This window comes from Cupressus sempervirens, chromosome 10 (assembly GCF_028749045.1).
Source record: "Cupressus sempervirens isolate cs-2001-9-10 chromosome 10, ASM2874904v1, whole genome shotgun sequence".
Taxonomy (NCBI): domain Eukaryota; kingdom Viridiplantae; phylum Streptophyta; class Pinopsida; order Cupressales; family Cupressaceae; genus Cupressus; species Cupressus sempervirens.
In genome coordinates this window covers 738,782,548-738,854,636 of record NC_143127.1, presented here as the reverse complement: position 1 = coordinate 738,854,636, position 72,089 = coordinate 738,782,548, and positions in this window count along the sequence as shown.

Below are 72,089 nucleotides of genomic sequence, written 5' to 3'. Positions count from 1 at the left end.
TGTCTAACAACATCTCACATCATGAATCATGAAAACTCGAGGTGGTATCATTGACAATGCACCAAATGGATCTTGCTTGTAAGCAATATTAGGAATGGGTCTAAAATTAGGTTGTTTGATCTCATTACACATTCAAAACATCTTTACCTTCTTTAACCTTAGAAGCTGAAGAACTAGATGCCATTTTGTAAACTAGGATTTGCAAAAATTCAAACTACGTAGCTTGGCACATGATAAATACCTTTGAAAATCTATTGTGATGGTGTCAAGTGATTTTTGAATCCTGCTTGCAATTACTACAAATGATTTCTTCAATTCACCTTTCTCTCTTCGTGCTTTCCTTTGAATTCAAATGATGTCAAATGAGTAGAAATAAATCATATAGACCTTAAAACCTCACATTTAATGCTATGTGCTTACACAACTGTAAGCTTAGCTTCAATAGAGATTTTGATTCACTTGGCTTCCATGAAGTTTCATTTACTACTTGGAAACCACTATGAGCTTGGTCAACAATATCACTTATGGTAGCTTGGCATCAACTAAAATTTCACTTGGAAACCATAGTGAAACTTTTCATGCTCAGAAGTAACATGAAAACTAACAAAACTTAAAGATTTTTTCTAGATTCTTAACAACACTTTGCATCTTTCTTCATGAAAATATAATCTTTTTAGAACTAATTCCTTGGAACTGATGTACTATATATCTTCTAAATATCAATCTCACACATACCTCTTGATTGCTTGATTGGAGGTTGTTTGATTACCTGACCCATTGGGTGAAGTGATCCCATCTAAACTTGATTTGTTGTAATCTTCCTTTCTCTTCCATGTCTTCTTCATCTCAACTTTTACATTCTCAACATTTTCCTTTCCTTTCCTTTTTTTGAACTCACTGCTTGGTGTCTTTGACCTTGTTGGACAATTCCTGCTTATTTGACTAGTCTTCAAATAGTTAAAACATGTAGCTTGACTCAACCATATTTTGTAGTCACTTCTGAAATGTGTTATTATGCAATTTTCAGCAACATGTCCATACTCTTTTCAATAGTAACAACTATACCTACTATTAAAATCTCAATTATAAGAGTTGTCATTATGCTTCACATTTGTCTACTTATTTGATGACCATTTAGGCTTAGATCTATACCCATATGCTCTATGTCTATACTTCTGACAATTATAGTAGTATCCTTCAAATCTTTGTGTTCTTATGGTCTTGGTTTTGCATTCATGTGCCTATTGACCTTGTTTGTTGCATTTGTGGTAATGACCCATGAACATCTTCTTAGGATTCTGATTTGTAGTCTTGCTCCTGCAAACATTAGTAGTATGACCTATCTTACCAAAATTATGACATGTAGGTTTGGAGTTATTACCTTTGTTACTTCTTTCATCACCACTTTTGGACGATTCTCCTTCTCCAATACTAGTGTAATCCAGTCTAGAAGTGTCACTATTGCATCTAGGGGATCTCATCAATTGCTCAAAGTACTTGTTGGCTTCACTAGGTTTATTGAAACTTTCAACAAACTCTTTTTCTCTTTTTAGATCATTTCTCAATTTTTCATTCTACAACTTTAGTGTGGTGATCTCAATATCCTTTTCATTCAATTCATGATTTGCAATCATCATTTGACTCAAAGTTTCCAATTGCATGTTAGCAATCCTACTTACCTCTGATTTTTTCTCTTCCAAACTATTGGTCAAAATCCTTTTGTCATCTTCAATCATGACTTTGTCTACTTTAGCTTTCTTTTTCTACCCGGTCACTTCATATAGCAATACCAATTGGACTTCTTGTTCTCTTTTGAGATTTCTGACCTCTTTAGTTACGGTTCCATTCTTTTCCATTAGATTGGGAATTGTTGCATCAAAGGCATTGGTGTTTCTATCTGCAAATAATTTAGTAGTGTCAATTTCTTAGTATTGTGTGTCATTCTCTTCAATAGTTATTTTCTTCCTTCTTTTCAATGATCACTTTAACTCATCTCTTTCTTCATTTAGCTAATGTAGGGAAAGTTGTATTTTGATCCTCTTGTTCTCAATAGTCTTTCCCAACTTGTAGAATTCCATCTTCAAGATCTTTCCTCAAAGCTACAAAGCTTTACTTTCTAGAGAACTTTTCTCTGATACCAATTTTTGTAAATACAATAGGGAAGTAAAATCTAAAGGGGGGGTGAATCAGCACTTAAAATTTTCAACCTTAAAAACATTCACCACACATCCATCTCATAATCTATGTATATAAATTGAAATGCCAAATTAAGCATACACATCCACAATATGAAAGTAAAATATTCAACACATGTATGACATAAGATATTTGGTTACTCAGAAACCCTCCAAGGAGAAGGTAAAACTGGGGTGGGGTTGACACCCACAAATCTTCACTACTACAATAATAAAGTGTATCCAATAAAGGTTACAATGTTTTGATCATGAAACATGATCTACCCTATGGAAGGTCTACCAGTTAAAGGATTACAAGATTGTTAGATCTAACCTTATTAAGGATTTCAACAACTTGTTAGAAGTGTGCCTGTTGAGAGGACTTAAACTTACAATGAAGTAAGCATCCTGTTAAAGGATTTACAACAATCTATTAAGACAACTTGGTTAAGAGATTTAATAGATTCACTGATTATAATGTCTCAGCAATGATCCTTTGGTTTTTTTGCTTTATATCAAGTCACCTCTATATTGATGTGTACTTGATCCTTTCTAATCAAATGTAACTCTATTGTCTTTTGATTCCTTTCCTCTATTCTCCTTTAATTGATTCTACAATGTAACTCAAATCATAACACCTTAATCACCATGAATTCTTTGTTTGCATTTGCAAACTCTCTTCAATTCACCTTCATCATTCTTAGAAATTTTAGGGTTCTTAAGAAGACCTAGCTGACTTACGGTTACGTATGAATCAACAATTGTGATTCACCCATCTAACCGTTTAATCCTTCCCTTTTTTTGATTGGATGCATGTAATGCATAGGGATTCATAATTAAGATTCATCCTTATCATCAAAATATCATAAAATAATCCTTAAATCAGCCCAAAAATGGTTTACATAGAAGTTTGTGCCATTACAAACAACTATGTCAAAACTATGTAACTCGACACTTGAAGTCCCTGATGCTCAACATCAACTGTAACTTCAATGTTGTAACTTGGCCTCTAAATGACTCAACATCCATCAATTACTTGGCATCTAAATAGTTTGGAACATACTATCTACTTGGTACTTGAGTGACTCAACACTTACTGGTTACTCAAATCATACTATATATATGTCACTCAACATATTTTATCTAACAACTTATGCTTGACATGTATTACTTGTTTGGCATGAACTAAGTAAATGACTTAAATATATTATCACTCATATGTCAAAACCAATCTAAGATTAACATGAATCTAGATAGATTACATAGAGATGAATGGAAAGTGATTAAAATGGTTTGAGAGGAGAATGGAGCATAAAGTATTACATAAATTTTCACAAGAACTTGTATAGAGACAATCCAAGCTTTCTACATCTATTACATAGCTAGAAACAATTTTGAAGACCATTAATTCTTTATATTTAAAATTGTGTGATATTGATTTCTTTATAGTAGATACTACATGCTCATTAGAGTTGTTACATGTAAATGTTAAAGAAAATGTGATTTTATTGGGAAAAAATGCAAGTTCAAGCTCATTCTCTTATAGTGCACTAGCATTCAATCAAAAGAGGCTAGCTAAGATCACAACTAAAGATGCATAGATTTTGGAAAACTTAACATTGATTCAACTTCAATTATTACCGCATATAGAGATAATTCAGAAGGTAATATCTATTGTCAGTGATATTTTGAAGAAAGAGACAAATTGTTCACACATGGTAGGATTTACTGACTTAGCTTCCAAGCTAGAGATTTAATTTCAAATTTTGAAATATATATAGGAAATATGGAATAAAGGCTATGCCAACATTGTGGCAAGTCATCAACAATTCTTTGATAAGTATAAATTATCCCCACAAGCCCCAAGTTCCATTAGTGACAAAAACAAGGGGGAATGATGAAAGAGATATAAAGTGGAATGAAATAATGAAAAAGGGGGAGTTATGACATATAGGAAGAGATATGGAGATATGCAATAAAGATCATGTTGAAAATAATTATTTAATTGTATTTTTGTATTTGATGTTACACAAAATGTCAGGCCTTTATTGAATAGTTAGTGTTAGTCAAGCTCCCTCAGGCATTGAAGATAGTTTCCTACATATATTTAGCATTCAAGTTATAACCAAGTACAAAACTAGTGTTAACCAAGTTTACTTAGTTACCAAAGGAAAGACAATACAGAACCAATGTCAACCAATTTCACTCAGTTACCAAAGGAAAGACATCACAGAACCAGTGTTAGTCAAGTTTACTCTATTAGAAAAGGATAGTTAGATCAAGGTAGTATTTATTGAGTTGGGTCAATTAATGAAGGATTTTCATGTGTTGATTGAGTACTCAATTTAGTATTAGCTAACTGATAGCATATTGAGTCGGTTAGATTTATTGGTTAATTCTAGCTGACTTAAGGGATGACAATTGTTTGTTTAAAAGTGTATTCAAGATGACTTGACAAGGTAGATCATATAAATATAAGTTCAAGTTGAGGATTGAATAAGTGAACATGTGGAAGAAAAGAAGATGAATAAAGGAAGAAAATTTGAAGTATAATAGAGTATCCAGAGTTGACCAAGCTACAAAGCTAAATATGATGAAGAAGGATCAAGTAATCAACCCAGAACTAAGATCTAAATCAGCAAAGCTAGTTGCATCAGCAATCAACTCAGGTCATTGTTACTCTCTAATAATTGTAGAAGTAAACCAAATCTCCTAACAGAGTTAACCTAACAACTATTTTGTAAATCCTATAAAAAGGCCACTCCTAATAGGGTGAATATAATTCTCTAACAAGGTCACACCTAATAGTCTACTATGTAACCTTTAACAAGGTTGGCTCCTAACAGGGCTCATTTCAGAAGAATGAAAAATAGTAACTAGTTGCAATTGGTGATTTTCCCAAATTGGGTTTTTGTATTAAATCTTGGTGTCTCTTGTGTTCATGTTATTTCCTTATGTTTCTACAACTAAGTTAATTAAGTTTAATCATATTAAATATCTCAAGATTTATATTCTAAGTGTTAACCAAGTGCCAATAAATATTCTATATTAACCGATTGATCTTGTGTTAACAAAGTTACAATAGATTATTTAGTTTCAACAAGGTTTTGGTTTTATATTGTAAACATATTAAGGGATCTTGGATTCATTTTAGTGGTAATTGGTTCACTCCTCCCCTCTTTGTTACTTCTCGTATATTTCCAACAATTGGTATCAAATATTTTGGTACATGAGCATATTGACAAGCTATCAAGGTCTAAGAAAATAGGTATATAGAAGCCAAGTAATAGTATGAAATTTTATATATGGTTCAGCATCAGAGTATTCAAGTGTCGAGTAATTTAGTTTTGACATATAATTTTATAATGACACAAACACATATGTAAACTATTTTTGGCTGACTTTTTTTTGATATTGTATATCTGTAGGGTTGGAAAGGATGTTGATTATGCATCATTATAGAAGGTAATGATCCTAAGGCATACAATTTAACCAATCAAAAAATGGGATATAAAATGGTAAAAGATAATGAAGTGTGACTCGTTGATCAAGATCTAGAACCTTCATAAAATATCTATTTAGGGTGGATTCTAACCCTAGAGAGTGTGTGAAATGAGTAAACAGTGTATGTGCATGTGAAGGAGAAGAATGAAGTTTCAAAGATAGAGCAAACAGAAAGAAATTAGAGCAATGAAGGACTAAAAAGAGTTATCAGATTAGGAGATCAAATTAGAGAATATAGCAAAGAGGAGATCCAAGATCATCTTGCAAAGAAAATCAAGGGTGAGGTACTAAATCAGTTATTATTAATTCAGACAGGGTAAATCTCTTAATAGATTGGTCCTAACAGGCCTATGTAAACCTCCTAATAGAGTCCTTACTTCATTATAAGTGCAAAATCCTTTAACAATGTGAGACCTAATGGTCTCTAATGATTTTAATAGGGCAAACCTTTCACAGAGTAGATCATATCTTACGATCAAACATTGTAACCTTAACAAGTTAACTTTATTGCTGAAATAGTGAAGATTTGTGGGTTTCATTGCCACCCCAATTTTACCATCATCTTGAAGTATTTCTAGGCTACCAAATCATTGTGTTATGTGTTGAGCTTTTACGGATGTGATGTATTTCATTTATGTTTCAACATTACAGTTTTATGGTAGATTTAATACATGAGATGAAATTGGTATGAGTTTATGAAATTGGTTTTGTAATCAAAATTATATATATATCTATATATATATATATATATATATATATATATATATATATATATATATATTCTATTTTATTTACTTCATTTGTTTGTTTTTTCAAAATAATAATTCTATCTATTTTTTCTGAAACATCTTCGAATCTTAAATGTAGAGCTTATGGAAATAGAATAAAGGGGAGGCAACCTTTTTTAACTCATTAATCCTCTTTATATATATCTTCTTATCTTGCATCTATTACTTTGGCATATAATTGATTGGTCACAAATGATGAGTCATCATTTATTTTGGTATCAAATATTTTGGTGCATGTAGAAAAGGTTTCAAGGACCTAAGCTAAAGATCAAGATGTATTATAGAAGGGAAATTCCTAAGTTGAACAAAGATAACTTTAAAGCATGGCAAGAACTCATGAAGCTACATTTGGAAACCACTGGAGACTCGGGCCTAAAGCATCTAGAGAACAAGAATGTATTTCCTTGAGAACCTTTAACTGTGGATCAAATTGTGGAAAAGAAGAACCATAACATAATGATGATTGTCATTGCCTCTACTCTCAATTATGTTGAATTTGATGAAGTCAAGGATTAGGGTATTGCTCATGAAATATGGATCAACCTAAAAGATATCTATGGAGGAGATGAAAATGTGAGGAGAGCTAAGGCAGAAAGTCTATGAGGTCAATTTTATTAGATGAAGATGAGAGAAGATGAGAACATTGCACAATATAGTAAAAGAATCAATGGAAGTGTGAGTGCAATCAGAGCCTTAGGAGGAATAATTGATGATGTGATAGTGATCAACAAGGTGCTCAGAACTCTTCTTCCTATCTATAAAATTAGATTTTTAGCTATTCAAGAATTGAGATGTAATCCAAAGAATGATATAACTTTTGATGCACTAGTGGGAAGGTTGACATCCTTTGAGTTAGATAACTTTGAACACTATGTTCCTGACTCTGGTAGCATTGAGTCTACATTTCAAGCTAAACTATCATTTAAAAAGAAAGATAGAAAGTCTAAAAGAAAAAGTTTTGATAGTGAAGATGAAGATGGTTCTAATGATTATCTTGAAGTCATTAAAGTCCTACTTACAAGAATATTCCCTAAAGGAAAAGGAAAGTACAAAGGTAAGATACCTCTAATCTATTTTTCTTGTAAAGAAGTTGGTCACATTATTGCAAGGTGTCCAAACAAACAAAGAAAAGAAGAAAAGAAGCTTGACAAGTACAAAGGAAAGAAAGATTTCAAAAGCTACAAACACTACAAGGATAAAGGTAAGAAATCTTCTTACATGGCTAAAGACTCTGACAGTGGTGATGAAGATGAAATGGTTTACATTACTATTAAAAATGAATTAGATTATTAAAATGATAAGGTGGCCCTCATTTATCATATTAGCAAGGATGAGACATGGACCATATATAGTGATTGTTCTCACCACATGACTGGTGATAAATCTAAATTTGACCACTTGGAACACTATGATCGTGGGAGTATCAGATTTGGAAATGATGAACCTTGATATGTGAAAGGAAAAGTTTGTATTGCATTAACCAATGAACTTATGTGTGACAATGCTTATTGGGTTAAAGGACTAAAACACAATCTACATAGTGTGGCATAGTTGAACAACATTGGATTTAAGGTAGAATTTGTGAATGGAAAGGACAAGCTATTGGATGGGAAATGTAATCTAGTTGGGACTCACAATCAAACAAAAGGTAATCTATTCTATCTAGATCTAACTAAAAGTTCATGTTTACTAGCTCAAGTAGAAGAATGTTGGTTATGGCATAAAAGGTTGCGTCATGTGAATTTTGATAACCTGGTCAACATAAGAAAGAATAAAAGGGTAAGAGGCATTCTAGGCCTAAAGAAACCTAATATGCATATGTGCAAAAATTGTCAAATTGGAAAGATGGGAAAGACAAGCTTCAAAAGAAAGAATTCTCATTCTAAAGAAGTTTTTAAGCTTGTTCATACAGACCTTTGTGGACCTATTGGCATAGAAAGATATTGTGGAGATAAGTATTTCATTTTATTTGTTGATGACTATTCTAGGATGATGACAATGATGTGCTTAAAGATAAATGAGAATCATTTCAAATATTCAAGTGGTATCTAGTTAGAGTTGAGAAAGAAACACGAAAAAAAACTCAAATGTCTAAGGTCAGATAAAGGAGGTGAATTCATCTCAAATGAATTCAATGAATTCTACAATGAAAGAGGAATCAAAAGATAGGTATCTACACCTAGTAGACCTTAGTAGAATGACATAGTAGAAAGAAGAAATAGATCCATCATGGATTGTGTAAGAACACTAATGATAGAGAAAAATATTACAACCAAATACTGGAAGGATGCAATCAGCACAATAGTTCATACCTTGAACTAAGTTCAAAGGATTCAAATAAAAATACTTATGAATTATGGTATGGCTATAAACCTAAAGTTTGTTACTTTGAAGTATTTGGAAGCAAATGTTATATCTTGAAAGAATCAAGGGAATGAAAATTTGATGTGCAGAGTGATAAAGGCATATTTCTAGGATACTCAAACAAGAGAAAAGCATACAAATCTTTGAATCTAACTAGTCATAAAGTCATAGAAAGTGCACATGTAAAGATTGGGGAGTTTGGAGAAAAGAGTGAAGAACAAAGTAGAAAAGAACCTAAAAATTATAGAAACTTTATCTACTATGAACTTGATACCTTATCTAAAGTTTAAGTAAATGCAATTGGAAATCACTAGTATTCACCATCCAAGTCACCTAAATCTCTAGTACAACTCGAGTCATAATCTAAACTCGAGTCATAATCTAAAAGACCTGAGTCACAATCATAAGGACCTGAGTTTTAGCTAGTGCAAACTGAGTTTGAAGAACCTGAGTTACAGATAGTGGAAACTAAGCATGACGATCATTTTGAGCATGGTGAACCAAGTGAAACAAGTCCTAAATCCAAAATAATGGTACCTATACTTGCCAGATATGTCAAAAGGCATTATGCACCCAAGAAAATCATTAGAGATTAGTCACAAGGTACAATGATAAGGAACAAACTAAAAGGTACATGTTTTCTTACTATGTTTGAACCTAGAACTATTAAAGATGCATTAGAAAATAAAAGTTGGGTTGATGCAATGAATGAAGAGATTGAGAAAATTAAAAGAAACAAAACCTAGACTCTTGTTCCTAGCACAAGGAAAAAAATGTAATTAGCACAAAATGAGTATTCGAAAATAAATTGAATGAAACTAAAGAAGTCTCAACGAACAAAGAAAGATTAGTATGCAAAGGTTATGCTCAAGAATAAGGTATTGATTATGGAGAGAATTTTTCTCCTATTAGAAGACTAGAAGGTGTTAGAACACTACTTGCATATGTTGTACACAAAGTATTCAAAGTATATTAGATGATTGTGATGTCAACATTCTTGAATGGAATCTTAAAGGAAGTCTACATTGAACAACTTGAAGGTTTCATAGATCCTATCAAAAGGATATAGTTTGAAAATTACACAAAGCTTTGTATGGTCTCAAACAAGCCCCTAGAGCCTGGTATGAAAGATTGCATAGTTATCTGATAAATATTGATTTTCAAAGCACAAATGAAAGCAACAACCTATACATCAATGAAGGACTAGAAAACAAGATATTATATGCAGAAATTTTTGTAGTTGATATATTATTCACTAGATATGATGATCTCTACAAATCTTTTTCTGAGGAAATAAGTAAGGAATTTGAAATGTCAATGTTTGGAGAGATTAAATTCTTTGTTGGCAAAAAAATAAGGATGGCATATACATTACTCAATCAAAGTACATCAAGGAGTTATTGAAGAAATTTTGAATGGGAGATTCTAGACTAGTTGGATCACCTATGTCTACTAGACATAAGCTTTCCAAAAATGTTGATTCCAAAGAGGCAGATCAGACTACATATAGATTAATGATTGGAAAACTTTAGTATGTGGTACACACAAGAGTTGATATTGCATTAGCAGATGGTATGGTGGCAAGATTCTCTACTAACCCAATAGAAAGTCATATGATGGCAATAAAAAGAATAATGGGGTATCTAAAATATACTAAAGATTATGGTTTGTGGTTTAAAAAAGGAGGCAACTTTGAATTGAAAGCCTTCACTGATGTTGACTAGGTAGGAAGTATTGATGACAAGAAGAGAACTAGTGGTGGAGCATTATTTCTTGGAAAGAGGCTAGTATCTTGGACAAGAAACAAGCAAAATTGCATCTCCCAGTCTACAGAAAAAGAAACATATGTTGCAATAGTAGTCAATTGTTCCAACATCATTTGGTTCAAACAATTGTTGTTAGGGATGAAGGAGATCAAGGATCTAGAAGATATCTTACGTGATAACATTAGTGAAATTAACATATCCAAAAATCTATTTATGCTTACCAAAACAAAGCACATTGCAATAAAATATCATTTTCTTAGAGAATTAGTGCAAGACAAGGAGGTGAGATTGGAATATGTGAATACTAAAGAACAAATTTTAGACAAATTCACCAAGTCATTACCTAAAGATGCATTTTTTTATGTAAGAGATAAGTTATGGGTCATTCCCCTATCTAAAGCTCACTAAATAAAGTTTAGTGATGCATCAACCTAGCAGTTTGAAGACTAGTCAAGTTGATGAATTGATAGATCATATTGCATATGAATCATTACATTGGGTCAATAGAAATCCATTATTTTCTATCTTTCGCATGAGATGTCAAATAGGGAGAGCCTATGTTGTCATATCAAAGAAATTTTGAGTGAGATGTCAAAGAAAGAGAGTTTATATTATCATATTAGAGAAACTTGGGAAAGTTTAATGTGGAAGAGTTTGTTGTCATATCAAAGAAAGTATAGAATCATTCTAGAGGGAGAGATTGATGTTAGAGGGAGTTCACACTGATAGAGGGAGTTCTCATGGATGAGAGATAGAATGAAACTAAGAATATTATCTTTACTTCTATTTTGCTCTAAAATTTCCTTGTATTATGACATGTTGTGTTGCCATCAATGCCAAAGAGGGAGATTGTTGAATACAATTATTTAATTGTATGTTGGCTTTGATATTACACAAAATGTCAAGCCATTACCAAGAAGTCAGTGTTAGCCAAGATCACTTGGGCACTGAAGACAGTTTCCTGTGTATGTCAAGCATTCCAGTTATAACCAAGCATAGAACCAATGGTAACCGAGTTCACTTAATTGCCAAAGGAAAGACAACATAGCACCAGTGTCAACCAAGTTCACTCAATTACCAAAGGAAACACAACATAGAACTAGTGTTAACTGAGTTCACTGATTTACCAAAGAATAGTTAGCTCAAGGTAGTATTGACTGAGATGGGTCAATTAACGAAAGATTTTGGTGTGTTGACCAAGTACACAATTTAGTATTATCTGACTAATAGCATATTGAGTCTGTTAGATTTATTGGTTAATTCTAGATGACTTAAGGGATGAAAATTATTTGTTTAAAAGTTTATTCAAGCTTACTTGACAAGGTAGATCATATAAATATAAGGCCAACTTGAGGATTGAATAAGTGAACATGTGGAAGAAAAGAAGATGAATAAGGAAGTGAATTTGAAGGATAATAGAGTATCCAAAGTTGACCAAGTTCTAAAGATTAATTTGATCAAGAAGGATCAAGTAATCAAGCTAGAACTAAGATTTGAATCAGTAAAATTAGTTGCATTAGAAATCAGGTCAAGTCATTGTTACTCTCTAATAATTGTAGTAGTGAATCAAATATCTTAATAGAGTTATCCTAACAACTATTTTGTAAATCCTCTAACAAGGTGGCATTTCTAGATTGAAGTTCCTAAAGACCTCTAACAAGGCCACTCCTAGTAGGGTGATTTAAATCCTCTAGCAAAGTCACACCTAATTGTGTGTTTTGTAATTTTTAACAGGGTTGGCTCCTAAAAGTGATCACTTTAGAAGAGTAAAAAACAATAACTAGTTGCAATTGGTGGTTTTCCCAAATTGGGTTACCAAGTTAAATCTTGGTGTCTCTTGTGTTCATATTATTTCCTTATATTTATGCAACTAATTTAATTAAGGTTAATCACATTGAATATCTTAAGATTTATATTCTAAGTGTTAACTGAGTGTTAGTAACTATTATTTGTTAACTGAGTGATCTCGTGTTAACAAAGTTACAATAGATTATTAAGTTTTAGAAAGGTTTTGGTTTTTTTGGAATAACTACCAATATTCCCCTTCAAGATTCATGACATGGCTTAACTACCTCCTATGTTCTATAAGTCTAGTGGTTGTATCAAGCATTGATAGGTTGACCTTTTGGTGCTACAGGAACTCTAGCTTGTAACAAGTGGTATCAGAGCTCGATCACAAGTTTGGATCTCCTTAGTTAACACTAAGGGAGGGATTGTTGGACTAACTGCCAATGTTCCCCTTCAAGATTTCTGACATGGCTTAACTGCCTCATGTGTTCTATAAGTCTAGTGGTTGTATCAGGCATTGACAGGTCACTCTTTTGGTGCAATGACAACTCTAGCTTGTTATAGGTTTTATACTGTAAACATCTTAAGGGATCTTGGATTTTTTTTAGTGCTAACTAATTCATCCCTCCCCTCTCAGTTACTCCTCTTATATTTCTAATAGATCAGATATTAGAATGTACAAAATCAAACTACGGTCTCAAGGGAAGTATTCATTTTGGAGTATTCATTTTTTTGAACAAAATTATTTCATGACAAAGTGTTTTTGCCACTAATGTCAAAGGGAGAGGTTGTTGATCTCTAATCCTATGTTGTCTATTAGTGGTCAAACACTTTGTCATTTGTAGTGCCTACCCCTAGTCTACATTTTCGAGTTACATTTTTGTTATCATTGCCAAACTCTTTTAGGCCAATTTATGTTTGATGATTAGTATTATTATTCTAGAGATTATCAGATGTTGTTTTACACTCAGTTTATTAAATGATGAGATTACTGGGTACTCTATATTTCATGCATGTATGATGATTACTCAAATGTTTTCAATTATCGATGATGGTTAGTTAGATGGTTTATTATTCCATGTGCTCCTTATGGATACTTACCCCATACTGCATGTGTATGGTGTGCGTGTTGTTTTATTTATGTATGGTGTTTCTGATATGGTTAAGGAAGGGAGTCGTAGTCACCTGCTAGTCGGGATCTACACGATGCACCACTTCCTGCCATTGTCTGTTTAGCTTAGAATATTGTGTTTGTACATGCGTGGATTTTATGCAGGTTGCAGGTACTAGGTATCGACTTCCCTGAATTGTTAGGATGAGCGTACCCTATCGCACTGTCTCAATGGTAAGAGAGGGGAGATAAACTCTTAAGTCCAAATCCTAAACCCTTTTAGCCAATTGTCCTAATTGATAATTAGGACAAGTATCTGAGTTAAGTACCCTTCGAATGCATCAAATGATGTAATTTCGTGATTATAACCCTTTTTTTTTAATTTGGTATGTATCTTTCTATGATGGGTTTTCGTATGTTGCTTTATGAGTCCTTGGTGTATTTTCTATCAATTAAGTCTAATTAAAAAGATTAATTAATGATTTAATTTAATAGAGAATTATTATGATATCTTTATATTTAATTAATTAATTAATTAAATAAAAGAATTAAATTTGGAGATTAAAGTTCAAAGATAAATTTAGAACAGGGTAATATTTATTTAATTTAATAATAATATATATATATATATATTTGGAGTTCATTTTTAAATAAATGCTAAATATTATTGTTATTTAAATTAATTAAATATATTATCAATTAAGTTCTAAAATAAATTAAAAGTTGAAAGATATTAAATTATTAAGAATTCTAGATCGCATGATCTAAGCATGAGTTTAAATATGAGAATTAAATTAAAAGATTAAATTATAGAAATTAATAATGTTATTTTAATTTCTTAAAAGTGCACATAAGATTAAAGTAATAAATTAATTTAAAATAGAAGTCAAGTGGAATATTAAATAAAGTTATTTAATAATTCAACTTAATGTGCATGAAAGTTGAATGCAAAAGAATAAGAAAAGATAATAAAGGTTAATTTGGAGTTAACTAATTTGTGCAAAGAGTCTTCTCGGGTAAACACGCAATTAGTGCCCCAAATTGAGGAGAAATTGCTTATCACAACTTTGGAGGTTCATTTTTGGAAGATACGAAGTTGGACGGGAATTTTTGGGGAGAGAACTTTTGGAAGCGAATTTCAGAAGGCTGATACCAAAGAAAGATTTTCGGAAGAAGGTTATTGAGAGGAGCAAATTCTCTTACAGTTCCTGGAGATTGCATAATAGCATCCGGATCAGGTAGGGTCTTGTGTTTTTTATTATCGATTAAATACGCAATCATCCTTTCCTATCTTCTTCGTGTTTGGGGTTTGTAAATCTGAAATTCTCTGTGAGGAATATTTAAACATTACGATATTAAATTTTATCAGATGCTTTTCTATAAACTTTTGTATACAAAATTTAAATGGGAAAGGTTGTATCTTAGATTGAAATTTTAAATTAAATGTTCGGATGATTGACTATATTTTCTATATCAATATAAAGAAAGAATCAATTTTTCAATACATATATTTATATATATATATATAATAAAGAAATTATTTTAATATCTTTATAAATATATATATATATATATATATATCTTTAATTAATTGGTTTATCAATAAATTTTTTTATAAACAAATTGTTTTAAAAATATATATATATTAAAAAAAAAAAAAAAATTTAATGGGAGGGGTCTTACCCTTTTTCCCCCCCAGCGGTTTGTATCGCCAACGGCGACCTACGTCAGCAGGGGACCGCACGGCTTTTTAAAAGCCTGCGGTACCCTGTGACAGGGCCGCACGGCTTTCAAAAGCCTGCGGTACCTTGTGATAGGGCCGCACGACTTTCAAAAGCCTGCGGTACCCTATGACAGGGCCGCACGACTTTCAATGGCCTGCGGTACCCTGTCATAGGGCCGCACGGCTCCTCATTGAGGGACTTTTTTTTTAATAAATGTTTATTTTTATTTTTTTTTAAACAATGTTTAATAATTTAAATTTTTTTTTAGATATTAATAATAAAAGTTGTTTTAATTATTTCTTTTTGTTAATAAATATATATATATATATATATTTTATTAATAATTTTATAATAATAAATGCTTTTATAGTTAAATAAAATATTAGTTTATTTAATTAACTATGGATAAAGTAATATCTGAAAATATTAATAGAGTCAATATTAAATGAAGATTAAATAATTGGGTCAAATTATAAGGGTAATAGTAAAAAAAAAAAAAAAAAACTTTTACATTAAAAAAACGTTCGTTGAAACTCAAACTGAGAATTTTCAAACTTAAAACCTTAGGGTGTATTATGGAAACAAACCCGAACTATGAACTGAATCATACTATATTGTTTTGTTATACTATCCGTGTTTGGGGTTGTTCTAGTATTAACCAGTTTAGGTTGTTACCAGAGGCCCGGGTTTGTGAATGTGATGTTATGATGATTTCTTCTTGATCTTTTCAAACCAACCAAGATAATGTGATTGTACGCTCTATGATGGATGTATTTACTGTTTGTTATTGCTTTCCGGTTTCCTTGTGTGAAGCTGAGGTATATTTATTTGAGATACCTGACTTAACCATTTTCGAGTCTTGATCAGTTATATTTGATAACCATTTTTGAGTCTCTATCAGTTATACTTAGATTGTTTTTTGGTCGCTTGAAAGGACTGAAGTATTTGTTATGTTCTTGATGATGTCATGTGTTGACTTGACCATTTTTGGAGTCTTCGATCAGTATTGTAATTTACTATTGGGATACTTTCTGGTTTCTCATTGGAGAACCATTAGATTTTGTGACTTATCATTGATGCCTTCAGTTGCTGATAGAGAACTGTCGTGATCATATGATTACTATTTGATATTATCTGTTGCTCATGAAGAACTGATGTAATTTTTGTGGATTATCTTTTATGATGTTTTTTAGTTGATTGTATAGGACTGAGGTGGTTTTATTATGATTCTTTGATGTATGATTTCATGAGCCTAGGGTAGGTTATCTATGTGTAGAGTCAGGAAGTGGCTTGCAATGGGGGTCGGAGCCCTAAGAGGCTGCCTTGAGAAACCCATTGTAAGTCATTTTTAATAAGTGAAAACATTTACACTAAATGAGAGAAAATGAACCTAACAAGATAATTGTATGTTCTCTCCCATGCCTTGAGTGCTAGTACAGACTAGGATGGGGTAGAGAGAATGCTTGGTTACGACCTTGCATTCCATAGTAGGCCTCGTCAGTATGAGAGGATACTAGTGGTCGTAGGATCAGTAGGGACCCAGGATTCCTAAGGGATTGCTCGGGTAACTTCTACATGACTTTTGCGATGACACTTTCCCGCTTGCATATTAAGTTTCCTACATGTCTTGTGGTACCTCTGGGATTTAGATGTCGATCTTTTTAAGAACCCTTGAGTTAGCATACTTATAGGATTTCCTGGACTTAGAGAGTATTTATGATTATAGGTTTCATTATCCTATTTGGGACTTGAGACTATCTCCTCAGCACGGTGGGAGTGGACCATTTAGGTTCCACACGGTCGGGTGGTAGTGCTTTTACTCTTACCATTGAGATCCGTTTCGTGGTCACCGTGGCTGGAGTTTTCGTAATTGGCATTTACCTTCACTATATTCTTGGATTATTATGATGGATGGTTAGATTTTATGATAGGTGTTATATCATTATGGATGTATGGATGTATCATGTATGGTGAATAGTTTTATATATTTTTACTGTACTTTGTATCATGGATTTGAGGATGTTGTATCTTGATCTTTACATATGTATATTCTTTTAAGCCTTTCATACCCTATGACTTGTACAGTGGATGATTGAGCATTCCGAATTAATTTGCCGAGAGGCATTCGAAACAAATGTATATTATGGACATGGGACTTTCTGATTATTCTTTCATATGTATGTGATAGTTGTTAGAATTAGATTTAATTAAATTTAGATGTGACTCAACGTCTTGGGATCTTTAAGAAATGTAACTTGCAATATATGTTTGTCGATGATTACATGTTATTGCTTCCGCTACTATGTGTTTGATGTGTATGTTATACTTTCTTACTTTAAAAAAAAAAAATTGTTTAGCAAACTTAGTGAAAGTTTAGGTTAATTCTTTTGGATCCCTTGGTGGGGCGTTACATTTGGTATCAGAGCCTTAGTTTCTACATTGGGAGCTCTGGGTATATTGAAACACCACTAGTGTTAACTAGTTGAATAAAAATGTAAACCTTAAACTGAAACTTGAAACTAGTTGAACTGAAACAATATGTAAACTATTAGTTACCTATTTTTTTTCATACTTCAACACTCAAAACTTCAATACTGAAATTATACTTAAACTGAAAATTATAGGTAAACTGAAAATTGAAAATATCTTATTTGTAAAACATGTGTCTTTTATCTATGTGTTTCAGTAGTATGTTTCATGGTTATTTTAGCATCTTGTGTCTTGGATATTATTGTAGGATGGTATCTGGGATAAGATCTTCCGTTAGAGATCGTAGCCTTGGTCGTGGAAGAGGCCGTGGACGAGGCAGAGATATTAGTGTTCATGAGTCTATCCACGAGAGCCCCATTCAAGAAGAGAATAGGGAAGAGCATGTCAGTGAACATCAGGAAGAGAACCACGGAGAGGGACATGTCGACTCTGAGGAGGTTGATCTGAGGCAAATGATGCGAACCCTTATTGATCGCTTGCCTCCTGTTCTTGAGCAGGATAGAGCACACCAGGCAGGACATGAGCATAAACACAGATCTAGGAGTCCTCAGAGGGATCGACATAGATCCATAGTATCTTCTCAAATGAAGGACCTTCAGAGGTCCAAGATCAAGCCCTTTAATGGGCAAGGTTCTGGGTATGTAGCTGAGCAGTGGCTTATTGCCCTTGACAGGATTTTTGCTATGCAGGACTTTGACAGTAATGTCAAAGCGAGGTTTGCCATTACCAACCTAGAGTTATTTGGGGCCACCTGGTGGACTATTGAGGAGAAGAAGTTGGGCATTAACATGGGTAGTGTCACTTGGGAGATTTTCTTGGAGAGTTTTCATGAGCGATTCCTACCAGAGGAATGGAAGCAGCATAGAGCAGATGAGTTCCATAACCTGAGACAGTTCACTATGACCGTTGTTGAGTATGAGCGCAAGTTCTATGAGCTCATGCCTTTTTTGAGATTCAGTGACAACCCAGCACAGTTGGCACAACATTTCATTCGAGGCTTGAACAATCGTTTTAGTGGGGGTGTTAAGGTATTTGAGCCTAAGACCCTCAAGGATGTGGTACATCGAGCTATCCTGGTAGACCAGAGTGTCAACTTTGGACAAGGGGGTTTTGTGGGAGCGCCTACTATACCAGGATCTAAGGGCAACCACAATTCCGGTGGAATCAGGAAGCCTCCCTTCCCTAGGAGGATTCAGTATTCTCAGCAGCATTCTCAACAGCAGCCTCAGCAGCATAAGGGATTTTACCCTCAGGCACAGAGTGGTGGTGGTGGATCCAACTCTAGGATCAATCGCAATGCTCAACGTAATAAACAGAATCAGCAATCTCGGCCTGTACAGAGAAGCCAGTCTTTTGCTAGCAGGGGTAGCCACCAGCGGTCAAATGCACCACCTATAGGGAGAGGATTTGGTAGAGGCACGAGATGTTATTCATGTGGACAGATTGGTCATATTGCAGCGTACTGCCCACAATCAGCATCTCAGTATTCAGGACCTAGGCCAACAGCATCTGAGCCCACAGTCGGAAATGCAGGTGGATCTCATAGAGTATTTGCAGCGGTGGATCACCGTCAGGCAGACCATCAGGGGACAGTAGTTGAGACTACAGGAACTATCCGAGGTACACCTCTCTCTGTATTATTTGATTCAGGTGCTACAGATTCTTTCATTTCTCCATCTCTAGTTGATAAGTGTAAGCTGGAGTCGGTTAAGCAAGATCATGGTTGGCAAGTGGAACTAGCCTCAGGCGCTAAAGTTTCCACAAATTCTGTAGTTCATAAGTGTGGACTTAGCATAGGAGGGTTTGAGACTTCAGTCAATTTTCGAGTTATTCCTCTTGGCTCCTACGATGTGGTCTTAGGTATGGATTGGCTTGGCTCTCATAGGGCTAGTATAGACTGCAGAAAGAAGACCATTATGTGTCAGGATGACCAAGGGAAGGATGTTGAGATTGTGGGGATACCGAGGCCTATATCCCTACGGATGATCTCTGCTATGCAATTAAAGCAAAGCTTTCATAAGCGATGTCAGGTATTTGTCATTACGGTAAATGAGCTAGATGAGGAAGACTCTACGAGGAAGACCCTAGATCACCCTATTTTACAAGAGTATGCTGATGTCTTTCCGAGTGAGATTCCAGGCATGCCTTCGAAGAGAGACATTGATTTTAGCATTGAGCTCACTCCAGGAGAAAAACCTATCTCTAGAGCTCCTTACCGTATGACCACTCAAGAGCTAAGTGATTTGTGTTTGCAGTTAGAGGAACTTTTGGCCAAGGGTAGTATTCGACCTAGTGTATCACCATGGGGAGCTCCAGTGCTCTTCGTGAAGAAGAAGGATGGTTCTTTGCGCCTTTGCATTGATTACAGACAGCTGAATAAGGTGACAATAAAGAACAGGTATCCTTTACCAAGGATTGATGATTTATTTGATCAGATCAAGGGGGCTATAGTGTTCTCTAAGATTGATCTTAAGTCAGGATACCATCAACTTCACATCAAGGAGGCTGATATTCATAAGACCACCTTCCAAACTCACTACGGGCATTATGAGTTCACAGTGGTACCCTTTGGATTGACGAACGCTCCATCAGTTTTCATGTGCTTAATGAATGGGGTGTTCCGTTCCTATCTTGATAGATTTTTTCTTGTGTTCCTTGATGATATTCTGATATATTCTAGGTCCCAAAAGGAACATGAGGAACATTTGAGTTTAGTTTTGCAGTGCTTGTGAGATAATCAACTTTATGCCAATGCGGCAAAGTGTGATTTCTTTCAATCAGAGATATAGTATTTGGGACACGTTATTTCAGGCGAAGGTATCTCTGTAGACCCTGCAAAGATCCAGGCAATAGTAGATTGGCCTGCACCCACTACTGTGTCAGAGATTCATAGTTTCATGGGTCTAGCTGGGTATTATCACAGATTTGTTCAAAACTTCTCCAGAATAGCACACCCTATTACCTCCCTTCAGAGGAAAGGAAAGAAGTTTCTTTGGACAGAAAAGTGTGTAGAAGCATTTCAGAAACTCAAAGAGCTCTTGACCAGTGCACCGATCTTAGCAGTACCTGATCCAGAAGGTGATTTCATGGTGTGTACAGATGCTTCCCTTGAGAGTATTGGAGCAGTTCTAATGCAGAATGGTCGAGTGATTGCTTATGAATCACGCAAACTCAAGGATCATGAGTTGAATTATCCTACAAATGACCTTGAGTTAGCCGCAGTAGTTCATGCCTTACTGAGATGGAGACATTTCTTGTTGGGACACAGATTTGAACTACATAGCGATCATCGTAGTCTTTAGTACATATTCACGCAGCCTAATCTGAATGCTAGGCAAAGGCGTTGGATGGAGTTTTTGTGCGAGTATGACTTTGAGGTAAAGTATATCCAGGGGAAGGAGAATGTTGTAGCTGATGCTTTGAGTCGCAGGAAACATGTGATATCATCTATGACTCTTAGTGTCGATTTGAGGTGTCAGATACTTCAGGCACTCCCCACTGATTCATGGTATCTGGAGGTGTGCAATGAGATCAATTCAGGGAGACCCTTGGAGGGTAAGTTTTCAGGCTATGTCCTAGAGTCAGATGGCCTTTTGAGACATTCAGGAAGGATCTATGTGTCGCTACTAGATGAGCTTCGCATATTGATCCTATCAGAGGCCCATCGTGCACCTTACTCGGCACATCCAAGTGTCAAGAAGATGCATGCAGATTTGCGACGTTTATTCTATTGGTCTAGGATGAAGCGCGACATTGCTGATTTTGTGGCTAGATGTCTTGAGTGTCAGAGAGTCAAGGCAGAACACCAGCATCCGACAGGACTTTTGCAACCGAATCTTGTTCCTTCATGGAAGTGGGACATCATCTCTATTGATTTCATAGTAGGATTACCTATGACTCCTCGTCATCATGATGCTATCATGGTCATCATTGATCGGTTGACTAAGGTGGCACATTTTGCACCAATCAGGTCTTCCTACATTGCAGCTTCAGTAGCTAATGTCTTTATGCGTGACATTGTGAGACTACATGGTATTCCCCAAAAGATCATTTCGGATAGGGATCATGTTTTCACTTCCGCATTTTGGACATCACTACAGCATGATCTTGGAGCACAGCTGAATTTCAGTTCCGCATATCACCTAGAGATAGATGGGCAGACAGAGAGAGTGAATCAGGTTCTCGAAGATATGTTGAGGATGTACGTAATGGATAGGCAGACCCATTGGGAGGACTATCTCTATCTAGTGGAGTTTGCTTACAACAACGGGTATCACAGTTCTATTGGCATGGCACCTTTCCAAGCCTTATATGGACGCCCTTGTCGTACACCTTTGAGTTGGGATAGTCTTGAGGATCGCATCCTGTTGGGTCCAGAGATGCTTTGTGACATGGAGCAATAGGTTGTGCGTATCCGAGAGCACTTGACAACGGCACAGGATAGGCAAAAGAAGTATGTTGATGCACATAAGTCAGATAAGCAGTTTTCTATGGGAGAGAAAGTTTTCTTGAGAGTGTGTCCGCGGAAGAGTCCGATCCGTTATGGAAAGGGCTCAAAGCTAGCACCTCGCTTTGTGGGACCATTCGATATTCTTGCGAGGATTAGTCCAGTTGCCTATCGTCTTGCTTTACCGCCCAGCCTTGCTCGCATTCACGATGTTTTCCATGTTTCAGTACTTAGACAGTATATCCCTGATGTTGTACATATTCTTGATTGGAATGCATTGCAGGTAGAGGACGGGCAGTTGGCTTTGGAGCCAATTCGTATTCTGGAGCAGCGGGAGTTGACCCTCAGGGGTCAAACCATAGAGCAGGTAAGGGTCCAATGGGACCCTACTGATGACTCTTCAGCTACATGGGAGGATGCATCTAGATTACGGGATTTATATCCCTATTTGTTTATAGGCTTCTAGGAGTAAGCCTAAGTCTACGGGGGGTGGATGTAGTGCCTGCCCCTAGTCTACATTTTCGAGTTACATTTCTGTTATCATTGCCAAACTCTTTTAGGCCAATTTATGTTTGATGATTAGTATTATTATTCTAGAGATTATCAGATGTTGTTTTACACTCAGTTTATTATATGATGAGATTACTGGGTACTCTATATTTCATGCATGTATGATGATTACTCAAATGTTTTCAATTATCGATGATGATTAGTTAGATGGTTTATTATTATTCCATGTGCTCCTTATGGATACTTACCCCATACTACATGTGTATGGTGTGCGTGTTGTTTTATTTATGTATGGTGTTTCTGATATGGTTAAGGAAGGGAGTCGTAGTCACCTGCTAGTCGGGATCTACACGATGCACCACTTCCTACCATTGTCTGTTTAGCTTAGAATATTGTTTTTGTACATGCGTGGATTTTATGCAGGTTGCAGGTACTAGGTATCGACTTCCCTGAATTGTTAGGATGAGCGTACCCTATCGCACTGTCTCAATGGTAAGAGAGGGGAGATAAACTCTTAAGTCCAAATCCTAAACCCTTTTAGCCAATTGTCCTAATTGATAATTAGGACAAGTATCTGAGTTAAGTACCCTCTGAATGCATCAAATGATGTAATTTCGTGATTATAACCCTTTTTGTTTGATTTGGTATGTATCTTTCTATGATGGGTTTTCGTATGTTGCTTTATGAGTCCTTGGTGTATTTTCTATTAATTAAGTCTAATTAAAAAGATTAATTAATGATTTAATTTAATAGAGAATTATTATGATATCTTTATATTTAATTAATTAATTAATTAATTAAAAGAATTAAATTTGGAGATTAAAGTTCAAAGATAAATTTAGAACAGGGTAATATTTATTTAATTTAATAATATATATATATTTGGAGTTCATTTTTAAATAAATGCTAAATATTATTGTTATTTAAATTAATTAAATATGTTATCAATTAAGTTCTAAAATAAATTAAAAGTTGAAAGATATTAAATTATTAAGAATTCTAGATCGCATGATCTAAGCATGAGTTTAAATATGAGAATTAAATTAAAAGATTAAATTATAGAAATTAATAATGTTATTTTAATTTCTTAAAAGTGCACATAAGATTAAAGTAATAAATTAATTTAAAATAGAAGTCAAGTGGAATATTAAATAAAGTTATTTAATAATTCAACTTAATGTGCATGAAAGTTGAATGCAAAAGAATAAGAAAAGATAATAAAGGTTAATTTGGAGTTAACTGAGTTGTGCAAAGAGTCTTCTCGGGTAAACGCACAATTAGTGCCCTGAATTGAGGAGAAATTGCTTATCACAACTTTGGGGGTTTATTTTTGGAAGATACGAAGTTGGATAGGAATTTTTGGGGAGAGAACTTTTGGAAGCGAATTTCAGAAGGCTGATACCAAAGAAAGATTTTTGGAAGAAGGTTATTGAGAGGAGTGAATTCTCTTACAGTTCCTGGAGATTGCATAATAGCATCCGGATCAGGTAGGGTCTTGTGTTTTTTATTATCGATTAAATACACAATCATCCTTTCCTGTCTTCTTCGTGTTTGGGGTTTGTAAATCTGAAATTCTCTGTGAGGAATATTTAAACATTACGATATTAAATTTTATCAGATGCTTGTCTATAAACTTCTGTATACAAAATTTAAATGGGAAAGGTTGTATCTTAGATTGAAATTTTAAATTAAATGTTCGGATGATTGACTATATTTTCTATATCAATATAAAGAAAGAATCAATTTTTCAATACATATATATATATATATAATAAAGAAATTATTTTAATATCTTTATAAATATATATATATATATATCTTTAATTAATTGGTTTATCAATAAATTTTTTTATAAAAAAATTGTTTAAAAAATATATATATATATTAAAAAAATAAAAATAAAAAATTTAATGGGAGGGGTCTTACCCTTTTTCCCCCCCCAGCGGTTTGTATCACCGGCGGCGACCTGCGTCAGCAGGGGACCACACAGCTTTTTAAAAGCCTGCGGTACCCTGTGACAGGGCCGCACGGCTTTCAAAAGCCTGCGGTACCCTGTGACAGGGCCGCACGGCTTTCAATGGCTTGCAGTACCTTGTGACAGGGCCGCACGGCTCCTCATTGAGGGACGTTTTTTTTTAATAAATGTTTTTTTTTTTTTTTTTTTAAACAATGTTTAATAATTTAAATTTTTTTATAGATATTAATAATAAAAGTTGTTTTAATTAATTCTTTTTGTTAATAAAATATATATATATATATATTATTAATAATTTTATAATAATAAATGCTTTTATAGTTAAATAAAATATTAGTTTATTTAATTAACTATGGATAAAGTAATATCTGAAAATATTAATAGAGTCAATATTAAATGAAGATTAAATAATTGGGTCAAATAATAAGGGTAATAGTAAAAAAAAAAAAAAAAAAACCTTTACATTAAAAAAACGTTCGTTGAAACTCAAACTGAGAATTTTCAAACTTAAAACCTTAGGGTGTATTATGGAAACAAAACCGAACTATGAACTGAATCATACTATATTGTTTTGTTATACTATCCATGTTTGGGGTTGTTCTAGTATTAACCAGTTTAGGTTGTTACCAGAGCCCCGGGTTTGTGAATGTGATGTTATGATGATTTCTTCTCGATCTTTTCAAACCAACCAAGATAATGTGATTGTATGCTCTATGATGGATGTATTTACTGTTTGTTATTGCTTTCCGGTTTCCTTGTGTGAAGCTGAGGTATATGTATTTGAGATACCTGACTTAACCATTTTCGAGTCTCGATCAATTATATTTGATAACCATTTTTGAGTCTCGATCAGTTATACTTAGATTGTTTTTCGGTCGCTTGAAAGGACTGAAGTGTTTGTTATGTTCTTGATGATGTCATGTGTTGACTTGACCATTTTTGGAGTCTTCGATCAGTATTGTAATTTACTATTGGGATACTTTCTGGTTGCTCATTGGAGAACCATTGGATTTTTTGACTTATCATTGATGCCTTCAGTTGCTGATAGAGAATTGTCGTGATCATATGATTACTATTTGATATTATCTATTGCTCATGAAGAACTGATGTAATTTTTGTGGATTATCTTTTATGATGTTTTTTAGTTGCTTGTATAGGACTGAGGTGGTTTTATTATGATTCTTTGATGTATGATTTCATGAGCGTAGGGTAGGTTATCTATGTGTAGAGTTGGGAAGTGGCTTGCAATGGGGGTCGGAGCCCTAAGAGGCTGCCTTGAGAAACCCATTGTAAGTCATTTTTAATAAGTGAAAACATTTACACTAAATGAGAGAAAATGAACCTAACAAGATAATTGTATGTTCTCTCCCATGCCTTGAGTGCTAGTATAGACTAGGATGGGGTAGAGAGAACGCTTGGTTACGACCTTGCATTCCATAGTAGGCCTCGTCAGTACGAGAGGATACTAGTGGCCGCAGGATCAGTAGGGACCCAGGATTCCTAAGGGATTTCTCGGGTAACTTCTACATGACTTTTGCGATGACACTTTCCCGCTTACATATTAGGTTTCCTACGTGTCTTGTGGTACCTCTAGGATTTAGATGTCGATCTTTTTAAGAACCCTTGAGTTAGCATACTTATAGGATTTCCTAGACTTAGAGAGTATTTATGATTATAGGTTTCATTATCCTATTTGGGACTTGAGACTATCTCCTCAGCGCGGTGGGAGTGGACCATTTAGGTTCCACGCGGTCGGGTGGTAGTGCTTTTACTCTTACCATTGAGATCCGTTCCGTGGTCACCGTGGCTGGAGTTTTCGTGATTGGCATTTACCTTCACTATATTCTTGGATTATTATGATGGATGGTTAGATTTTATGATAGGTGTTATATCATTATGGATGTATGGATGTATCATGTATGGTGAATAGTTTCATATATTTTTGTTGTACTTTGTATCATGGATTTGAGGATGTTGTATCTTGATCTTTACATATGTATATTCTTTTAAGCCTTTCATACCCTGTGACTTGTACAGTGGATGATTGAGCATTCCGAATTAATTTGCCGAGAGGCATTCGGAAAAAATGTATATTATGGACATGGGACTTTCTGATTATTCTTTCATATGTATGTGATAGTTGTTAGACTTAGATTTAATTAAATTTAGACGTGACTCAACGTCTTGGGATCTTTAAGAAATGTAACTTGCAATGTATGTTTGTCGATGATTACATGTTATTGCTTCCGCTACTATGTGTTTGATGTGTATGTTATACTTTCTTACTTTAAAAAAAAAAAACTGTTTAGCAAACTTAGTGAAACTTTAGGTTAATTCTTTTGGATCCCTTGGCAGGGCGTTACATCATTTACAAGGAAAGACTACAAGGTCATCACTGTGATCGAGTTATCTAGTAAAGGTCAAGCATACTAAGCTTATGCCAAGCAAGATAGTGATTTTTGAGTACTCAATAGCAACCAAGTAGATGTACATGTCGATTAATGTAGTTGGAGGCAATCAATATAGTAGAGATTGAGCATATTGACAAGCTATCAAGGTCTAAGCAAATAGGTATATAGAATCTAAGTAATAGTATGAAATTTTATACATCGTTGAGCATCAGAGTATTCAAGTGTCGAGTAATTCAATTTTGACATATAATTTTGTAATGACACAAACACGTATGTAAACTATTTTTGGCTGACTTTTTTTTTATATTGTATATTTGTAGGGTTGGAAAGGATGTTGATTATGCATCATTATAGAAGGTAATGATCCTAAGGCATACAATTTAACCAATCATAAAATGGGATATAAAATGGTAAAAGAAAGTAAAATGTGACTCGTTGATCAAGATCTAGAACCTTCATAAAATATCTATTTAGGGTGGATTCTAACCCTAGAGAGTGTGTGAAATGTGTAAACAGTGTATGTGCATGTGAAGGAGAAGAATGAAGTTTCAAAGATAGAGCAAATAGAAAGAAATCAAAGTAATGAAGGACTGAATAGAGTTATCAGATTAGGAGATCAAATTATAGAATATAGCAAAGAGGAGATCCAAGATCATCTTGCAAAGAAAATCAAGGGTGAGGTACTAAATTAGTTATTATTAATTGAGATAGGGTAAATCTCTTAACAGATTAGTCCTAACAGGCCTATGTAAACCTCCTAATAGAGTCCTTACTTCATTGTAAGTGCAAAATCCTTTAACAATGTGAGACGTAATGGTCTCTAAAGATTTTAATCGGGCAAACCTTTCATAGAGTAGATCATATCTTATGATCAAACATTGTAACCTTAACATGTTAACTTTATTGTTGAAATAGTGAAGACTTGTGGGTTTCATCGCCACCCCAATTTTGCCATCATATTGAAGTATTGCTAGGCTACCAAATCATTGTGTTATGTGTTGAGCTTTTACGGATGTGATGTATTTCATTTATGTTTCAACATTACAGTTTTATGGTAGATTTAATACATGAGATGAAATTGGTATGAGTTTATGAAATTGGTTTTGTAATCAAAAGTTTATATATATATTCATATTCTATTTTATTTACTTCATTTTTTTATTTTTTCAAAATAGTAATTCTATCTATTTTTTCTCAAACGTCTTCGAATCTTAAATGTAGAGCTTGTGGAAATAGAATAAAGGGGAGGCAACCTTTTTTAACTCATTAATCCTCTTTATATATATCTTCTTATCTTGCATCTCTTACTTTGGCATATAATTGATTATTCACAAATTATGAGTCATCATTTGTTTAATGCCTTGGTAATGACTATGTTTATAAATGAACCATTTTTCTATGTGCATTTTTTGATACCATCAATATGGTCCAAGACCATCTTTATATACACTTCATTTCACTTATTATGGTTTCTTTATATATGCATTTTATTTCAATTTTTTAGTGAGTGGTGTATCTAATTTTCAAGGTTAACTATTAAGGAACCCATTTCTATTTAAATCTTACTTACCTTATCCTACACAGAGACTCCTGGAGTTTCCCTCCATCACATCTATTTGGTTCCACTTTCTTCTTGAAGGTTTCTCTCCGAGTTTTATTTGCACTTTTCGTGTATTTGTTGGTAAGTTGTGTGGGGAGCCCTATTTCTAAGGTTCACTTTGGAGGGCCCATCTGTATTACTTGATTCATACTTAGCTTCTTTTGGGACCCATGGAAAATCCCTCCATCCAAGTTTTGGCATGCACTTATCTTAGTCAATGTTTATCAACTTTTTCTCTCAATGAGGATATTATTATTGAAGTTTTTTGTATCTCTCTTTATTTCAAGGCAATACTTATTTTTCATTCATAATTTGTTGAACACATTAATAGTAACCTTACGCCACTAAAATCTAATTTCCTTCTGAGGTCTCTTTATTTATGATTCCTTCATTATGTCACTTTTACTATTTCAATATCTATTTATTAGGTCACTCTTAGTGGAGTTTTTTTGACCTGGTATCTATTTCATTTTTTCTCATTGCTCTCTCAAATTATTTAGGATTATGATTTATAATACACAATTCTCTTAAAATTTATTATGTTCTATTGATTTGCACATAGTTGCAATTTTATGCTTTTACAACATCTTTTTTTGGCCCATGTTGACACTTTATGGTTTTCATACCATTGGTTTATATGAAGGTTATTGTATCTTTGTCTAAGTTGCACAGGGAGCCATATTTTTTAAAGGTTAACTATGAAGGTCCCTTCAGTTATACCTAACTCACATCATGAAGGTCCCCTCAATATAACTGACACATAGTTGTCTTATCCAGTGCATTGAGTTCCCCTCTATCCTATAATGGTGTGCACTTACTTTGTATGGAGTGTCCCTCGATTTTGATCTATTTGTTCCATTTCAAAAGGATGATATTTATATGGAGTTTCCCTCCATTTTTTCCTCATAAAGAGGAGGTTATCCATGGAGTTTCAATCCATTTTCAATTGATTTGACCCATCTTGAAGAACATTAATACTCAGTCATAGTGAACAATGGAGATCTTAAATATCTCACATGCTCCATGCTTCGAGTCTCATTAATATCCATGGTGTTAACCCGATGAGCTAACACAATATTATCCACAAGTATGGTTCATAAATAAATTCATAAAAATAATTAAACAAATATAATTCATAATCATACCTTTCTTACCTTCTTCTTTTTCAAGAGTATGCATCCTTTCAATATCATTGATACCTTTTCAGAAAGTCACTTCCTTATTTTCTTCATATTACTTTCCTCTTCCATTTTCCCTTTTTGAACTCCTATATTCTCTTCCTTTTTTTTCCTCCTCTCTAAAATAAACTCTCGTCTCTTTTATATCTTAATTTTAAGAAGTCATGTCTATTTGTTAAACATCTCTTAAATTTTTATTAGATTTAGTTAATTTATATTACTCTATGTTATATTATTTATTTACTTACTTATTTGTGTTTATTTTATTGATTATTAAATTGTATTTATAAAGTTAACATACTTTCTACAATATTTTCTCTTTATATTTAATTTTATTTATTTCTTTACTCATTGAAATTTTATTATTTTTTAATTATTTAAAATATTATACTAAATATTATTTTATTAATAATATAGATTAAATCAATATTATTTTCTTATTTTATATTTTAATATTAGTTTTAATATAATTTTATTATTTATTTAATAACATTATATTATCTAATAATTATTAAAATTCTATCTTAAAATGGGGATATGACAATCCACCCTTCCTCAAATTGTTTGTCCTCAAGCAATTAGATAATTTCTTCTATTGAGTTGAAATATATATATATATATATATATATATATATATATATATATATATATATATATATATATATATATATATATATATATATATATATATATATATATATATTTTTTTTTTTTTTTTTTTTATTTTTTATTTTTTTTTTTTTTTTTTTAAATTTTTTTTTCTTTTTTTTTTTCTTTTAGTCCAAATTCTTAGGTTGCTATCATGGATATGTTTGAATCATTTCTAATAGTCATTAAATTTCTACATTAGTCTTTCATATAAATTATTTTTCTAGATCCTCTTTAACCCTATAGGATGGCAAGATCATGCTCTGATACCATTGTAATATCCCCACTAATAGGGTTAGTTAGGGACAAGTAAAACTTTCAAAATAAATGTTAGAATCACAATAATAATAAAACTAACTATATTACTCTACCCTCTAATTTAACCCCAATCTTAAGGACATCTCCAATTCAGGCTTCCTAGCTCATAGCTACCTTGTCGTCTTCTCGAGAGCGCACCCCTTAAGATTCCTCTTGGATGAGCATCCTCTATCCAAGGCTACTCACATATACATATGTTGACAACTTCAAAATATTCTAGTAGGTCAATTATCGGCCATGGCAGACTATGGAGATCTTAACTATCTCACATGCTTCATTCTACGATATTGACACTCAGCCATAGTAGACAATGGAGATCTTAAATATCTTGCATGCTCCATGATACAAGTAACATTGATTCTTAGTCATGGCAGACAATGGAGATCTTAAATATCTCACATGCTCCATGCTACGAGTAATGTTAATTCTCGTCCATAGTAGACAATGGAGATCTTAAATATCTCACATGCTCCATGCTTCGAGTTTCATTAATATCCATGGTGTTAACCCCATGAGCTAACACAATATTTTCCACAAGTATGGTTCATAAATAAATTCATAAACATAATTAAAAAAATATAATTCATAAACATACCTTTCTTACCTTCTTCTTGTTCAAGACTCGCACCCTTTCATAATACAAATCCTTTGAAAAGTCACAACACTTCATAGTTGTAATCCTTCTAAAAAGTCGCAACCCTTCATAACTAAAATCCTTTAGAAAAATCTCAATACTTTATAATCAAAATATTTTTGAAGAGTTGCAACTATTCATAATTATGACCCGTTCAAAAGGTACACATTCTTTCAATATCATTGATACCTTTTTAGAAAGTCGCTTCCTTATTTTATTCATATTACTTTCCTCTTCCATTTTTTCTTTTTGAAATCCTCTCTTCTTCTCTTGCTTTTTTTCCTCCTCTCTAAAATAAACTCTCCTCTCTTTTATATCTTAATTTTAAGGAGTCATGTCTATTTGTTAAACATCTCTTGACTTTTAATTAGATTTAGTTAAATTATATTATTCTATGTTATATTATTTATTTACTTACTTATTTGTGTTTATTTTATTTATGATTAAATCATATTTAAAAAGTTAACATACTTTCTACAATATTGTCTCTTGTATTTAATTTTATTTATTTCTTTACTCATTGAAATTTTATTATTTTTTAATTATTTAAAATATCATACTAAATATTATGTTATTAATAATATAGATTAAATAAATATTATTTTCTTGTTTTATATTTTAATATTAGTTTTAATATAACTTTATTATTTATTTAATAACATTGTATTATCTAATAATTATTAAAATTTTATCTTAAAATGAGGATATGACATCTTATTGAAAAGGTCTTGGATACGAATCAACTTGCACTTAATAAATAATAATAATTAGTTACAACAAATAATAATTATTCTTGGCTTTGGTCTCTTACTAATAAAAAAAAAAAAAAATTCACCAATATTTATATCTTTTTTTGGAGGGAGGCTTCTTAAAGATTACCCTACTCCAAATGTTGTGATGTGGAGCCTACTCAGACTCAGAGGTTTATTTCAACATAATTTCCCTCCAGATTATTTCTACGGGGGTTTAGGGGCAGCACCCCAATGCGCTCCTTGTCACAGTACAAGGTGTGGTCGAGGGGCAATGCCCCTGAGGGAGTTTTTAGGGGCAATGCCCTCGAAGCAAAAAATGACCTTATATTGTAAAAGGTTTCAACTACTATTTTTCTATTATTCTAGCCCTAATTTTGTAAGCCGCAAAAATCTTGTATAAAAAGGCTTAGGTTAGGGATTTTCATAATGTGTGATACAAAAGTTGGTTCTTGCAGCAGTATTGAGTTGTAAGGGATTGTAGATTGTAATCAGGTTATAATCACTAGATCATAATAATATTGGACTTGATGTTGGTGGACATAGCCCAGAGATTGGGTGAACTATGCTAAATCTTGGTGTCTTCTGTTCTCTTATGTTTGATCTACTATTTCTTGATATTGGTTATACTTATATGTAATTATTATTTCTTTCTAAGGTTAATCCTAACAAGTGGTATCAGAGCCTAGTTGTTATTTTTTTTTTAGCGATCCTCTACAGGAAGGTCTCGTAGTTGAGTGGGAGCTATGGCAGACAAGGGTAAGCTAAAGGTTGAGAACTTTAATGGGTAGAACTTTCAGTTATGGAAGATGCAAATGGAAGACTATCTTTATCAGAATGATTTATGGAAGTTGTTAGAAGGAAAACCAAAGAAACAAGGAACTATGTTAGATTAGGACTAGGATATTTTAGATAGAAAGGCACTTGGAAGCATTTGATTATGATTGGCACCATTAGTGACATTTAACATTACAAAAGCAAAGATGACAAAAGAGTTGATGGAAACTCTACTGAAATTGTATGAAAGCCCTCCACCTCAAATAAGGTATTTCTCATAAAGCATTTATTTAATATGAAAATAGCAAAAGGTGGATCTGTTGTAGATCATTTAAATGAGTTTAATACTATTACTAGTCAATTATCTTCTGTGGGTATTAATCTTGATGAAGAAATTAAGGCTCCCTTGATTTTGTGTTCTTTGTCGAAAGCTGGAATAGTTTGGTAATGGCTATGAGTAATTCTAATTCTAGATCTAGTACCTTAAAATTTGATGATGTGATCGGTGTTATTTTGAGTGAGGAAACTCATAGGAAATCCTCAAGTGGATCTACATGAGGAAGTGCTTTGAATGCACAAAGCAGATGTAGAATGACTGAGAGAGGATATAATTCTAGAAAGCATGGGAAATCAAGAGGAAAGTCAAAGGGGAAGAGGTCTCAATCTAGAGGACCGAGAGATTGTTGGTACTATGGTAAAATAGGGCATAAGAAGAAAGATTGTTGGACTTGAAAGAACAATGAAGGAGATAAACCAGAAGGGAACAAGGAGGCAAATATGGTAAGTAATACATCTGAAGAGGATGACTTTTTTCTATCTTAGAAAGTGTTGATGATTCATGGGTTTTAGATTCTGGTGCTTTATTTCATGCTACACCTCATACAGGTTATTTTATTGATTATGTTCAAGGAGGTTTTGGGTTTGTTTATTTGGGGGATAATGAACCCTGTCATATTGTTGGAAAATGAAAAGTTAAGATTAAGTTATATAATGGAAATCATTGGCTACTATATGAGGTAAGACATGTTCCAAGGCTAAGTAAGAATTTAATTTCAGCAGGGAAACTCAATGATGAGGTTGTGTAGTTATTTTTAATGATAAAAATTGGAAGGTTTCAAAATGTTCCCTTGTAGTAGCAAAAGGTGTGAAAGTAGGCACCTTATATATTTCTATAGGTTATATATCTTTGTATAGGTTATAGTGTTCCTTCTACTTTGATTGTTTTAGAGAAAAATGAATGTTCAAGAACAGTTGTTGTAGTTGAGTAGGGAGAATGAATAGCTATTGTAGATTATGATACAACGCTATGGCACAATAGAATTGGGCACATGAGTGAGAAAGGTATGAAATTACTTCATTCAATGCAAGTTTTACCAGGTTTGATATGTGTTAATATGGATTTATGTGAAAGTTGTGTATGGAAAACAAAAGAGAGTGAGTTTTGTGAAGACTGGGAAGGAAAAGAGCAGTGAGAGATTAGAGCTTGTGCATATAGATGTATGGGGACTGGCTCAGGTATCTTCCCTTGGTGGCTCTCATCATTATGTTGCATTTATTAATGATGCAACTAGAAAAGTATGGATTTATTTCCTTAGATAGAAATTGGATGTATTTCAAACTTTTAAGAAATGGAAATTCTTGGTTCAAAATGAGACTGTAAATAAATTAAAATGTCTCAGATCTGATAATGGTGGTGAGTATTGTAGATATGAATTTGAAGATTATTGCTTCGCTAATGGTATTCATAGATAGAAATTGTTCCAAGGACTCCATAGGAAAATGGAGTGGCTAAATGCATGAACAGGACTATAATGGAGCATGTAAGAAGCATGAGGTTGCATGCAAGGTTCCCCTTAAACATGTGGGTGGAGGCTATCAATACTATTGTATATTTGATTAATAGAGGTCCCTATACTATTTTGGGTTGTGGTATTCTAGAGGAAGCATGGCTTGGTAAGAAGGTGAGTTATTCTTTTCTCAAAACCTTTGGTCGTGAAGCATTTGCGGGGATGTCATATTCAATGAGAAAGTGTTGTAGTACAAAGATCTATTATAAAAACATGATAAGGAAGAAAATGATTATGTAGTGCTGGATAATACTCCAAAAGCTGATGTTCTAGTAGTTCCTTGTGATCTGCAACAACTACAATAACAAATATCAAACACCCCAGTGAATGCTAGATGGTCAACAAGGATAAGTAGACAACCAGAAAGATATTCTCCTTCCTTGTATTCTATTTTACTTACTAATGTTGGTGAACTTGAATGTTATGATAAAGTTGCATAGGTGGATACTAAGATTCAGTGGGAGTCTACAATGAAAGATGAAATAGACTCTTTGCTGAAAAATAAGACATGGGATTTATGCAACTTGCCTATAGGTAAAAAGGCTTTACAGAATAAATGAGTTTATAGGTTAAAAGAAGAGGATGGAGATAAGAAAAGATTTAAAGTCAAGTTATTTATAAAAGGATTTACATAGAAAAAAGGAATTGATTTTGATGAGATATTCTCTCATGTTGTTAAAATGACTTCTATTCGCATTGTTTTAAGTATTGTGGCTATTGAAGATTTGCATTTAGAGTAGCTTGATGCTAAAACAACCTTCCTTCTTGGTGATTTGGATGAAGAGATATATATGGCATAGTGATTTGAGGTCAAAGGTAAGGAGAACTTAGTGTGCAAATTGAAGAAAATTTTATATGGCTTGAAGCAAGCACCTTAGCAATGGTATCTAAAGTTTGCCAAGTTTATACATGAGCATGGATATAGAAGATGTCATTCAAATCATTGTGTTTATTTTAAGAGGTTAGATGATGATAACTACATTGTTTAATGTTTATATGTTGATGATATGTATGTAGTTGGGTTTAACATGGATCACATTAAGGGGCTGAAATGCTAGTTAGAAAATGCATTTGCTATGAAGGATTAGTTGGCAAAAAAAAAAATCCTTGGTATGAAGATTTATAGAGATAGAAAAAATAGAAAATTAACATTATGTTAGGCTAATTATATTGAGAAGGTGTTGCAATGGTTCTCTATGAAGAATGCTCAAGTTGTCAGCACACCTTTATCTATAAGGAGATGTGTCCTATGACACGAGAAGAGGAGGATAAGATGTGTAAGGTACGTTATGCTTTAGTTGTGGGAAGCTTGATATATGCTATGGTATGTACAAGGCTAGATATTGCACATGCAATGGGAGTTGTTCACAGGTATATGAGTCATCCAGGAATTGAGCATTGGAATGCAATTAAATGGATTCTTAGATATTTGAGAGGAACAACCAGTAAGTGTTTACACTTTGGGGCTTTACTACTACTTTATAGGGATATGTTGACTCAGATTTGGCAAGAGATATTGATACTAGGTGGAGTATTACAGGTTATGGTTTTACTGTTGGTGGGGCAGCAATGAGTTGGGTTTCTTGATTACAACAAGTTAATGCTTTATCCAATATAGAGGCAGAGTATGTTTCTACTATAGAGGTAGCCAAAGAGATGATATGGATTCAGTTCTTCATGAAAGAATTGGGATTCCTACAAAGGGATAATTATTTGTTCATAGATAGCTAGAGTACCATTCAGCTTGTAAAGAATTCAACTCTACATTCAAAGACAAAACATGTATAGTTGTGGTACCGTTTCATTTGGTTAGTTTTGGATGATGGATAGTTAAAGTTGGAGAAGATACATACAAATGAAAATTTAGTAGATATGTTTACAAAGGTAGTGACAAGGGAGAAGCAAAACTCCTCTTTCGCTTTGGTTGGTCTTCTAGACTGAACATACTAAAAGAACAGTAGAGTCTAGGATTGTTTCATATTCTAGTGGGAGTTATAGGTTTAGTAGTGCTATGATCAATCTCCAAGTGAGAGCTTATTATTGTAGAGTCTAATCAGTCTCCAAGTGGGAGATTGTTGTGATATGGAGCCTACTTAGACTCAGAGGTTTATTCAGTGTGGTTTCCCTCCAAATTATTTTTATGAGGGTTTGGGGGTAGCACCCCAAGATGAGGTCAAGGGGAAGTGCCCTTGTAGAGTCCTGGGCACCCTAGGTACACTCCCTATTGTAGTATAAGGTGGGGTTGAGGCAATGCCCCTATGGCTTTTTTTAGGGTAGCACCCTTGAAGCCAAAAATGACCTTATATTGCAAAAGGCATTAGCTATTATTTTTCTATTATTCTAGCCCTAATTTTGTAAGTGGAAAAAAGATTGTATAAAAAGGCTTAGTGTTAGGGATTTTCATAATGTATGATGCAAAAATTGGTTCTTGCAACAGTATTGAGTTGTAAGGGATTACGGACTGTAATCAGGATGTAATCACTGGATCATAATAATATTGGACTTGTTGTTGGTGGATGTAGCCTAGGGATTGGGTGAACCACGTCAAATCTTGGTGTCTGGTATTTTCTTATGTGTAATCTACTATGTTATGATATTGGTTATATTTGCATGTAACTATTATTTTTGTTTGAGGTTAATCCTAACACCAAAGTATCACTACTTATGCTTTGAGTCTCTTCAAGATTCCAGCTAAATATGCTAATACTATTGACAAAATCCAAAGGAATTTCCTTTGGTCTGGATCTGAGGAGAAGAAGAAAATGGCTTTAATTGCTTGGGAGGAAATTTGTAAGCCTAAATTGGATGGTGGATTAGGCATCAACTCTGTCAGGAGTATGAATAAAGCTTTACTTGCTAAGCAAGGTTGGAGAGTTTATCATGACAATAAGGAGTGGAGTTCTATTTGGCAAAATAAATACCTCTTTGTTGCTCGTTCTTTGCCTGATTTTCTATCTTATCCAAATGTCTAGTCTTCCTCTACTATTTGAGGTGTTGTTTAGGTAGCCAAAAATATTTTAATCAAGGGATGCATTTGGAAAGTGGGCAATGGGCATAAGATTAGGTTTTGGGATGATGTGTAGCTTCTGGATCATCCTCTGATTGAGGATTTTGATGATAGAAAACTTGTTGATAGATGTAAATAGATTTTTGGTATTTTAGTAGAGAATTGTTAGATTAATAATGCATGGGTCAATCTTGCTAAAAGTAATATGGTTTTTACTAGTATCCAGTTAATTTTAAATCCTTTTAGCCTTTATCCTCATATTGAAGACAAAATGGTTTGGGGGATTGAACCAAGAGGTTTTTTTAAAGTCTCTTCTATTTTTAGAATTGAGGAAAATGGAATTAGACCTTTATGGGCTAAAGCTTCAATTAAAGATCTTACTCCTAAAATTAATTTTTTTTCTAGATCTTGCTTCAAAACAAAATCTTAACTTTGGACAATCTACAAAAAAGAGGGGTATGTGTGGTCAATAGATGTTTCCTATGCAAAAGGGAATCTAAAGATGAATCACCTTTTTTTAAATTGCAAGTTCAATCAGAAAGTTTGGAGTTATATCATTCTCAATTGGAACTTAGATTGGGTTCAACATAATATTATTGATCAATGCTTCCAGAGTTGGACTTGTCCTTCAAAGGATGCTAATATCGGTTTTCTATGGAAAATTTCTCTACCCCATCTCTGGTGAGGAATACAGAAAGAAAGAAATAATAGAATTTTTAAAGACAAATAAATTCCTGAGTGGGTTCTTGATCATAATATTATTAGAGCTATCAAGGAAAAATTCAAATCTCACAGAAAACTGAGTGATGAAATCCAAATCAATAATCCTATGAAGACTAAAGGATGTAAAACCAAAATTGATGATCAGAGACAAAATGTTAAATGGGATTCTCCACCTATAGGTTGTATTAAAGGTAATTTCAATGGTGTTGCTGAAGGTAATCCTAGTAAAGTTGGTTGTGGAGGGATTTTGAGGGACCATACTAGCAAAATTTTTGATATTATTTCCATTCCTATAGGGATATCTACTAGTCATAGAGGAGAGGCTATGGCTACTTTGTATACTATGAGGTTGGTAGTGGATTCTGGTTATTAGAATCTTTGGTTGGAAAGAGATTTTCTCAACATTATTAATATTCTTAATAAAAAGAGCCTAGTTACTTGGACTATTGAGGGAGGTAGAATGGAAATTTAAAACTTTATTAATAAATTTGATAATGTTTTATTTTCTCATATTTTTTGAGAGGGTAATTCAGTTGCTAATTGGATTGCCAACCAAGTTGTCTATAGAGAAAGTAAGTTGAGGTGGAAAGATAGCCTATGCAAGGAAGTGGAGCTAACAGTGATAGCTAATTATGAAAAGACACATGCTAGAGATGGAAATATTTGCTAAGATTGGAAAATTTATTAAGGGTAGTGATGGGTTTACGGAGGATAGTATGAGTTTCCCTAGGAAGTACTTTGGTGCCATTTCCACTTGAATTTAGCACGTATGCAAGGTTAATAGATCCTCAGCAATCATAAAAACTTTACTCTTTTTACTAGTTTCCATTTCTCAGTTGAGTTCTAGGGGGAAACAAGATTTCCAAATGGGAGGGGAACCTAGAAAGCAAGAATAGAGCAATTGTAGGGAATGGAAGGTAAATTCTTCTGTGTGAGAGATTCTACAGAAGTAGAAAGTAATGACTTATATTGAGAGACTCCATGGGTATAAACCTCACACTAAAGAGACCTTTTTCAAAAATTGGTTGAAGAAATGGTCACTTTGCATGGGGTCACGATGAACTTGACTAAAGAATTCATTTATGAGCTTATAAGGCTGTTGGAAATATTCAGGTCTAACAATGTTACTGAGAGGGGAGGGGTGAATCAGTAAGCTTTAAAATTTAAACCAATTCAGCATAATAAAAAATTCAACATTCATTCATCCAATTTACTGAACGCATGAAAAGATTAACACACTGATTTGGTGACCCAGAAACCTTTCAAATTGAAAGTAAAACTGGGGTGGGGATGATGCCCACGAAACTTCAATACTGCAGTATAAAGTTGGCCGGTTAAGGCTTACAGTGATCACTTCTGGTGATCTGCCCTGTTAGGAGCAAGTAGGACTGCTAGATCCACCTTGTTAGAGGATTTACAAACATACAATGAAGTATGCACTCTGTTAGGAGATTTACATAAGACTGTTAAGTCTACCCTGTTAAAGGATTTACAAAACTGATTCACCTGTTAGGATGAAGCAGTGGATCTGCTTGCAACTGATTTGTTGATTAGATCTTATGTACTGATCACTTGATGTGATGGATATATCTTTGCTGCTCCTTGATAACCTTGTTGAATACTTCGCTGCTGATTCTTTTTCAATTCGCTCAATTACATTCTTACTTCGCTCTTGCTTGATTATTACTCTTCTTCATTATTTCTTTTGTAAATGGTACAATACATTAGATATATACCATTCCAATATTTACAACAATAAGGTCGGCCAAACATAAGTGGACAAAATATTACTGAGTCGGCCAGATAGTAGAAAACTCAGGTTCCTCAAACTTACTCGGTGACCTTCTGACACTTGGTATCCACTACATTACACGGCATCGTCATGCACTCGGTAGAGGTAGGGGCTCGGTCCGTACTAATCACTCTGAGTAGCTTGGAACTTGGTAACCATTGGTGACTTGGTAAACATTGTGTCACTCGGTAGAAACTAACTCTTTCAATTCACTTGGTAAGCACTGAATACTTCTTTTTTCTTTCTATCTTGGTAATCACTGAAACCTTCATTTACCTTCCTGACTCGGTAAACACTAAATCCTTCATTTACCTTTTTGACTCGATAAATACTAAATCCTTCATTTACCTTCCTGACTCGATAAACACTAAATCCTTTGTTTACCTTCCTGACTCGATAAACACTAAAACTTTCATTTACCTTCCTGACTCGGTAAACACTGCTGAACATACTTGGTAACCAACGAATGCTCGATATGAACTATAAACTGAGTGATGAACTCGGTAAGCATTCAAAATTAAATAAGTGTTGTAACTAATGACAAATGTATCATTATTCCAACAAAGGCTTCCCATGAAAGGGATAAAATTTAGTAAGGAGACTAGTATCTCAAATGCAACTTTTAAGAAATTCTCGAAGATGGAAGTTGAAGAGAAAAATTTGGAGAAAAATGTGGACTCTAATGACCTAAAATAAATTAAGGTCATCTGGAGGGATATGTTGTCATGTATCTATGAGTATTTTATTCTTGATGGTAGGGAAAAGAGAGTTCATAAATTTCACTTTGTTGTCCTAGATCATTTTAGGCACAAAGATAGGATCTCCTTTCTATTTTATTTGAAGTATTCTCTATTTCAAAGCCTCTATGCTCATAGGAAGAAAGATTCTAATCATGTGCTTCATGAAGGTTTAATATTACTTACAAAAAGCTTCTGTAAAAGCAAGGCCATTAAGCCCTCTCCAGTTCTAGAGAAGAAGAAAGGGTCTTTTAAAGATCCTCATTCTAAGAGAATTAAGGTTAAAAGAAAGTAGGGTACTAGTGATAGCAAGAAGGTTGTCAAATGGGAGAGGAATAAGAAAAACATGGAGGAATCATAAAATCTAAGAATTGTGACAATGATGACAAAATAGAAATGGGAGAACTTAGTTCAAATCTGGATGGATATTTTGGGAGAAAATGGGTGTCAATTGGTAAAGATAAGGTGGAGGATAGCAAGGATAAAATTACTGACTCGAATGTTGGGTTGGAAGCCCTTGGTGAGGATGGAGAGAAACAAAGTGCTCACCCTTCCCACCCCAAGAGGAACATTAGCGAGGAGAAAATGGAGGAGGATACTAGTAAGGAAATTGAGGATAAAAACCTTGCTACTAAGGACAACAGCCTAAGTAAAGAGGAAAAAGAGGAGAGGACAGAGAAGTGGGATATCAATATTGATATCCAGATCAATACAGTTACTACTACTATTTATTTTGAGATTAGGTTTGTTGTAGATGGTAGGGAATATTCTCATGAAGTGAAATTATCCTTTCTTCACACTACTAACCATAAAGTGAAGGCTTCTCTTTAGGGCAATTCTTGTCTTTACAATGAAATTATGCTACTTAAGAAGAAAATGGGGGTTATACAAAAAGAGTTGGACTATGAATGCACCATGAGAGCTCAGATGGAAATACAAATTGGTAACATCCCTAAAAAGCTCAAGGAATATGAGCAAGAGCTCTATTACTTAATTAACGAAAGTGATCAAAGAATGGAACAAGTCACTTCTCATTTGTGTGCAGCGGTGGCCAGTCTATGTAAGAACAATAATGAGGAAATAGTGTCTAGGTAATGTTGGGATGGGGATTCCAGGAGGACCTAGCAAGAGAACTAGGTAGGCCATGAGGAAAAAGGTCACTAAGGCTCTTGAGGCTCTTGTTTTAGCTTTGGTTGACATTATCCAAAGTACTATAGAAGCGTGTAAAGAGGTGGTGAATATCATCAAGAGCTGTTATAGGTGCTAGTTGTGGGAGCTGGTGTGCTAGTTGATGGTCTAGGTGGTTTTACTGGTTTTTAATTTTGTTTTCTAGCTTGTTTAAAACTCTAGGTTCAACATCCTTGTAAAACCAAGCTACTTTTTTATGGTTTAGAATTTTGGTTTTAAGTCCCTATAAAACCTAGTTTCTTTGTTTAAAACTTTAGGTTTCAGGTCCTTGTAAAACCTGGTGGTGCTTAATGTTTATCTTTAGTTTTTTATAAATAGTTTCGGGTCCCTTCAAAACTTGTTTTTATGTTAATATACAATGTATGAAGACTTGATATTTTTTCTCTAGAAATGCCTTGTATTTATAGATTTTTCAAAGAGCTTGGGGTAAGGTTTGGTTTTTACCAAGGGTAAAGGTTAAATAAAATAATAATAATATCCATGAACCCATTTTGAATAAAATATTCATTATGGAGAACCCACTTCAAATATTAAATTATTTATTTTGGTCCATTTTGAATAAAATAATAATATCCATGAAATCCACTTTGAATAAAATATTCATAATGGAGAATCCCACTTCAAATATTAAATTATTATTTTTGGTCCATTTGGATTAAAATGTGATTTTTATGTCCCCATTTTGATTAAAATATGATTTTGGATATATTTGACTATAAAATTGATTTTCGAGGATAAATGCCCATTTTAATTTCTTTAAAAGTGAATTTCATGTGTAAATTTCAAATGGGTTCAAATAGTTCATTAATTTAAATTTTTGATTTAATTCAAATTTGATTGATTTATCCTCAATTCTCCAAAATACATATGATTTTAACCTTAAAACCTTGCTTATTTGGTGAAAGCCCTGATTAAAAGATGCACCCAATTTTAGGTGTCTAAAAATGCCCCTCTTTGAACTAATATGTGTAGCATATTGGTTCAAATAATGCTCTTAAATCATTTGGTTTTGATCCAAGTTGAAAAACTTGATGTTTGATGATCTGGAAAAAAAAGTTGGACACCTCGATTTGATTGGCTAGAGTAGAATGGATTGAATGGTTGAAGAAACTTGGATGAGAAACTTAGATAGATGATGATTTTTCTTGATATGTTTCCCCCTCAGAAATGAAATTGGATAAATCTAATTTTATTTCTAAAAAATGATGATGAAAAGATTGTAGAACATGATAAGAGTGGTTACATTGAATGACTGGATCACACAAAAACTTGAAATAACATAACAGTATAATCACCAAGTGATGTGGAAGATCAATGAAATAGGTCAAATAGATGAGACATTCTCATCTCAAGATTCAGAGTTGGGAAAACAAACATGTCTTGGCTCAAGATATAGAGTTGGATAAATAACTGGTTCATGATAGAACCATTAGTTGGATAGCTAGATGTGGTTAACTTAGATTGATGTAGGATAATCACTTGCAATGAAAAATTGATGCAATTTTTTTTGGAATTTTGTGTAAACAAGCCCATGGAAAACAACTTAGGTGCTCTAGTGCACATAATGCACATGGTAGAGATTAAATCTGGTGTGGCTCATTTAGATGAATTTGGTTCAGACAATGGTTTCATCAATGAAATGAGAGAGAAGGAAATTCTTGATCAAATACAAAGAGATGGGATCTATGAAATGGTTCAGAGATTGATGTGGTAGAAATAGGAGAGAATTCTAATGAATTAGGTGGCACTAATTGTATGAGGTGTATGAGCAAAAGATGAAGGCATGGGTACCTTTAATGAGCAATAATTGATAGATCAAACAAAGATTGTTTTGGTGCCCCTAGTGATAGGATGCAATAATGATAGTGGATAGATCATTTCGATTGAGCATGGATGCACCATGGAGTTTGGTGAGGAATCAGGGATATGAGATTGTAATTGGACATGATGATGGTACTATCAAGAAAGATAGTTTCTATGATATTAAGTGTCCTTGGGGTCATGAATAGAGGGTAAACCTCAAACTTTATACCAATCCTTTGAAAATAACTTTTGGATGAGGCAAAATGAAGGAATGAAATGCAAACCTAAGCAACATGAAATGTGGTGCAAACCTAAGTTATGAAATGCAACTAATTGTCACTTTTTAAAAAGATGTCTTTCAATTATCATTATTGAGCACTTTAAACATGATATAGTTTAATTACCACTGGTTCAACCATGGCAATATGAATACTTTATTATTTCGATCAAACAAAAAGAAAACTCTTTACATCAAATAAAAGATTTATAGGATAGAAAACTATGTAGAAAAAAAAAAAAAATTTATAGTATGTACAATATTTACAATAAATTACAAAATTGCCATAGTATTTAACAAACACCACAAATATAAAACAAAGAAAAGGCCCATGATTTCATCTTGGCATCTCTAGTATCAAAATTCATCGAGTCACTAGAAATTATGGCATAAGAGAAAATATTTGTATGCTCTTGAATGATATACCTATGCAAATCAAAGCTTAGACAATGGCACCCCATGGTGGGGACCATTTTGTATGCTCTTGAATGATGTTCCTATGCAAATCAAAGCTTAGACAATGCAAACCTTAGTGAATTAGCACATATATATTATTGTAAAGCATATTCATGAAATATTAGAATGAAAACTTGAAATGATAGCAAATCCAAAGATAATGAAACTAAAGAACAAACTATCAAATTAAGTCTTTCAAGAGTGTCTCATATCTCCCTAACTATGACGGCTAAATTGCTCTTAGATCAAGCATCTCAATGACATCCTAGAATGGGATATGGTAGTATTATGATGAAACTAATGCAAAAAATAGTTATGTCATGAATCAAAATAAAAATGATATGCAACTACTATGAGACAAATTAAACTTAATTATGAAAGCTAAGTATGAAAACTATGGAAAAAATAACATGAAACTATGCAATGAACTTAGAATGAAACTATAACAACAATGCATGAAATTTTCATTTTCTGAAAATGCTCTAGAATTGAGACTATAATAACAATGCATTAAGACTTGATAATTTTTTTCTAGAAATGCCTTGTATTTATAGATTTTTCAAAGAGCTTAGGGTGAGGTTTGGTTTTTACCAAGGGTAAAGGTTAAATAATAAAATAATAATATCCATGAACCCATTTTGAATAAAATATTCATTATCGAGAATCCACTTCAAATATTAAATTATTATTTTGGGTCCATTTTGAATAAAATAATAATATACATGAGATCCACTTTTAATAAAATATTCATAATGGAGAATCTGACTTCAAATATTAAATTATTATTTCAGGTGCATTTGGATTAAAATATGATTTTTATGTCCCCATTTTGATTAAAATGTGATTTTGGAGATATTTGAATATAAAATTAATTTTTGTGGATAAATGCCCATTTCAATTTCTTTAAAATTGAATTTCATGTGTAAATTTTAAATGGGTTCAAATAGTTGATTAATTTGAATTTTTTATTTAATTCAAATTTGATTGATTTATCCTAAATTCTCCAAAATACATATGATTTTAACCTTAAAACTTTGTTAATTTGGTGAAAGCCCTAATTAAAAGATGTGCCCAATTTAAGGTGTCTACATTTCCAATAGTTCCCAGATGTAGCTTCATCAATTCCTCCCATGCTGAAAAGTTCTCTCAATTAAGTTTAGGAATCTCTCTTCTATAAGACATCTTGATCTTGAGCTTAGTTCTTTGAAACCTTTCCTACAAACACCAACAACTCTGATACCAATTGTTTGAAATTCAAGGAGTAATTGAGAGGGGAGGGGTGAATTATTTACCATAATAACAATTCAAAGTCTCTTAGATATCAATACAAACTTCTCACTTAGTAAAACAAATCCTTGCTCTACTTAGTTGGAACTAGATATTTACTGTAACTCGGTTAACAAAGTAGTCTGAAGATATTAATGTGTATTAACCTTTAGTAACTTAGTTGCAAAAACATAAAGCATTAAGAAAATAACATGTATACATAAGACACCAATATTTAACATGGAAACCCAATTTAGTTAAACCACCAATACAACCAGTTACAACTTTTCACTCTTTTGAAGTGAGACCTATTAGGAGCCAACCTTGTTAAAGGCTACAAAACACATGGTTAAGTGTGACCATATTAGAGGATTTCAAACACCCTATTAGAAGTGGCCTTGTTAGAGGTCTTCAGACACTTCAATCTAGAAATGCCACCTTGATAGAGGATTTACAAAATTACTAATAAGCCAACTCTATTACGAGATTTCTTCACTATGAAAATTGCTAGAAAGTGTAAGAATTTGCCTAAGGGAAAAATTCATCCAAGAACTAAGAACTCAACTACAAGCACAACTGTAGACCAAAAATGGAGAGAGTATGATCAAAATAACAATGTATTCAATAATTGTCTCATAAGAGTACACTAGGAGTGCCTGAATATAAAGGCCTCAGGAGAGCTTCTAGAAAGCATAAAAGTTAGCATCATGAAGTGTCATACAACCAAGCACATGTCCACCAGATATGGATTATCCTCCATTAAGCACAGAAGTAAGTGCGGTGATGAGAGGATAAACCTACAAGGGTGGGACACGCAAAACAATGTTGTAGACACCATGTGCTCAAATAGAGTTGTGTACTCCTGTGTTGTCTACATGACAACTCAAAAGGTATGCAAACTCCTAAGTGTCTCATAAATGAAAATAATTAAATAATGCAAAATAATTAAATAATGCATTAACCTAAGTAAACTTAAGTAAGTGTAATAAGTGAATACTTATTTACACCAACACCCCCCCTTAAGTGCAACTCAAGGGAATGCCCTTAAGCTTACAAACTAGGATGAAGATACATAATGGGTCCCAGCTACTAGGCCATGTAAGGTACCCATGTACAAAATGAAGATGCAATCTCCCATAAAGCGGGGAAAGAGGGAAAACCTCATGGGAAAAACCCTCCCCCAAAAAGAGAGAAAAAAGAGGATGCATCGATGGATGGAGTAATCAAGACCCCCCCCATGATGACATACATTCAATTTATACATAAGAGAATAAGAGAAGGAAGAGAGACAGAATAGGCTCCCCCCCAAAAGAAGAATGCCAACAAGTGAAAGCTGCTCTGATGAAGAAGTTTGTGCATGAATGTAGAATGGTGTTCCTCCCCTTAGGAAGAAACAATGCCAAAGGTACACTCCTGAAGATGTATGGTGGCCCTAAAACCTGCTCATGTATCCCTATGTTGATGCTGAAGTTCACCCTGTCCAACTGTGCTAAAAAGAATGAATGTAGATCGGTCAAGGATGTCTGTTGAACCTGTTCCACTGAACCATCTGTCTCCTCAATTGACAAAGAGACCTCCACTAATTTTTGTTCATAAGGATCCATAATCATGCCAACTTGAGTAAATTGATCATGTAGAAAATGGACATGAGGGTCAGAGTGAGCCCTCACAACAACTGTAGAAGAATCATCATCAATGAGAAGATGTAAGTCCTCAAGTCTGTCTCCCAAGTCAAATGAAGTTGGAGCTGGAAGACAAGATGTACCATGCTAAGATGGACCTTTCACTATGGCAATATAAGCATGTGGACTGGACTGATGTGACCTCACACTGCAACTGTCGATAGAACCCCATGTGTCTGAAGCTGTTGAAGCACTATTGCTGGTGTCACTATCAGTTTCCACTGTGTATGATGTGTGGAGAGGAGTAGAGGACAAGCTCGGTGAACTTTCCTCAAAGTGAACATCCTTCTCCACAAAAATCTCATGAGTCTTAGGATCCATAAGTATGTAAGCCTTCATATTGTCTTCATAACCAATAAAGGTACAAGGCCTAGGTGACGGTGCCTTGCAACTCCTGGAAGATAAGTTTGCCCATGCAAGACAACCGAAGACTCTAAAGTGTGTCACAATAGGTTTTTTGTTGCACCATGCCTCAAAAGGAGTTTTTCCATCTAAGGCTAGATGAGGAGAACGATTAAGAATGTGAGTGGTACTGGAGATTGCTTCAACTTCTAATGATGGATCGAGAGACTTGGCATGAATCATGCAACTTGCCATAGACTTAAGAGTTTTGATCCTCAATGCTGCAACATCTGTCTTGTGTGGACTGAATGTTGAAGGAGTCTGAAGATCAATTCCCTCATGTCTGCAAAAGTCCTTAAGTCTTCTGTTCACATCCATGTTTCCATTGTCCATTCGGAGTACTTTGATAGCCTTTCTGGATTTTTGTGCTACATGAGCCTTGAAGTCTAGAAATGCATCCAACACTTCATTCTTACTATGTAGAAAGTAGACCCAAGTGAACCTTGAAAAGTCATCAACAAAAGTGAGTATGTAGCGACCCTAGCTGAATGCAAAAGGACCTGCTAATACCATGTGAACCATTTGAAGAACACTTGTTGCTCTAGAAGACTTCCCTCTTTGTAACTTCCCCTCTAGATGCATATCCACTAAATTTGATGAACATTTACCCTTAGAAAAGTTGATTTGAGGTAGACCTTTGACCATTTGGTATGTGCAAAGTTGCTGAAGATAGCGGTAGTCAAGGTGACGAAACTGCTCATGCCATAAGTTGATGTTTGAATTAGAGTGAGTTAACAAGGCTTGAGAAGAACTCTTAGGCACAAAATGGGAGAAGGAGTATAACCTCTTGTCATCATTGACTTTCCCCACTGCTACCAATGAATCATCTTTGAGACTTCGCACCATCACTGAATCTAGAAGTGATGGAGACACAACCCAAGCGCAAAATGGACACAACAAGAAAGGAAAATTTTATTAACTATGAGAAAATGCTAATACATTCAGTACAAAGAAAATACACTTCAAAACATGCCCTAAGGGCTTACAATAGTATAAATCTGGAGATAATTTCTCCTTTCAGTACCTCCTCTCAAACTCCACTTCGAACTGCCTTTTACAATGCCAGAAATGTTCTTAAATAGACCCCAGAGGATTAAGGATTAGGAATACATTCTAGAAAGTGCTAGTTGGCATCCACCGACCAAATAGAAGGCTCTAGAAGTTGCATTAGAAGTTGGCACAAAATTAGAAGAATCTAGAAATGGTAATCGAACTTTCAAGAGGCATAACTTTTGAACCGTAGCTCCGATTGACAAACTGTTTACATTTTCAAAAAGCTTTTGAAGCGCTCTATATCCCTATGGACCAACTTTTCTTGTCACCCATTTTTTGGCCCTATTTGAGGTCATTTAATGCCCCTAACCTGACTTTGAAGCATTCTTAGGAGGTCTCCAAAAATTGAAAAATTGCAATAACTTTCAAATCGTGGGGCCTTTCGACCTGATTCTTTTTCTGGAATGTTCTAAATTATAATTAAAATCTTTCGACCAATTTACACCTTCTAGTTCACCAAAATGATGGCTCAATTACATAATCCTATTTTTTTTATATTTACATGTATCCCAAAGTGTTCAAATACTCTATCCTAGAATACTAATAGTGGAACTGTGAGAGTTGGAACCTTTATTTGACCCAAATGGGTATCTAGAAATGAAAACACATGAAACAAAAACTAAGTCTGAGTACATTTTTTTTGGTTGACACAAGATTGCCCTTATACCTCTGGATGCTCCTGCATCAGACACCCAGGGTAGATTGAAAAGTGACCCTGTCACTTTATGAATGGTAGAGGAAATCCCAAATGGGAAACCTTAGCTGCTGAAATCCAAGTTGAGTCCTCTATCAACTGTCCTTTCCACTTGACCAAATACTCTTCATACTGCCTATTTCTAGTACTCCTACCCATACGACTATCCAGAATCTCCTCTATATCCTCCTTCTTAAAAGTAGGAATTAGACATGGCTCTAACATTAGCTCCTCATCTGCACCATCATCATGATACTCTGTTAAGTCTGTAATGTTGAAAATAGAAGAAATGTGAATTCTGTCTGGCAACTCCACCTCATATGCATTTCCTGAGTCATGTTTCTTTAGAATTTTGCAAGGACCAAATTTCTTCATTTTTAACTTATTGTAAGTACTGGATGGAAATCTTTCTTTCCGTAAGTGTACCATGACTAGATCCCCTACTTGGAATTCCTTATGTCTTCTCCTTTGATCATCCCTAGCTTTATACTCTTGATTCATCTTGATAATGTGTGCCTAAACCTCCTCATGTAGATGCTTGATATGTTCAACAAATTCTTCAGCTTCAGCACTTGTCCTCTCCCCTTGCTCTATCTTCCTCAACTTTGGTGCAGTCCTTGGGCTACTTCCATATACAATTTGGAATGGTGATCTACCAGTAATCCTATTTACAGAGTTATTGTAAGCAAACTCCGCTTGTGGTACAATCAAATCCCATCCCTTGGGCTTATCCCCAACTAAACATCTTAGCAAATTGCCCAGACTTTTGTTTGGTCGTTAGTCTACGGATGATGTGTGGAACTAAATTTCAAGTTTGTTCTCAACTTCTTCCACAATGTTCTCCAGAAATACCCCAAAAATTTAGTATCTCTGTCAGAAACTATACTCCTTGGGAGACCATGTAGTCTTACCACCTCTCTGAAAAACAAGTCTGCAATATGGACAACATCATGAGTTTCTTGGCATGGAATGAAATGTGCCATTTTGGAGAACTTATCAACCACCACAAATACTGAGTCATTACCCCTTTGTGTCCTCGGCAATCCAAGAACAAAATCCATACTTATGTCCTCCCATGGCTTTCATGGAACAGGCAATGGCTGACACAGTCTAGAATTGTGACTAAATCCCTTGGCAACTTGACAAATCTGACAACTCTGTACAAACTTCTTCACATCTTATGAAATCTGAGGCCAAAAATAATGTTCTCTAAGAATGGAAATGGTCTAATCTCGACCAAAATGTCCTACCATCCATCCACTGTGTTTCTCCTTAATCAAATTTTCCCTTATGGAACTCCTTGGAATGCATAATTGACTACCCTTGAATAACATACCATCCTAAATCAGATAGTCTAACCACTTAGTTCTGTCTACAGCAACAGGCTCCTTACAAGCTTTCCACGCTTCGGCAAAATCAATATCCTCAGGGTACAAATTTTTGAGTTCATCAAACCCAACTTCTTCAACCTGCATTATTGTAAGCAACAACTGTCTCCTACTTAGTGCATCTACAACCCTATTATTTTCCACTTCTATGCTTCAAGACAAATGTATAGCTCTGCAAGAACTCTACCCACTTCATATGCCTCTAATTCAATTTACCTTGGCTATTTAGGTACTGTAATGCCTAGTGATCAGTATATAAAACAAATTCCTTTGGCAATAAATAATGCCTCCATTTCTTTAAGGCCTGAACTATTGCATAGAACTCTTGATCATAAACATAATACTTTCTTTTCGCATCATTCAATTTTTCACTAAAATATGCAATAGGCTTACCTTCTTGGCTTAATACAGCCCCAATAGCACTACCACTAGCATCACAATCCACCTAGAACACCTTTCTAAAATTGTGAAGTGCCAACATAGGTTGTTTTGTCACCTTCTTCTTCAACAATTCAAAACTTCTCGCAACTGCCACTATCCATTTGAACTCTTTTCTATCCCCTCTTATTGTGTCAGTCAGGGGTGCACATATACCACTAAAATTCTTAATAAACTTCCTATAAAAACTAACCAGACCATGAAATGATCTTACCTCAGTAGAAGACCTTGGAGTAGGCAATTCCAAGATGGCTTTTACCTTCTCTGGATCCATTTTAAGACCTTCAGGTGATATAACAAACCCCAAGTATACTAACTCCCTTTTTTCAAAGATACACTTCTTCAAATTAATTAAAAGTTTTTCTTCCCTTAACCTTTCAAGGACACTATGAATATGCAATAAATGCTCTTCCAAAGTCTTGCTGAAAATTAAAATATCATCCAAATAGACAATAACAAATTTTCCCAAGAACTTCTTAAGTACCTCATTCATAAGCCGCATGAAGGTGCTCGAGGCGTTCGTCAATCCAAAGGGCATGACTAACCACTCATAAAGAACCTCCTTGGTCTTGAAGGCTATTTTCCACTCATCTCCTTCTCATATCCATATATGATGATAACCACTCTTGAGATCTATCTTTGTGAAGTACTAAGCTCCACTCAAGCAGTCCATAAGATCATCCATTCTTGGAAAAGGAAATTGATACTTGATGGTTATCCTATTTATAGCTTGAGAGTCTGTACACATCCTCCACTCTCCATCCTTCTTTGGTGCTAGTACTGTAGGTACCGCACATGGACTTAGGCTCTCCCGAATCAAGCGCTTCCTCAATAGCTCTTGAAACTGTCTATTTAGCTCCTCAGTTTCAGTAGGAGTCATCTTGTGAGCAACCTTGTTAGGAAAACTAGCTCCTGGGATTAAATTTATCTGATGACTGATTTGCCTTACTGGTGGCAATCCTTCTGGAACATTATCAGAGATGATATCTCCAAAATCACCTAGTAAATCTAAAACTTCAAGTGGTATTTCACTACTATCTTCTTTATCTTTTCTAGGAATCAAAGCATAGCACATACGCTAATGTTTCATGCCATCTAAAAACTTCCTTCCATCAACAAGACAAATCCTAGCACTGCTACATACCTTTCACTTTCCTTTTTCATGGGCTTCAATTTGTGGTGAACTCCATCCTTTGTTAGAGAGTATGTGTTTGCATGACTATCATGAACTGCATGCCTATCAAACTGCCATGGTCTACCCAACAATAGATGGCAAACATCCATTGGAATAACATCATAGAGAACTTCATCATGGTAACTCCCAATTTTGAATTTCACTAAACATTGTTCACTTACTAGGACCTTATGATCATCTTTCACCCAAGCAATTCGATAGTGCTGTGGATGTTTCTCCCTCTTGACCTTCAATTTAGAGACCATCTCCTCTGATACCAAGTTATCAGTACTACCACCATCAATGATCACATCACAACATTTATCCTCACACTTGCATCTGGTATGGAATAAACTCCTCCTTTTTCCTAGTTCAATATCACCACTTAGTAGGACCCTTTCATTTACTAAAGTCTCTCCTCTTTTTGCATTCTCTGAATGTGATGATTGTGCATCCTCATCCACATGAGCAACCCTATTTTGACCCTTAGCTCTCCTATGTATTCTTCCTTGTCATTGAGGGCATTCAAAGGCATGATGACCTTCTTCATTGCAATGGAAATAGGTACCATGAAAGCCTCCTCTTCCTTGTCCTTGTCCTCTACCTCTTCCTCTGTAATTTCCAAAGTCTTGATCATGAGAGCGGTTGAAACCCTCATTCCTCTAGTTCCTGCTAGTAACCACATCTTCATTTTTCTTTTGAGTTTCATTTCGGCCTCCAGATGACCTACCACTACCCCTTCCTCCTTCACCATGCCCTATTTGTCTCCCTTCAAACCTCTTATTTAGATTCTCTTTAACTCGTAGGGAAAATTGGTATGCCTCTTCAACGCTGGTCATTCTTACTAGACTTAATTCCTCCTGGATGCTAGGTCGCAACCCACTGATATAATGAGCAACCTTCTCCTTATTTTCTTCTGCATGCCCTACTCTAATCAGAAGTTGGTAAAACTCCTCTATATATTCTTGGACTAATTTTCTTGCTTGCTTTAACCCATGCATCTTCTTAAACAAATCAATCTCATAATCAACAAGAATGAACTGCTTCTTTAATTTGTCCACCATACGATCCCACTATGTGATCTTCTCCTTTCCTCTTCTATTTCTTTCCAGTTGAACCTCTTGCCACCAAATTTTGGCATGGCCTTTCAATTTGGCCTTTGCAAACTTAACCATATCTGGATCCTTGATATCCTCATACCCAAAGTACTCTTCCAGTTCATTAATCCAGTCGATCAACTCATCTGGTTTTAGATTTCTTAAAAATGCACCCACATCAATTGTAGGTCTTTTCCCAAACTTAGTAATGGCCCTAAAAAGCCTTTCCTCTACCTGATTTAGAACTTTCCCATCAAATTCCCCTTCTGGTCAAATTTCTTCTTCTTCATTGTCATCCTCACTTTCGTTGCCTGCAACAACATTTGTTCCTCTATGGATCTCCTCCTGCAACGCTTGTACCTATCTTTGGAGTGATCTAACCTCCTTAGGATTAATAGCTCCAGACCTTCCACCACACTCTCTTCATGGAGGCATCTTCTTAACTCAAACCCACAACCACACAGTCCTAGTGCAAACTGCCTCACAGTCGGCGCTCTGTCTACACACTCAGGAAAATCGGCTCTAATACCACTTGATGGAGACACAACCCAAGCATAGAATGGACACAATAGGAAAGGAAAAATTTTATTAACTGTGATAAAATGCTAATACATTCAGTACAGAGAAAATAGACTTCAAAACATGCCCTAAGGGCTTACAATAGTATAAATGTGGAGACCATTTCTCCTTTCAGTACCTCCTCTCAAACTCCACTTTGAACTGCCTTTTACAATGCCAAAAATGTTCTTAAATAGACCTTGAAGGGTTAAAGATTAGGAATACATTCTAGAAAGTGCTATTTGGCATCCACCGACCAAATAGAAGGCTCTAGAAGTTGCATTAGAAGTTGGCACAAAATTAGAAGAATCTAGAAACGGTAACTGAACTTCTCGGAGGCATAACTTTTGAATCCACCAAGTGAGATTGTTCAACAATCAACATGTCTGCAAATCCATCAAAGGAAGGCTTCTGGTAAGTAGATCCCATGGTTAACCTATGAGTATTAAAACTTGAAACAAAGTTACCATACTCAAAAGGTAGCCGCTTGAGGATGTGATGCATCAACCTATCATCCTTCATGGGATTTCCACAATCTTTAAGAAGTGCCCTATACTCATTGACTTTGAGGATATTATCCTGAATTGTGTCATAATTTTTAGGATCTAAGAGAAGTAGATCATCCTCAATCTAAAATCCATTTTCTTCATCCACTTTACCATACAATTGTTCAAGTTTATCCCAAGCTTCCTTAGAGTCTAAACAATTTTTAATGTGGAAGAGAAGATCGCTATGTACACAACTTCTAATTACACCTAAAGCTTGATGGTCTTGTTGTTTCCAATTAATGAGTTCTTTAGCATCAGTAGGTTGGGTAATTATACCATCAACATATAAACTATATCATTTTTCCATTAATCTACTCCATGCAATATCTTTCCATGTAGAATAGTTGCGTGAAGTTAGAGGAGGACATTTAAAACCCATGATGCAAAAATGAAAAGAGTACAAAATAGAGACACAAGAACACTGTACACACCCCCTTTTTTCACTCAATCAAAAGACCCCCCCAAAAAAAAGATGCTTTGGCACTTTATAAGTAGTGTGTTTACAATGGGCCACTTGTCAAAATGAACAAAGTGGACTTTCTGATTTGGCTTTTACAACTACCTTATGAGGCTGAAATCTATCACTTAAGCACTATAGCTTAGTTTTACAACAATTTTGAAAAGAATCAAAGCATTACAATGCCAAAGAAGGCTTAATTCTCAAAGTGAGAAATTGGTCGACACAACCCTAAAATGTGACTTTAGATCTGGAAAGTAGACAAAAAAAATGCACTTTCAAAAAAAAAAACCTGAAAAAGTGATCAGATGTGCCCGTATGGAGCTTCTGAGGTTGCAAAACATAGGATTATGCAAGTACAATCGCCAAAAAATGCAATTTCTACAAAATTTGTGCACCAAAACTAGAAAAAAACACCACCACTAGAAAATTCAAGAAATTCTACCTAATTTTTAAAAAAATTGCACCTAAATCGAAGTTCGGATGTCCAAGTTACGAGCTCGCAAAGTCAAGCGGCCAAACTGAAAAGCAATCTAGAGAGGGGTCTAGAAAAGAAATTGAGAGTCTAAATTTGATGATCAAATGGCTATCAACATAGTTATAAAATGCCTTGGAATGATGTCAAGATGGGTGTCAAATTTAACCTCAGGAATTGATGATGTCAGCAAAAAATAGCGCCCTTGTGCTGACGTGGTAGTCATGTTGGCCCTCCATACTATACTGACTGGCACATGTGATCTGTACACTAATGTGGCAAGGAGATGGCCAGCTGTCCACATGGTGAACGTGGCAATTTTGGTTGCTAACATGGCACAATCTAGCAATAATATGACGCCACATGTTGCAGATAAAACAGTCTGCATGGCAGAAGGTTTTGCTACAGACCTACAGCTTGGCGAGGTGATGTGGTGTCAGGTGGATCGCTGACTGTTCAGGATGAGTTAGCTGACTTTGCGATGTGTGGTGGGAGACTGCAGATCACTGAATTATCCTTAGATCTGAACATGACGCCGAAAAATATTAACAGTAGGTGCCAAAATTGTTCAGCGCGTGCCGCAAAAATCATGCATGATGCTGGAGTAAGGTCACTAGGATCTATAGTGGATGCCGACAGGATTCCTTATTTCCCCAGGAGATGGAGGGATTATCCCACATGTAAGGTGGGAGCGCACTCTGCACTATTTTTAAACATACACCCACAAATGCTTAAGCAAAGGCACGATCGGTGGTGAGGAAGCCGCTGGTTGTGGCCGGTCTGGTGGGAAATGTTGCCAAAAAATTTGCAGTCTTCCCTCTGTGATGTGAAATGCATAGTACAGCTGATTCAAGGGATTTGGCTCAGATTTAATAATGAAACCCTATGATAAAAATAAATAACATCCAAATTGCAGATTCGGGGTGTCACTACACGGGTCTATTTTTAAAAAAAATTCTAAATTTTCAGTAATGTCGTGATGGAAAATAAAATATTATTTGTGATGTGAAATGTGCAGTATGGCCGATTTGAGGGATTTGGCTCGAATTTAATAATGAAACCTTGCGATAAAAATAAATAACATCCAAATTGCAGATCTGAGGTGTCACTACCCGGGTCTATTTAAATTTTTTTTTGAATTTCTGCTAATGTCATGATGGAAAATAAAATATTCTCTAAATTTTTGCTAATTTTGTGATGGAAAATAAAATAGTATCTAGAAAAATAAAATGTGTAGATCTGAATTAAATCAAATGAATCTGCGAAAAATGATCATACCCATATCGCAAATCAGGCCTCCTTGTTTCGATTTCCAAAAAAATTTTGCCTCGTGGTTGACTTTGGGCCAAGGTAGGCATGCTTATAGTTGATTTTCACTAGTTCAATGTTTCAGACGCAATGGCGAGGTCAGATCTGATGCTAAACGCTCCCAATTTTTGCAGCACTCCAGATTTCGGCTGAGGTGATGAAGCAAGCAAGAGGTCTCGAACGGCTTGTGATGAGAAAGTCTCCAAGCTCTGATACTATGTAAGAATTTTCCTAAGGGAAAAATTCATCCAAGAACTAAGAACTCAAACACAAGCATAATTGTAGACCAAAAATGGAGAAAGTATGATCAGAATAACAATGTATTCAATAATTGTCTCATAAGAGTACACTAGGAGTGCCTAAATATAAAGGCCTCAAGAGAGCTTCTAGAATGCATAAAAGTTAGCATCATGAAGTGTCATACAACCAAGAACATGTCCACTAGATATGGATTATCCTCCATTAAGCATGGAAGTAAGTGTGGTGATGAGAGGATAAGCCTACAAGGGTGGGACACACAAAACAATGTTGTAGACACCATGTGCTCAAATAGAGTTGCATACTCTTGTGTTGTCTACATGACAACTCAAAAGGTGTGCAAACTCCTAAGTGTCTCACAAATGAAAATAATGCAAAATAATTAAATAATGCATTAACCTAAGTAAACTTAAGTAAGTGTAATAAGTGAATACTTATTTACACCAACAGAAAGTAACATTAAGGATTGACCTGATTGTTGAAGCAACTAAGTTTTCAAAGTCATATCACTATTATGATTTAATCTCTTGATCCTTTCTAATCAAATTATTCTTTGTAGCTTAGTCTTCTATCTTAGATGCTCTATCCTTAATTAGATGTCCTTCTTATCCTTCTCATTTCACTTTAGTCACATTGTTCCCAATTTCTTTTTTCAATCCACAACTTGACCTTGCATATCTATGATATTCAATGTCAAGTTGGTCTGAATACCCTTCCATACAAAGATTTAACATCCATTTGGTCAGCTTGCATTAACCAATTAATTGACAAAAGTATTATGTTAATAGTTAGCTAACACTAAACTAAACATTCAGTTATTATAGAACTTCCTTTGATGACCTAATTAACTCGGTTAACACTAAATCCTTTCATTGACCGACCAAGCTCGATTAACACTAACTCTCTTCATTGACTGACCAAGCTTGGTTAACATTGATTTCTACTTGGTTGATACTAGAATTTCCTTTCTTGCCCAACTAAGCTTGGCTAAAGCTAACTATGCTCGGTTAAAGCTTGACACTTGTGTAACATCAATGACAATATACAATTGAATAATTATTTTCAAAATCTGTATCCTTATCTCTTGTTTCTCCTTATCTATCATTCTCTCATTATCTCTTCATTCTCCTTGTCACTCCTTCTCCCCCTTATCTATCCCATTTCCTTATCTCTTTCTAATACTTAACACTCTATACTCCCCTTATTATCCAATCTCATGATCACTTTGTTCTCTTTATCTCTTTATTGTTCCCTCTATTATGCCTCTTGTTATCCCCCTTTTTATCCAATCTATTTCTCCTCCTTTATTTCTCTCATCTCCTTAACCACTTGTCCTCCTCACCCTTAGCTCCTATGCTCTATCTTCCTCACATTAAACTAGTGTATTCTCTTATCCTTTGGTAATAGAATCAATTCCATATATGCATTGAATCAACATAACTCCCTTCAAACAAGAGTAGGTCAAACCTCCTTTTTTGGTAGTGTAATCTTCATTAAAACTGGCATTTGAAAGATTTAATCTAAATATCACTATTAACATGGATTGCAACAATTCTCAGTGACAATCATTCATCAAACTATTCTCTAGCAAGGTACATTTTTTTTTAATATTTCCATTACATGTATGATTAAGTACACATTTCTAAACCAAGCTCTTATATTTAAGGTAATTTATTTAAATTTTATTATATTTACTCACCATAAATATATCATAATTGGCATTTATATTTCTTTGAAAAAGTTTACACAAAAGGGAAATATGTCCAAGAAGTGATAACTTCAATAGAGGGAATTACTATATTAAGCTTAAAAAGTAAAACTCCAAGAGTAATAATTGGTTCCAAGAAATTGATTAGTTATTTTTCTAATGCTCATTCCCTAGTACCCTATTATAAATCATAATAACATGAATATGGTTAGAGCTAAGAAGAGTAACAAGATGAGATGTCATATTTCTATCTATTGTGTATAGAATGTGAATTATATATTGTTACCATACACCTTAAGATAGAATGATGGCATGAAGGTTTTAGGATCTAAGTATGTCATGATTGGCATTTTCCTTATCAATAATAAACGTGATATCTTATTGAGATCGATATAGATTTTAGTTATCATTGTGCTAAGTATCCTATTCAAAATCACAATAGGTTGATAAGATAAGACCCTATGGAACAAAGGCTCGAGATGTCATAACTTAGAAACTATGTTGATGAGTTCATGGTATTTTATGATCTATTAAGATAATTGATTTAGGTGTCATTGTGGAAGGATGAATCAAGACACTCTTGTGAATACTAATAATAATTATAGATGGAAATTGTTATCAAATTGCATAAGGGAAACTTGGTAGAACTCAGTATGATGTAAATATAATAACCAATTTTTGTGCAAGTAGTATTAGGTGGACATGTTATAGTGGATGATAATTAAGATGAGGAGGATATAATATATTGACTAACAAGATGCAATAGATTTATCTAATGACTGAACCTATGTAGACATGATTATGCAAGTATCCTGATTACTTGACATAAGTGATTTTAAAGACATATGCATTATGATGGGTTATCTCATAATGATATCGGGATACTCTTAGAAATATTACCATGTTTAATTGAATAAAAGATACTAGTTAGGATTTTTACATTTTGGTGGATTTTACTTATGATATATACTACAACCTAATTCATATGCCTAATGATATAATAATTATGGATTCAATATTTCATCATCATGATAGAAAATGGAATATAATTTGATTTAGATTATTAATTTTATTGTACTAGGGAAAGATTAATGTTGATATGTAGACTTTGGTATCTTAATGTTTTGAATGTTGTTTTTACATATGAAAAAAGTGATTATGAAAATTTGAATACTAACTTATGTGAATCATGCAATATTGAAATTGTCATCTACCTATATACATGTGTTTTTACATGATTTTCATTAGAATATTGATTCACGAGTTTAGTGTGTAGGAAATTGAACTATTAAAATTAATAAGGGAAACAAGTTCCAAACTTGTGTGGACACGGTATAGCCAAGGAAAATCTTTGGATGATTCAAAGCTTCATCGTGATGTGATTATTTTGTAAATTTAAGTTGGAAGTGTGTGTAGTAAATTTAATTTCATAAATGCATTAGGGACATATCATAGTGAGGTGTAATATGTTGTCATGTGTCACTTGACACCTATAATTGTTTATGTGTTGATGACATGTCACCTAGGGTTTTGATCATTGTTGCACTTAAACTTAAACTAATTGTACTTCAAAATATTTAAGAAAATCCACTTGGAGAGAGCATATGATGGGTCACCATAAAGGGAAAATCGAATTCAAACTTGACAAGGATTTTTAAGGGCCAATAAGTGGTCCCAAAGTGTCATTTTTTGTGAAAATAAGCCACCCATATGTTATAATAACATGCTACGGGCCTAAATTTATCTATGTTAGTACTTAGCTAGCCTAGGGGACCCCTTGACCAATGCATTCTTCCACCAAATAAAAAATGGAGTTGTCCCATGATTTTATCCCCATCTTTCCACTTAGTGAAAGGTAGAAAAATTGGTAGGGACAAAGTTGTAAGAGATAGTGGCTTGATGTTTTTTCCAAAAATGAGTTAGTGGAAGAGTCTTTTTAATGAACTTGGACAAACTAGTGAGGTGTTCACCTACTCTCTAAGTTTAAAGACAATTAGGGTTTTGGAGGAGGATGGACTAAGGAGAAGGGAGATCTTCAATAATTTTCATTTTCCTTAGCTTCGATCAAGGTTAATGACCATGCCATGAATCTCTCATTGTACTTACTCCATGATTTTTTTTGTTCATTTTATGTTAAAATTCATATATTGTGTTGTGTTGAGATTGTTGCTATGTGTCAATATTGTGATGGATTTCTTTTGCAATTTTCCCCTTATTTTTTTGTGTATGAATGTGAATGGATGTGAAGGCTTCACTCAACATTGGGACAGAAGAGAAGCCTTGGGTGAAGGCGTTAGTTGGGCTTAATAATGAAGTTAAGAAATTCTCCTCTTGGAGAGGGTTTATTTGTTCATGGAGTATGGACTCCATTGAAGCCATATGCCTTGTTTAGTGAGAAATTGTCCTCTTTTGAGATCCCACCTTCACCCATGTCTCATGATTCTAATGGTGAATCAATTATGCTAAACCTTGGAGGGATTGTATATGTATTGTGAAGTTATGTTTGTAAGGATTATGCTTGAGTGTAACCCGTTTGAGTCTTGTTTCCCTTAGCTTAGTGGGTGGATTCTTAGAAAGCCTAGGATGGTAGGTGAGCCTCCATGGTTCTTGATTTTATTTTCTTATTGTAGGTTTGTGCTAATGGATCTATAAATAAGTTAGGGTTTCTCCTTGACAGTTTTGAATAATCAAGAGCTATATTATCATGCGGTGTGGTTGAAGAAATAAATCTTTCCCATGATATTTTGTAATGTATTGTGATGGAAAAATCTCTATTTTTTTTCAATGTAATGTGAGAAATATTTACATTCTATGGTGTATTATTTTTAATATGGAGATTGAGATTTGATGCTATTCATATAGTGGCTTTGTAAGAGAAAGATCATATCATCCTCATGGTTTTACAGAAAGGAAGGAAATAATTTTATGTAAGAAAATAGTCAAGTTCTTCTTGAATCATAGGTGTAAAATGCATTCAATTGTGCTTCATCATGTAAAGGAATTTCATTTTGTAATTAGTTTGATAATCAATGTCATTTAGAGTTTCATTAAAAGGATTGCACTAGTAGATGTTATAACGAATCTTGTCTATATTTAAGCTAGAAAATTTATGTATTGTATAAGGCAATTATTATGAAGTCCTTAGGTTTCAAGATTATTTACCTATTATTTTAAGTTGCTTCAATAGAGCTAATAATTAGATATATTCATTTGGAGGTGAAGATAATATTAAAAGTCTTACAATATCTTAGTTGGAACAAAGATTATGCAACCAAATAGAAACATAGAGTAAGGTCTCATAAGAAAACCTTGTTGTAGATGCACATTTTACCTCTCTATAATTTTTATGGGAGAGGAAAATATTTCCCCTCCCATCTATTATAGACCAATAAAATAATATTGGGGAATATTCCCTAGGATCCCTAATTTTCAATTAAAAATATATATAATATAGGTACTTAAGTCATACTTGTCAATATCTCACAAAATAATAATAACATGACCTAATATGTTAACATTAAACCACTCCCGAAGGGAAGTCACATGACCTATGAGTAGACATTGACTTGTCCCACCTTGAAAAAAAAAGAAAAAAGAAAGAAAGATATAAGGACAAAATATCTTATGAACCCAATCCCATTTTAAAGAAAGATGGATTTAAAAAGAAATCCTATTCATATAAAACATGAACCCCACCTTACCTTAGCCGATGGGTATTCAAATTCGCAGCAAGCACATACATAAAAAAAAATTTAAAAATAAAATCTAAACTTTTGCAACATGATCGACCAGCCTCCACATGATTCAGGAAAAGAACATGAGATAGTATCTTGGGAGGATAGTTATGCATGTGACTCCAATCTCCCCCACTTATCTCACTTTTTAGGGCCACCCAAATCAGCACTCACATACCCAAACACCCTCACTCACATCCCTAGAAGAAGGTTAGGATAAAACACATAGGATGGGAAAAGAGTGGTTAGGAGAGTCAAGAGGGTAGTTAGAAAAAAATAAAAATAAATAACATAGTTAGAAAGTTTATCAATGGTTGTTTTTAAAGCTTGTCAAATTGTTATGAAATGTCCTATAGAAAAGAATTTGATTTTCAATCTAGTAAAACTATGTTTGCACTACCCCCATAGAAACATATTGTAATGTTATCGAGTTCTTTGTGTGTCTAACCTAGAAGTAAGAATAAGACCTCAACCACACTTATAAGGACCAATTAAATTAAAGATTTGAGATTATGTTGCAACCTTGTAATCATAAATGATATGTATCTCGAACTCTTAGTCTTATGTAACCTAGTATAGAAACATCCAATTTCCTATGTTATGTCCTAAACAAAACCTTTCAAAAAAATTCTAGTTGTCTTTTGCCCTAGATTTTGGGCATGACATTCTAGTATTAGAGCCTAGTTTTGCAATGTTGGGCATTAATGGGTCAATGAATGAATGTACAATTTGAATGTTACCTTAAGAAAGCAAAATTTCAATGAGTCTATCTTTCAAGCTAGTGACCTATATGAATGATTCAAGTGAAAACCTAATGCCCTTGGGGAAACAACTCGGGGCTAAGTGATCCTAAATGATTAATAATATAAAATGGCCTTGTAATAATGACACAAAGATATAATAATATAGTAAAGAAAAATGATATCTTATTGCAAAGGAAAGTATGCTCTCCTAAGAGAATCGAGCCATAATAAGTATTTTCTTCTTGAAAGGAGAAGAAAGTTGTAGACCTTAAATGAGTAATATTACTTAGTAATAATACTAAACTTTGAAACTTCAGAGGGTTTAAGTATGGAGTGAGAGAACTATTAGCATAGAGTGTGTGGTACTACGATCCTTAAATAATATGAGAATAGGGAAATTTGAATAACAACCCCTGATGACTATAAGATCTAAGTGGACCATGATCATGTCACCCATAAAGGAAGTTTTAAGACATACCAAGATTTGAAAGGATTGGGTGAATTTGTGACTTATTTTAATGGTAGTATATCCTTAAGTAAAATTGAGGAATCTGTTAGAATTACAATAGGAAATGTAAACTTCTCGGGGGTGAATCATTAGTTTAAACTTGGACTCATAAAACTTTCACCACACATCCATTCCATGCATTCAATGAGTGAATTGAAATAACATGTAAAGAATGTAAACATATAAGCAATCACACACATATGACACCAGATTTGATTACCTAGAAGCCCTCTAATGAGAAGTTAAAACTAGGGTAGGGTTGACACCCACAAATCTTCACTACTGCAACAATAAAGTGTATCCAATGAAGGTTACAATGTTTTGATCATGAAGCATGATCTACCTTATTAGATCTCACCTTGTTAGAGGATTTCAACACCCTATTAGAAGTGTGTCTGGTTAAAGGACTTTAACTTACAATTAAGTAAGCACCCTATTAGAGGATTTCATATAGCCTGTTAGGACTACTTTGTTAAGAGATTTTAACTGAAATCACTTGCTAAAATGTCTCAGCATTGATCTTGTGGTTAGCACTTGATTGCCTGATAATAGATCACCTCTAAACTGATGTATCTTCAATCCTTCTTGATCAAATGTCTCTTTTTTGTATCCTTTTCTTTCCTTTGTTCTGCTCTAACTAATTGTGCAATGCAATCTCACTTCATAACTTCTAAGCCACCATGAATTCTTTGTTTGTTCATGTAAACTATTCTCTTCACTCCTTCAACATTCATAGAAAGTTTAGAGTTTGTTCTCCTTAAGAAGACTTTAGTGACTTAGGGTTAGGTATGAATCTATGACTGAAGTTCATCCATTTTGTCACTTAATCCTTCCCATTTTTTGATTGGCTGCATGTAATTGCATAGGGAATTCACTTAGAGATTCATCCTTATCTTCAAAATATCAAAATTCATTCTTAAGTCAGCTCAAAAATGGTTTAGATAGTTGTTTGTGCCTTTAAAAAAAAAATGTCAAAATTGTTTCACTCGGCATCTGAAGTCTCTGATGCTCAACATGAACTAATCTTTATACTGTGACTCAACATTTGTAATGCTCAACATCCACTATTTACTCACCTTCTGAATCACTCAACATATATTATCTGCTTGGCACTTGAGTGACTCAGCACATGAGTGGCTTAGCACTCACTATGACTCAGCATGCTCTATAATATTCATGTTTTTCTCAGAATGTACTAGTTGTTTGGAATGAACTAAGTAAGTAACTTAAGTGTGTTGACACTCATTTGTCAAAACTAATCCAAGATCAATAGAATCTTCATGAACTTAGTTTTGTTCCTTTGGATTAACACAATACTCTTAATTAAAATCGATAACAATAACAAGTAGAAGAGAATCATAAGGTTGTGAATAGCTACCCTACTATGAAGTTTCTAGTGGAGAAATGATCGAATATTATACATTAATGTTAATATTTTATGATTTGACTATCATGAAAGTGATGCTATATTTTTTTATGATGGAAGCCACATGAAAAGATAGGGAGTAGTGGGTTCCCCTTAGAATATGATATTTTGAAGGATTCCAACCCTATAAGTACCCCCTTATGTAATACCTGTTATGAAACTCTTAGTACAAACTTATTCCATAGAGAATTCATCAATACACCTCGAATGGTGCTTGTTAGGAAAGTGTGCTAGATTAATACAAAAGTATCTCATGGGTCCTTCTAGTCATGATGCTTTAGTATCATAGTCCAAGGTGTGTGAAAAAAACTCAATACCTTTTATATAGCCAAATGGTTGTAAGTATAACTGGGGTAGAAGCTTTGCCTCTAGATAACTTTTGATAGTTCTTGATATTAATAGGTAGAAAGGTAAGCAACCATACTCAATTGAAGAATGAGCTCCTAGACTCAAGAACCCCGTCAACAATAAGAGTTTGGATCACACTCTTGCCTAATGCCAAGAAATAATGAAGGTATAGGGAGTTTCTATTGTGACTATAATACAAACTTTCATGTTCTTTCTATGAGGAAATCCTTGGTACAACAACAACATCCTTGAAATTTCAATTTGATGTGAATCATTCTTGTTCTTGGATTTTGTATGTTTTTCCAACTATGTAGAGGATTTATTTCATTGATTTATTATTATGGTCCCATTACCTAGGGGACATGCCTTGTTTTAATTCAATATTTACCATTGTGGCCACACTTATTCTTGTCTTCCTTTAGTTGGCTATTTTTATCTTGGATTTAAGTTATTTATGAGGCATTTTCTTGTGAATGGTGTTGATAAGTGTGTTGTAATATGATTTATGAAGTGGTTATGCCAAGACATATTCATAATAATCTTTGTAGGAAATTGGGATACCATAAGATCATCTTGATATGAGATATGGAGCTTTTAGATAGGGCCCCTAGAACACCACCCCTTCTTATATCATAAATATGAGCTCATTAAAATTGCAAAGAACATAGAAATAGATTTCCCTTTGACTTGTTGTGGTGTGAATAGAAACCACATTAAGGACCTTAAGCAAGGGTGCTAAAATTCATAAAATCATTTAATGGGCACTTGAACAGTTAGACCTAGGCAAGGTTGTACAATCACTGCAATAATGGAGGAGATGGTTGTAATGGAAAACAAAAGAAATTATCAAAATAAGAATAAGAAACTTGGAGTAGAAGCTATGTGATGCCAATACTAGCCAAATAAATAATAAGTATTCCAAATAAACTAGTACACAATGATCAAGTTGTCAAACTATGACTCAACCAAAAAAAACACCAACAAAAAAAAATAGAGTGACAACCAAGTGTCTGCATTTGACAACCTTTAATTAAATCATGATATTAAGTTGAAACAATTGAATTCTTGGAATTTTGATAGAAGATAAACAAACCCATCAAGGAAATACATCCTTAATTGATAAGTAAATTTTTGGACTACATTCCTAAATTTTAGTTAGTGCCAAGTAGAGTGAATAACTCAGGCTAAGCATAAAGTTAGTCTGTGAGAACTAATAAAGAATATGATAACATTGAAACTGAATAATTACTAAGCACAGGGTAATGTACATATAGAAATAAGAGTTACCAAGAAAACAAACTTTGAACATAAGTATAATCGAGAAAGAGGAATAATTTTGAGTCAATGGTACCATATGCAAAATAAGTAGGTTCACAATATTGCTGATTGGTAAATGGAAATGACATCAATTAAACAAGAATGGGGAAGGCAATAAGAATTCACAAACATGAAGGACTTGACCTGACAATATGGGAGTACATTATGTTAGATTGATATTCAAATACATTGTTAACATTGTTGTATTCTTGAACCCTAAGATATTGGGTAGACAAAAATAACCCTTAAAAATTTTAAGAAATTATTGTCCCAAGTAAGGAATTATGTGAGGGATACTTATGTCAGATACTTGAGGATTATGGTAGATACACCAATTGTTGGATGATAGTTAATCAATGGAATTGTGAAGTAATCAATCTTAAGAAAATGTATCCATGCCATGAGTTGTAGCCCCAACTTTATAGTCCCTTAAATTAAATCATGTATACTTGTCAAGTTGTTATGAATGTTATGAAAAAACCTCTAAAATTGGACCATCTATGGTATGACTAGGTAAGTCCTATAGATGAAGGCTATGTCCCTAATTTTGGATGACTTCCAGGAGAATGTCAAAAGATAGGGGCTAAGATGTAATTCCCCTTCCCTTATACCCTATTATAAATCTAAATAACATGAATATGATTAGAGCTAGGAAGAGTAAGGAGATGAGACATCATATTTCTATCTCTTTTGTATAGAATGTGAATTATATACTATTACCATACACCTTATGATAGAATGATGGTATGAAGGTTTAGGATCTATGTATGTCATGATTGGCATTTTTCTTAAATGAACATGATATCTTATTGAGATTGAGATAGATTTCAGTTATTATGGTGCTAAGTATCCTATTTGGAATTACATTAGGTTGATAGGATAAGATCCTTTGGAACAAATGCTCGAGATGTCATAACTTAGAAACTATGTTGATGGTTTCATTGTATTTTATGATTATTATGATAATTTATTTAGGTGGTCATTGTGGAAGGATGAATCAAAACCCACTCTTGTGAGTACTACTAATAATTATAGATGGAAATTTTTATTAAATTGGATAAGAACCTATTTGGTAGAGCTCAGAATGATGTAAATATAACAAGCCAATTGTTATGCAAGTAGTATTAGGTGGACATGTTATGGTGAATGATAATTACAATAAGGATTTAATTAATTGACTAACAAGATGCAATAGATTTATCTAATGACTGAACCTATGTAGACATGATTGTGCAAGCATCCTGACTACCTAACATAAGTGATTTTAAAGACATATGCATTGTGATGGGTTATCTCATAATAATATTAGGATACTCTTAGAAATATCATCATGTTTAATTGATTCAAAGATACTTGTTGGGATTTTTACATTTTGGTGGATTTTGCTTATGATATGTACTACGATCTAATTCATATTCCTAATGATCTAATAGTTAGGGATTTAATATTTCATCACCATGATAGAAAATGGAATATAATGTGATTTAGCATATTAATTTGATCATGTTAGGGAAAGATTAATATTGATATGTAGACTTTGGTATCTTAATGTTTTGAATGGTTTTTTTATATATGAAAATGAAAATGATTTTGGTATCTTAATGTACAATATTTAGTTAAGTGTGGATAAGTTGGTATATATAGTGAACCAAGATTTTGGGTTAATGGATGAGGTACATAGCTAGGAAAAAGGCCTGTAAAAGACCTACAGACCTTGACATCAATAAAAGGTCAAAGGTATCATACACTAATGGAAGTATATATAGAAGAGGAGTTGTATAAACTTGATGCTTGGATTGAAAAGATATCAGCTAGAAGTAAATTCATGGAAGGACTACATGTTGATATATAGAAGATAAAGGATCAAACTCAAGAGTAAATCTTGGAAGTAGAAAGGTGGTACAACATCGCTTTCCTTGAGATTTTTGAAGATAAGTCCAAATCCAAGCTCACTGCAATACAATCAATGGTCCAAAAATTCCAAGGAACTTTCAAAGATTCTTTGTTAGATAAAGACATAGGCAAACAATCAAGACTGAGGAGGTGTTGTTGGAGCTAGACACTAAGCTTAAAGATTTTGCAAAAACAAGGATTGAAGTGAGAAATTATCAACAAATAGTTAAGAATAAGTATGAGAGTCTTGATTTACCAAAAGAAACCTAAGTAATGGAGATAATAGATAAATTTAAGAGTAAACATCCAGACATCATTTTGGTATAAAGGGGAATAAAATCCATATGCTAGAAATTTAGTTTTGACACTTAGGAAAATTATGCATTTTTGGAACCTGTTGCCAAGGTGTGCACGTGCACTTTTCATAGAGGTGTGCTAACAGTTTTGAAGAAGAAGCAATGCATTGATAGTTAACTACTAGTTCTTAATTTAGAGCTTTCCATGAACCAGAAATGCATTTTGATAATAGTTCAACTCCCAGAAACATGTAGAGAAGGTTGAGCTTCCAGAGACTCCTAGATCATCTTGTAGCTACATTCTTCTAATATTCTCATTCTTTTATTATTTTATGTAATGTAAAGGCTCATGTAATGAATATATATAGGGGTGGCGACCTACTTAGCACCATTTAAAGAGTCATTATGTATATAATTAGATTTTTTTTATTAGTTTTTAGCATGAGTTTACATTTTAAAAGCTCTCACTCTCAACACAAAAAGAGAGATGATTTCTTATAATTATATGGATGTAATATGTACTATGGGCCATTATTTTGATGCAATATTATATGTTATTGGTGCTCTCATTCTGAGAGTAGTTATTCTTACTAGAGTGTGCTATTTTTTTGAATGCATGTTCATGAATAATAATGGAGCCAATAGTTAGATTGTGTTGTTATGATTGTGCAACCTTTTAGTTATAGTGTTTGTCATGTGTTAGTGAATTCTACTAGTGTAAAAAATTAGAGAAAGGATCGCTTATTGTTCTTGCATGACATCTTCTCTTATTTGAGTGCACTTTCCATGGCCTTGCAATTTTATGAAATGTGAAACATCTTTCACTTTATATTGAGTTCCCATCGACAATTGTATCGATGGAATTGAGGAAGCACTAGTCCTATTTCCATTGCTTTCCTACCCAATTCCTTTTGATGATTTAATTCATAGACATGTTGTTATCATGGTTTATGTCCATTAGTAATTTCCCTTTGATGCAAGAGCATCCTGGGTTGCCTTTTAATCCTGCTCATTTTATGTTCAATCTACCGAGTTCTAGTTGCTACCAAGCTCTAGTTGTTGTTGAGATCCATTTATTGCAAAGTTCCAATTTCTACCGAGTTCTAGTTACTATCGAGTTCCAATTATTATTGAGTTCCAGTTCTTGTCAAGTTCTAGTTGCTACCAAGTTCCATTTACTATTGATTTCCAGTAGATGTTGAGTTGTCTAGTATTGGTCAAGTGTTTCTTCACATGTCAAGTGAACAGTATATTTGTTGATGCTCAAGTCCTTCATTGACCGAGTTGTCTGTGTTTTGGGTTCTCAGTTGGAGCTAACTTTGTTTCTAATTTGGATCTTGAATTTAATGATAGGATCTTGTCTATGGATGAGTGTTGACCATTTTGAGGTTGGCCTTTCTATTATGTAATGATCTAGAATCCTATGTAAGCCATTTTGGCAAGTATAAATAGGGTTCTTAGGCTTCGGTTATAGAGGGAGAACTTAGAGGGCTTAGCAAGTTTAGAGAATATGTGTCTAGAAGTGCAAATTTGAAGTTGGATTGTGGATCTTGAACTAACCTAGAAGGCCTTATAGTTGGGCATGTATGTTGATAACTTGATGAATTAATAAAAGTGTTTCATTCTCTCTCTCCTTAGTGTTGTTCACTTCAATTGTGTTAACTCAGCAAGGTGGTTCAATAGTTGGGTCTGCCTTTGGCCCTAGTTAATTTGACCCTCCTTGCAATAGGTGGTACCAGAGCTTGAGGTTCATCCTTGTGGATATTGGATAATGTAGAACCTTGATTTGAATTTGGTTGTAGCGTGGCAGATCCTAGGATTTGACCTATAACTTGTAGAGGGTTATGATCTTGCAAGAAATTGATTGTAAAGATGGTTTGAGGTAGACAAAATGATGACAATGCCATATTGGATATATTAAGACAAATTGCAGCCAAATTAGATGTTGTGGAGATAGCATAGAGGAGAGTAGAACATCTAGATGATGAAGTAGTAACACCAAACCCTAATCCAAAACTTAAAGAAGATCAAGATGAAGCAAGATTGTTGAGACTATTGTCTAGGGCACATTCAAATCTTGTTATAGAAGTTGTTCCTTATTATAGAAAACTAGATACCAATGTTGTGTTGGATTAGATCTCTTATATGGAGAAGTTCTTTGAGTATTAAAACACTCCTGATAATAGGAAGGTGAAAATTGCAATTACTAGGTTGAAAGGTCATGCCTCATTGTGGTGGGAGCATTTGCAAATTGATAGACAAAGGAGAGGAAAGGAGAAAATTAGTTCTTGGCTAAAAATTTTGAAGAAAGTGAAGAACAAGTTCCTTTCTACCAATTACCAAGTTAACTCATTGAGGAAGATGCAAAATTTGAAATAAAAGGACATGATTGTCAAGGATTATACTGATGAATTTTATAGATTGGACATCACATCTGGACATGTGGATGATGATGTGGATAAAATACAAGGTACATAAATGGATTGTGATTTGGGATTCAAGATGAGATAAGTTTTGTGAAATTGAAAAGTA